General features: G+C 46.6%; 1 protein-coding gene and 1 long non-coding RNA gene across 5 annotated transcripts; both read left to right on the top strand.

Annotated features, from left to right (window-relative positions):
- The first annotated feature begins 796 nt into the window (after nt 1-796).
- Nucleotides 797-2,757, top strand: LOC142803222 (uncharacterized). Its single transcript, XR_012894011.1, has 3 exons — nt 797-1,049; nt 1,968-2,097; nt 2,227-2,757. It is a non-coding gene; the product is annotated as an uncharacterized LOC142803222 (long non-coding RNA).
- A 16,876-nt stretch (nt 2,758-19,633) lies between these two features.
- On the top strand, nt 19,634-69,226 carry LOC119174054 (uncharacterized). 4 transcript variants are annotated; one of them, XM_075889657.1, is made up of 10 exons: nt 19,634-19,772; nt 48,354-48,452; nt 49,610-50,353; nt 51,897-52,142; nt 52,221-52,481; nt 60,330-60,439; nt 62,420-62,535; nt 63,560-63,810; nt 67,888-68,051; nt 69,006-69,226. In XM_075889657.1, the coding sequence occupies exons 2-10, from the start codon at nt 48,359-48,361 to the stop codon at nt 69,171-69,173; spliced, it is 2,154 nt and encodes a 717-aa protein (XP_075745772.1). In that variant the 5' UTR covers nt 19,634-19,772; nt 48,354-48,358; the 3' UTR covers nt 69,174-69,226. The 4 variants fall into 4 exon arrangements, with proteins under 4 accessions (XP_075745772.1, XP_075745771.1, XP_075745773.1 ...); XM_075889656.1 differs by having other exon boundaries at nt 48,357-48,452; nt 51,897-52,481; XM_075889658.1 differs by having other exon boundaries at nt 49,610-49,723; nt 51,897-52,481.
- The last annotated feature ends 2,863 nt before the right edge of the window (nt 69,227-72,089 follow it).

The raw sequence follows: 72,089 nt of genomic DNA, 5'->3' as shown, positions 1-72,089 counted from the left end.
TCTACGGGAAACAAATCAGCATGTGTTAAGGCAATGTGTCGTTGCTCGTGTTTTCTGGAGGACTGTGAATGCAGGATTTCGTGGCCTCGGAGTAAACCGCTTTGTTTCTTCTGGACGTTGTTCTCGAGGCCGCTTTGCCTGCCTTCTTATTGTTGCTGGTGCCTACTGTCTTTGGCGTAACCGTTGTGAAGCTGTTGCAGCAGGTCGTCGCCGCCGTGCTCTCTTCCCGATTTTGGAGCGACTGTACAAAGAACTACTATCTGTGTTGTCGGAGGAACTCTTCTTTCTGGGTGAGGAGGAATTCCTTCGACACTGGTCCTGCCGTTTTGTGCTCGTCTGTGAGAGACGTGTAAGGCTTGTTTTCAGGCCTGCCTGGTATTGGTAGGTTAATCTTTGTTTAGTACTCATACAAATAAATACCTTGTAAATACAATGTAAATATCTGACATATAGATCTCTACATTTCATTTGTGCGTTCTTCGTTTACCATCTATTGTGCATATGTAGACACTGTTTTTGTAACAATTCCTGTGTAGTTGGGTAAGTTGTGTGTATGTTGTGTTCCGTTTACATATGTACACATATCTTTTTGTAACAACTTTTGGTGTGTCTGTGGATGTTGTGTTCTGTCGCAATGTTCTGTTGGATTGTAATTGATGTTCACTGTCTGTGAGAATAAATTTCTCTAAACACAAGAAAAAGACAAGAAAGGACACTCCGTGAAACCTGGCCTCAGGAAGTGCATCACGACTACGTAACGAACTAGTGCTCTCACCAAACGTCAGAGGACGCAAGCGCAAAAACAAAAACAGTTATAATCAATGCAACAGAATCGTTTTTACAAAATAATAATTATACGCCCAAATCTGGTATGTTCTTTATACATAAAAACAATTTATTCAACACACCTTACGCGATTATTTTTCTTCAGCCGTACTGTCATAAACACCATCCACCCAGCGACAAGCCCATGCATGACTGACAGCGGGAAGCTTTCGTCGCTTTCGTCAACGTCGGCTGCGTCGGCGTTTTCGTGCGTGAGATAACAGGTGAGGCACGTTTTCAAGCGAAGCTTGTTGAATGATATGTTGTTGGGCTTGTTGGGTCATTTTTTCAGAAAACGGTTACACCTGCGCGAATAAGACACCATGCAACAAACATAGAAAGATGCACACACACACGTTGCGCTTCGTGTGTGCGAGTTTGTTTCTTACGTGGCGTCTCATTCACACAGTTGTAACCTTTTTCTGAAGCTTGTAAGGACGGGGAGGTTTGCTAAAAAGAAAGTTTGCGGCTCTATGCGGCGGCTAGACGGGAACATTGTGCAACGTATGCAGTATAGCAAAGGCGGCACGGCGTCAAGCCGAGGCGACGCGTGCTGCGTCTGCCACGGACGCGAGCGTCTGTGCGCTGAGCATAGCTGGGCAGCTAGGTCATAGGCTCGGTGGCTCGGTGCGAAATATTGAGAAGCATTCGCTGGGCCTCGCATGCTTCACGACGCGTTTCCAGAAGGCTCGGAACACGAATAATTCTTGGTGTGCCGGAGGCAAATCTGGACTAGCCAAGTGGCCATCATCTTCGTTTCTTCGCTAGCCTTGTGCCACTAGTGCAAGCTGCCCACAATTTTTTTGACGTTTCTAATATAATTTTACCGCACAAATTTCAACTACGATATTTCTTCCCAATGTACTGCTGATACTGCGTACGCACGAAGGTGTTCTAAAGTTCCCAGGCCACGATACCATTGCATTACAAGAGATAGCGGCCTGGAAACTTCTGAAGATCTTTGTACGTGGTCTTGAAGTCTATCTTCGTAAGTCAGAGTTTAATGGGTCAGAGATGTATCACTAGTTTTGTATTGTGCATCAATTAGCTAATAATTCAAAGGGGTTTGCTGGTACACTTATGACGTGCACATATCTTTTTCGTAATTTGACAGCGAAGCATCCACTTACTAACATTTTCAGACCGCGCTGATGCCATGCCGTCCGGCGGTCCAAGCTACGGCAGCTACTGCTGTGTATCGTGGTGCTTCAACAATGGCAGAACCCACAAGAAGCCTGGGACGAGTTTCTTCCGCATACCACGGGACGGCAGGTGTGTTAAAGCTTTTGTATGGTTTGCATGTCTTTAGGCTTACTGTTCGTACTTGCTCAGTGAGGGTAACAATAAAAAATCACTATTCACGCACTTCCCCTTTCAGCTGATAGTTCATTGCCAATGCAGGATGAAAGCATGGATGCAGTATGCTGGACGCAATGATCTCCTGAGTAAGCCGGCCAGCCTATTGTACGCGACGTACAGGGTTTGTAGCGACCATTTTACTGCTCAAAGTTTCATGGACCCTGGGCACACAAGGCTTACAAGAATGGCTGTTCCCAATGTGCAACCAGCTGCACCATGTAAGTGATTGACTGAAACTCAAATATGTGCAATAGCAGCCACATGTATTGAATCAGTGGCGACAGTTAACCGCGAAGATCTTTGTAGCCGATGGAGAAACCTCACTATAGAAGTAACACTTGGAAAGTCTTGAATTTTGTGAATTGTGGGCTATTACCTTCCTAACAGCAGCTTTACATTTCTGTCGTTCTTTGACGCTATTGACCTGCGCAACTTGTTTTGAAAGACTTTAGAGGGCTATTTCACGTTATCTTCAAGCCTGAGTGCACATGCACATATACCTTTCATCAGTGAAAGCTGGCACTGTTGATAATTCCAAAAATCACAAATTACTTGTTTCCTAGTTGGTGCCTTCTCTTTTCTCCCACGTTCGACCAATTTATGCGTTTCAAAGAGCTGTTTAAGTTTCCCCATGCTACAAGCTTTGTAACTTGTACCAACTGCACATATAGGCAGGTTCTCTGAGCGTCGTTTCAAATAGCGACTGTGACATGACTGCAGAAGCTGCACTGCAAGGTGCAGATGAGCTTCAGTTTGTGTTATTTTAAGCCTCTTATTGACACATTGTCGTAATTTCATTTCTTCAGAACCTGCGGTAGAGGCTTCAAAAAGTCGCTCCCGCACATTGAGGTGCCCCGATGAGCAGGGTGCGTTCAGTGTTGCGATTTCTTTTTTTTAATTGACTGTTGACCAAACCTCTGTAGGTGGCAGCTCCCTTGTAGCTGGTGAAAGCATTTCTACTGACTTCGTCTTGCCGGATAAAACCTTAACCAGTCGTTCAGCTGTCACAAAAGGAACTTGTGTGACCGGTAAGTTGTATGTTCACTTCAACACCAGAGTGGATTGATACAGAGACTTCCGCAGGCTGCTCGCAAGATTGGTCCGACAGCACTGTCCGAGGCACTGAACAAGCTTCACAAGACCCTCCAGAAGACGTCTCCGCCAACAGCTCCACGCCTGAGTGCCCTAGAGAAAATGGTGAATATGCTTTTATTGCAGCTGTTTTTAATGTGCTATTTTATGTTTAAGACATTCTCAGGAAACTATCCTCAAAAGGGCACTACGTGTGCACTTACAAAATGTAAGGGTGGGCTCTCAGTGATTTTCATTTTTTTGCGCATTGTCAACATTGTGAATGGTTTGTTTTAGGTAGTGGAATTGAAACTTTTGCACCACAGAAAGTTGTGCACCTTGGATCTGAAAGAGCGAGGAAAGTGCTCGTATGGGATTAGTTGTTCTTCGCTTTTACATCCATTTTTTTGTTCATTACAGTGCGTTCCTGTGAGCCAGCGACAATGTCTCCATCAATGAAGTACAAGAAACCATTAAACATCTACAAGCCAAAGTAGCAGCACAGCGGAAAACTATCAAAAGACTGCGGAAACAGCCTCACCAAGCACCGTCATCGATTTCAAAGGCCCTTGGAGTTATCCGACCGCACGTCACCGAGGAGGTTTTTAAACTTCTTTCTGCACATGTTCGCTTGAAGCCCAAACGCAAGGGCAAGCGGTTTCCCGTGTGGTTCAAGAAATTCGCTCTTCACTTAAACTTCCGAGGTCCGCGAGCATACCGATTTCTGGCTCCATATTTTTCTTTGCCCTCCCGGCGTTCATTAAGGAGGTGGCTAGCTAATGTAAAGATGGCTCCAGGCACAATTCCAGGAATCCTTTCTTCCATTGCAACAAATACTCAAGCTTGGAATGAACGAAACCGAGTGTGCGCTTTAGTTTTCGACGAAATAGCACTCAAAAAGAATTTGTACTATGATGCTGCAAGAGACGTTGTCCAGGGTTTTACAGATGATGGCACTCATCGCACTTCAACCATTGCTGATCGAGCACTGGTTTTTCTTCTTGTTGTTGTTTCGAGAAAGTGGGTTCAACCGGTTGATTTTACTATAGGGCACACATCAACACCATCATCTGTTATGCATAACTTGCTGGTGTCACTTATTTTGGAGCTTAGGAGCATTAATATCGCAGTGAAAGCAGTCATTTGTGACCAGGGCAGTTCAAATGTAAGTCTCGCTAACCAACTAAGAGTGACTGTAGCAAAGCTTTTTTTTTGAAGTTAATGGTGAGCGGGTGTATTACATTTTTGATGTTCCGCATTTAATTAAAACAACGCGCAATAATGTCCAAGCACACAAGTTATACATTGGGGATGACATCGTTAACTGGTCGCACATTGTAAGCCTTTACCAATCCTCACATGAGTTGCGGTTGCGATTGGCTCCAAAGTTGACTGAACGGCACGTTCACCAGAAACCTTTTTCTAATATGAAGGTCAGCAGAGCAACTCAGGTCCTCAGTGCATCAGTTTTCTTTGCTACCACGGCAATGGTGAATGCGAAGGTGCTGCCTGCCTCGGCCATCACTACAGCTCAATTTTGTGATCGTATGGACAGGGTTTTCGATGCCTTGAACAGCTCGAGTAAAAAAAGAACTTCGCAAAAGCTGCGGCATGCAATCATGAAAAATGATTCAGAGCTGATTGACTTCCTCTGAGGCCAGCTTCCCTGGATTGCATCATGGCAGTTTGTTGGCAGACGTCAACCACAAACCATCGTAGGTTGGCAAATTACAATTCAGGCTATTTGTCAACTATGGGACGGCCTCTCCAAAACTTACAATTTTGAATACCTGTTAACACGCAGGCTTCAGCAAGATCCTCTGGAGAACATATTTGGCCACATTAGGCAAAAACGGGGTTGCAACACCAACCCCAATGTAGCACAATTTATTTGTGACCTGAAGCACATCTGCATAAGAAGACTCTTCAAGCTGTCAGAATATGGAAATGTCGAGGATGATAAATGTGACCTCCTCCAGGAGCAGCTCTCGCCATTCTCCCTCACCAGTGCGTATCTTGTGGATAATGAGGAGTGTGCACAGCCACAGCTTGACGACTTTCCAGCTCTAGACGATCTCTCTGAACTTGCGACCAACATTCATTCCCATATTATCGATGACTCCGCTGCATATTATGTAGCTGGTTTTCTCATCAAACACTTTCTTCGGAATGCATGTGACGGTTGCAGTTGCCCACAGTTACTGAAAGACGACAGTGAGACGCTTAAGGGCACCCACCAGTATTTCACAATGCTCAAAGCATACCACGTCCCCAGCAAACTTTTTGGGAATCTCACTGTGCCATCAGAAGCAGCTTTTGCATACGTACAACTTGAATCTCACTTTCTTGTCATGATTGAGGCCACTGCACATCACCTGAAAGTGTGCGATGTTTTGTATCACCATCTGTCAAGTGTTGGCGATTTTCATTTCTGCTCTGGTGGGTGTCGCGCGAAGTTTCTGAAAATGTTCTGCCGGGTTCGTGAATGTAGGCATGTGCGTTTTGTGAACCGAAATTTAGATAGCGTTAGGTTCCAGTCTTCAATCTCAGGCATACAGCTTGACAAGTTCAAAGGTTAGCAATTAGCGGCGGGTTTACACTCAAGTATTCGAGTTGAGCCGAATCCTGCAATAGCTTTGTTATGTTATTACTTCGTTACAGCAGACTTCATTATGGTCTTATATGCTTATACTCAGTTCAACTGGACTAACCACTCCTTCGTTGCATACATTGTTTTGGTTACCCGCTATGAGGAGTAGGGACACTGTGTATTCGCTCGAAGTGATTTGCATAACCTTAAAAAGAATGTTGGGTATCCTGTCTGTATTTTTGTAGCAAATGCGTGCGAACTGTACACTTTACTGTGGGTCGCTTGGTCACTGTGTATGCTTTATCTCTCCAGCTCAAGTAATATATCGATAACAAGACCGCTTGTTGAAATGTCTTCGAGCGGGTAAGGAACACAGTATGAAGTGGGCACGGTTCACGTTATCACGCTTTTCGTATTTCAGCTTCTCATCAACCTCCTCATCTCGCCCATCAAAATTTTCAAAAAAATACCCAAATTTGTAGCGTTTGATGGGGCTGCGGACGCTGCCATTTTATTTTTATATAGCTTGTGAGTGATAACGTACGATGTAGAGCCTTTGTGAAAAATAATGAGCCAAAGTGGTTTCTTTCTGCTATTTATTAGCCCTGTAATACCGCTCTCGTAGCACCAATTAAGGTCCACAATTCTGGATAAGTGATGACTATAATCTATTTGAGCTCGCAAGCGTCACAGCAGCACCCAGACGCAAATCACTTGGGATCTTAAGTTTTCGATGAAGGCGACGCATAAGAAGAGCCACAAGACCTGCCCGTGTTGTACCATAAACTTTGTTGTTCACGTAGTGAGAAAGCTGCAAAGCCCTACCTTTCTGAGGACAAGCAGGCATCAAGTCTGCTTTTTTTTCATTTTGGGCTAGCTGTTCTTAAGCACAGCCAGCACACTGCACCTTTGTCTTTCTGCTATATTGTGTCGTGTGGTTTCTGTGCGCTCTTTTTTTCTATGCATTATTTCGGTTAACCCCAGGCGTGATTCGCGACTTCATTGCTGTGTATATGTCATCTCTTCCTTCTTCATCAGCATTGTGCGCTGTGTTTTTGCCATAGATCCTTACTTACCCACCAGCTTCTCGGCTTTTGCCAACTCTAGTGATGTGTGCGTTGTCTGTGTTCTCTCTGTATTTGTTACAATATTTGTTACAATTTATTTGTAAGGCGAGATGCATTTGTTGTCTACTTTCGTCATATTGTGCTTTTTATATTCTCAGACTCTACCTTGCCTTTGAATAAAACATTGCGGATACTCTGTCTCTTTGACTGATATATACATTGATCACTTGTTTCAAAAGAAAAACACAAGCGCGATGAATAAAACCGTAGTGAATTATCATTACCTTCATCTCCTTTTATTATAACTTAATCGAAATAAAAATTACGTCACGACCAATTCGCACGAACCACTGAACAAAACAAAACAGGGAATCGCTAAATCAAAACGACCTACAAATACTATTCATTTGGGCGATGAAAAGTGGTCTGAAATCATGAACTTTCATCATAGCCAAACGTCGGTTACGCAAAGTAATTCAAATTTTGCGCCAGCGAAACCGAAACAGGAAGCGCACGCCACCTGCTCTCACCAACCACCAGGTGTGCTAGGGTCGATTGGGCCGCTGGGGTCTACGGGAGTGTCCATTCTTAACCTTTTTTATATTTCTCTATAGCTCAACCAACTATGTATATCAGTGGCTGCTTTTAGCGGGACGGCTCAGTGCTCTCCCATAGTTGAGTACGAAGTACTCAAAATCGTTAAACATTCTAAACACATATCATTGGGTCATCGATTACTAGGAATCGCCGCTGTTTTCGGTCACCGGGTGGCTTTATGCCCTTCCATTGTAGAGTACCAACTACTCTACATCGTTAAGAACTCTTTCTAAACACACAGATCTTTGGTCTTGTTCGATCGCTTGATCATTAGTTTGCGATTGGCATCCGGGACAGCTTTCTACACTCCCATAGTAGAGTACGAAGTACTCTAAATCGTTAACCACTTTTTCTTAACACAGGTGGTTCCAAATATGGCCCATCAGTTTTCGTAAACATAACGGGACAGCTTTATGCTCTCCCATAGTAGAGTACCTCGTGCTCTAAATTGTTGACCGCATTTGTAGTAGTATTAGTAGTAGTATTAGTGTGTAGTATAGTAGTAGGTAGCCACGTCCACAACCAGACTAGAGGAGCGGCACGCGTGGACTCTTTTGAATTAAGGAGAAAACTCTCGCAAGTTAGTCATAAATAAAAATGTAGTTGTTTCTGATGAAATAGCCTACGGGTGCGAGTATCGGTGACCTAATCTTCAATAAAATTTGCCTTGAAGTTGACACCTACTAAAGAAAAACTAGTATCTGATCAGAAAGGGTTGCCACGTTCAACTCGCTGGGCGTAACCTCCTCGGTTTTTGCAAGGTTGAGCGAGGGTTGGGCCGGTGTGTCATGAACTAGCGGCGGTGAAAGCTGGGAACTAGACACGAAGCGCAGGCCGTAACCCAGTGGACGCGTGCCTAGTCCGGCCGTGCCACCTCTCGTTTAGTCGTTAGAATGTCCGCTGGATGGCGGTACTTGTATATGGCGAATATATAATGAAAAGATGCGAGATGGTGACACTTGGATTGTTCTCTAGATGAACCGACAGATGGAAAGACGCGCGCACGAGCGGATGGACGGATATACGGACGGACGAACGTACAGACGGTCGCACTGACGGGCGCACGGAGGGACGGAAGCAAGACCGAACGGATGGACGGAAGCGTGGACGGACTGACAGATGCTTCGCCCCACTCATCATCATGCACTCCGTGGCTATGCTGTGATTTTTTCCCTTTCTTATTTTCACATAGATAGTTCTAGCGTTAGCCGTTGCCAAGTTCAGGTTCAATTGCTGGCCTGTCCAGACCCATAGATTCTCAGCACCCTCTGCTACGTTGCAAATCTGACAGCCGCCGTGGTCAGTTGCATCGCAGCCACTGGAGACTGAGAGCCGTGTGTCAATTGACGTTGAAACACCCTCTAGGGAGGGAGTGCGTTACCGGCGGCGGTCACCAGTGTTGAAAGCTATGTTGGAGAACAGGTACTCGGCTTTTATCGAGGAAACCAGCCTTAGCGTTGACGCAATGAATGATGATTGAATTTGACGAGTATCATTACGGAGTGTGCAGAGGAAGTTGTAGGTACGGTAGTTAGACACGACACGAGCAAGCTGTCTCAGGAAACGCAGGACCTCATTAAGAAGCGTCAAAGCATGAAGCCCTCAAGTATTGGATTGGATAAACTTTTATTTGGTCCTCCAAAACACAGATCACTGTGTTGCGGGCAGCTCCCACGTGGGGACTGAGATGCCAAGCTCCTCAGCCGCCTCGCGGGCTTGGTGGACAGCCCAGAGCTGATCTGCCAAGGATGAGCTGCGGATTGCCGCCTCCCATCTGGCAGAGGTGATGTGCGATAAATGAGCGAATTTGGTGCACTGCCAGAGCATGTGTTCTAATGAAGCTATTTCCCCACAATGTGGACAAAGATTACTTGGATATAGGTCAGGGTACATGATGTGTAACATTTTCAAAGTAGGGTACATCCGCGTTTGCAAAAGCCTTAATGTAAGTGCTTGGGGCCGGGTTAGATTTTTGTGAGGTGGAGGAAAAATCCTTCTAGACAGGTAGAAATGTTTAGTGAGCTCGTTATATGTTGTAAGAATTTCCCGGTTATCCCCTTCACCGCTAGAACGCATCCCCGGGGAGGCGCGGTTGGAGAGTTCTCGCGCCGCCTCGTGTGCTGCTTCGTTGAGATTGGGAGGGGAATCGTTGATTTGTCCAAGGTGAGCTGGGAACCAACTCAGAAGATGATGTGTTATGTTCTTGCGTTGCAGTATTTTTAGCGTTTGTTCACAGACCGTCCCCTTGGCGAACGCCCGTAGTGCTGCCATGGAATCACTGTAGACCACTTCAATGTTATCCATCTTGAGTGCTAAGGCGATGGCCACTTGTTCCGCAATGATTGGGTCTTTCGTCCTGACTGTCGCTGAGTTGACGACATGGCCAGCCCCATCGACTACCACTGCCACAAACGCTTTCCCATTGGCGTAGGAAGCCGCGTCAACAAATACGACCCCTCGTTCCTCGTTTGAGACTTGACGAAGTATAGTCCTGGCCCTCGCTACTCTTCTTCCGACGTTGTGTTCTGGATGCATGTTTCTCGGTATAGGAGATACCGTGATAGTCTCCCTGATGTTGTCAGGGATATCATTGTAATTGCGTCTGATTGCTATTGGGTTTTGGCCCAGCTCCTGCAGGATCATTCTCCCCGACCTTGTAGTAGATAACCTTGCAAACTGTGCTCTCTCTTGGGCTTCTGCTATTTCTTCGAGCGTGTTGTGTATGCCAAGCTCAAGCAGACGCTTGGTGCTGGTATGTATGGGTAGGCCCAGGACCTTCTTGATAACTTTCCTGAGGAGCACATTCAGTGTCTCGGACTCTGCTCTTGACCAGTTGTGCATTGCTGCCTCGTATGTGAAGTGACTAAGAACAAACGCATGCATCAACCTGATGAGGTTGTCTTCCTTGATCCCATTTCTTTTGTTGGCCACTCTGCGTATGAGGTGCACCGCACTGTCTGTTTTCCGAGTTAACTTGGCTATAGATTTGCTGTTGGCGCCGGTAGACTCTATCAGCATTCCCAGGACTTTGATGGAGTCGACCCTCTGGATGGCATCCCCTTGATTTGTACGGAGATGGATGTCTATCTGGTTTAACGGCTTCCATCCCCTGGGCTTTGGTCCCCGGCGTGCAGTCCGATAAAGCAAAAGTTCTGACTTACTCGAGGAGCACTTGAGCCCGGAAGGGCGAAGGTAGTCTTCTACGGTGTCAATCGCCTCTTGCAGAGCGCTCTCAATCTGCCCCTCGCTTCCACCTGTGCACCAGATGGTAATGTCATCTGCGTAGATGCTGTGCTTCAATCCTTCAATGCTCGATAATTTCTTTGACAGTCCAATCATGGCAATGTTAAACAGCATTGGTGAAATCACTGCCCCTTGTGGCGTGCCCCTTGCTTCTAGTTCGATTTCTGCGGTCACGATATCTGTAATCTTCATCACGGCTTTCCGATCTGTAAGAAAGGACCATACGTAGTCATAGAAGGCTTTCCCTAGACCAAGCTTGGAAATTGCTTCGAGTATGAATGAATGGTGGATGTTGTCAAACGCTTTTTCTAGATCTAGGCACAGAATGGCTCTCACGTCTCTGGTTCCATTGTCAATGACCTGGTGTTTGATAAGCTTCAATGCATCTTGTGTGGATAGCCCTGCCCTGAATCCAACCATATTGTGTGTATATATGTTGTTATCTTCCAAGTACTTGTTTATCCTGTGCAGTATGGCATGTTCTGCGACCTTGCCGATACATGATGTCAAGGATATTGGCCTCATGTTGTCCAAGTTAGGGGGCTTTCCTGGCTTAGGAATAAGGATCGTGCTGGCCAGCTTCCACTGCTCTGGCACCCTGCCTTCTTTCCATGCTGAATTGATCATATCCCTCAGGGTTTCAATTGAATCGTCATCAAGGTTACGCAGGGCCTTGTTTGATATACCGTCCGGACCAGGGGCCGACCTGCCGTTGAGATCATGCAAGGCTCTTCTGATCTCCTCGATGTTAAAGTCGCCCTCAAGACCTGGATTTGGCGTGCCCTGGTACTGCCTACTTGGTGGTGCCAATCCTCTTTTGATTGGGAGGTACTTATGCACGAGCTGCTGGACAACTTGCTGTTCTGTAGTGCGCCCTATCTCTTTATGCAAAATTCGAGCGATGACATGCTTTTGATTTGTTTTGGTGGTGTTTTCGTTGAGGAGATGCTTTAACATATTCCATGTCTTGCCATTGCGCATCTGACCATCGACGGAGTTGCAGATTTCGTCCCATTGCTGCCTCGATAGTGCGCGACAATGTTCCTCGACTGATCTGTTTACCTCAGCTATCTTCTTCCTCAGTCTTCGGTTCAGGCGCTGACCCTTCCAACGGTTCAGTAGTGCTTGCTTTGCCTCAAGAAGATGAGCAAGCCGGCTATCCATTCTTTCAACCGGAAGATCTGTGGTAATGGTGGAGGAGACAGATTTGATGTCTTCTTTAATCTGTTTGACCCACTGCTCCAAGCCTTGTCTGTGGCCATCTTGTTCCCTTTCCATCCTTATCTTCCTGAACTTATCCCAGTCTGTGAAGTGGAATTCTCTCTGTTTTTTACGCTCCACGGAGAAGGTAGTGGCAAGAATGCAGTGGTCACTCCCTAGGTCTACAGCAAGGTTCATCCACTGGGCCTTCTTGATGTTCCTTACAAATGTAAGGTCCGGGGTGGAATCCCTGCAGCAAGATGTGCCAAGCCTTGTTGGTAAGCTGGGGTCTGTGATTAGGGTGAGATCAAGTTCACTGGCACTTTGCCAAAGTCGATTTCCTTTCCCAGTGTTGTACTTGTAACCCCATGTATGATGAGGGGCGTTGAAATCACCTGCTATGACGAGTGGACATTCCCCGGCGATATTAACAGCTTTCTTTAGAACCGTCTTGAACCCTTGCTTTTGTTCCTTTGGACTGCTGTATATATTAAGAATGAAAATGCTCTGACGGTTGCTGGTACCCGGCAAGATCTCTACCAAGACGTGTTCCAATTGGCCTGCTTCTATCTTGAGGTCATGGGTTACGTGCGTTAGTTTGTTGCATACGAAGGTGCAGACTCCCCTCCCTTCAGTATCCCCTATTACAGGCCGGAATCCAGGCAACGTTGCTTGCGGTGAAAGGGTCTCTTGTAATAATATAATATGAGGCTTTTCTTGGCTGCTCCTGATATACTGCTGCAGGGTTGCCTTCTTTTTAAGGTAACCTCTACAGTTCCATTGCCAGATACGAAATGCTTCACGTAGCGCTGCCATCATGGTTATTACATGGGTGGCCAGAGCCTGATGCTGCACCTGTCGACAGGTTTGGTACCACTAGTATTGGTGGCCGAAGGGGTGAGCTTGGTGCATGAGGAGGCCTTGCTGTGTTGTGCAGATCTGCTTCGAGCTTTGTAATGCGCAAAGTCATATGCTCTTCCAGTGCCGCCACGCTTGATTGTAGCCTACCCATCTGCTCGCTAAGATTGGCTACTACTTTGCTGAGCGTGTCAAACACCTCTTTCATATCTGACATGGTCGTTTGGTTGGCTTCCACGTGTTCTGCCATGACTGCCCTCTTTTTCGCGGTTCTCGAGTCCCCCACGTTTTCAGCCACGGGGACATCAACTGGCTGAGGCATTGGCTGTGAAGATTGCGCGCTGGTTAGCTTAGTGAGAAGAATTTTTATTTCCTTTAACTCAGCTGATAGCCTCTCATTTGATTTTGTAAGTCTCGCGTTTTCTTGCTCTAGCTGTGCAATTCTATCATGCTCTGGCAGCTTACCTGTCATCACCTCTGCCCCGCCGTTGCGCACTCGCTCAGCCCAGCTGCCTTTCGAAGTAACTGCAGGCGTCCTCCCCGGATGTGAAGCCGTGATCTCGAACTGAACGCCAGGTAGCTGGCCGTTCGGGTGCCGCCCAGGCTGATCCCGACCCTGATGGTGACCTTGAGAACACGAGCGCCCCCGTGATTGGGAGCGGGCCTTGGGTCTAGAACCTCTTCTGGAACGCGACCTCCCCCTGGAGTGGGGCCGCCTTTCCTGTTCTTGTGTAGTCTGGATGCTCTGGGTCCCGTAGGCTGGAATAAGCTGCTTGTCATTGATGTCTGGACTCGATGTGATTGATGCGTCCCGGGCTTCTGCGGCTGCTCGCGATCTTTCCCAACGTCTGCGTCTGACGACGTATGGCACTAAGAACCTGTTCTTGCACTCCTTGTCTGCCGTGGGATGGTGACCGTCGCACAGCCTGCATCTTGGATTGCACTGGTGCAGGCTATCTGGGTTCTTGATTTCGCAGCCTCTGCAGATTGTTTCAGCTGGGTTCGGACAGACGTCAGCCCGATGTCCCAGCTTTCCGCAGACGTAACAAATATCGATGTTCTTGCGGTAAAGGGAGCACTGCAAAAGTGAAGGTCCATATCTCACGAATCTGGGCACCTTGTGTCCTTCGAACGCTATGATGATTGTCCCGGTGTCCTTGATTCTCTTCGCCTGCAGCGCGAGCGGGTTGTTCGCGTTCACAATCCTTCGGGTCAAAATGTCCTGAGTATCGCTTACGGGGATCCCGCGAATCACTCCTTTACAAGTGTCGTGGGGTGCCGCGGCATACGCGCTAACCTCGAAAACTTTGCCTCCAATGTCAATTTGCTTGACCTTGAGGTATCTTGAAGCTCTGTCTTGGTCCGGAGTGCTTGCCACCATAATGTTCTGCTGCAAGTTGGAACAGATGATGTCCTGCATGGCCTCTTCCTCTTTGACGCCGGCCGCCAGTACTATCGCGTCTGCCACGGCTCCAGTGCCGATTCTCGAGATATTTAATCCTCCACGTGGTCGTAGCACAATTTTGCTGAAGTCCTTAGGTAGTGGCGGCATGCGTCCAGCTCGCACGATTGTATGCTTGGTGTCATACCTACTACGACTGGCTCGAGCGTCTCCCGCAACGCCGGCCTCGGTCGAACCCTTGGCAGCAGGAACGCTAACCGCGGCTTGCTTATTCCTTGAGCGTCTCGTTTCGGCTTCCTTCCAACCCATTTCTTCCGTGCAATCCTCTGGAGAGATGTCCTCTCCATCTACTTGGTATTCCATTCTCAGTTGCAGATACTGGAACGCGCAGAGCGTTGAGTCGCGTTGGCGCCGGGCCGGCGCATCGGCGACAATCGCCTCCTTGGTTAGGCCTAAATCCCCCGGTGGCGTTGCCGTGTAAAAATGTCCCAAAAAACGGTTTAAAAGTCCACTCACCGGCACAAAGTTGGTATCTGCTGACTTCTTAAGAACTTAGGCACACGATGAGAGTAAAAACTCGGCGACAAATTCGTGAATACCACAGGAAAGCATTCTTAAAAGCCGGAGCCGATCTTCGCGCGTCCGCACTGGTCGGCACCTAGAGCGTCTCCCAAGCCCTCAAGTACACTGCAGACAAAATAGAGTTGGCAGAGCTTTCGAAGTTGATTATTAAGTGTAAGGTATCCGATGTAAGAAGGTTTAACATGGAGAAAATTGAACACGCTCTGAAGAACGGAGGAAGCGTCAAAGCAGTGAAGGGGAAACTTGTGATATGCAAAAAAAAATGCAGATATGTCATTTATGGCAGATATGGCAGATTTGACATATCAACCATGTCATAATGGTTGATATGTCACTTAAAGATAAGCACGACGTTACGAGGTGGAGGTAAATGATGCCGTACATGACTTCCGTCAAGATTATAATCTTTGAATGTGTCGTTTACCTTCGTCATCCTTTTGCGTCACGTGATGCCAAATTTAGTATATGTTGCGCTAGCGAAACGACCGCGAGCACGCTGTTAGCGTGATATGTTGTGATGTTCTCACAGAACACGCGTGTCAGGATTATCATGTTTGGACCAGTCATATATTTTGTCATTCATTGATGTCACGTAACACCGAATTCGATATACGTGGAACTAGCAAAACGCCTGCAAGCGCATCATGAAGGGCCCAATATACTCCTATGTAGCGTTGACGCACGCTCCCGGTGGGCACAGCGACGCTACGTTAGCAAAACGCGAGCACTCTATATAGTCTGGCGCCAGGCGTAATCAGCGTCTGTCGGCTTGGCTCGACGGCAACCGGTGCGAAATGCGACATGCTGCATTTCGCGTGGATGCGTTCCCCAGACAACGCTGCGTCTCCCTCTTTTCGTGATGAAGGGACGCTGGACGTGCTGAACCGCGCTTGCGTCAAAGCAACGCAGCGTGGCACGCGCCTGCGAGTATTGGCAGGACCGACTCCTGGCGTGGCAATGCCGGCATGACGCGACGAAATGAACGCCGGCGAGCACGCGCACCGCGACACGTCGAAACGTATTGGCGCCTTGACTCTGGCATGTAATCATGTTCTCACATGGCACGCATCTCATGAATATCATGTTTGCACCAGTCACATACCTTCGTCATCCATTGGCGTCACGTAATACCAAATTTGGAGTATGTGAAGCTAGCGAAACGGCCGTGAGCGCATCTCAGTATGGCATGTAGTCATGTTGTTACATGACACGCACCTCCTAACTATCATGTTTGGATGTGTCAATTACCTATGTCGTCCGTTCGCGTCACGTAATACCAAGTTTGGTACATGTGAAGCTAGTGAAACAGCTGCGATTGATTGATTGATTTGTGGGGTTTAACGTCCCAAAACAAGCATTTGATTATGAGAAACGCCGTAGTGGAGGGCTCCGGAAATTTTGACCCCCTGGGGTTCTTTAACGTGCACACAAATCTGAGTACACGGGCCTACAACATTTCCGCCTCCATCGGAAATGCAGCCGCCACAGCCGGGATTTGATCCCGCGACCTGCGGGTCAGCAGCCGAGTACCTTAGCCACTAGACCACCATGGCGGGGCGAAACAGCTGCGAGCGCTTCATAAACGTGGCATGTAGTCATGTTGTTACATGACGCGCATCTCATGTTTATTATGTTTACACGAGTATCATAACTTTTTCATCCATTCACGTACCGTAATACCAAATTGACCATTTGCCGAAAAGTGAGCGCCCCCTGTCGTGTAAACAGGAAAGCTTCGCTTTTGGTTGGAAAACAAAACGCTTGTTTTGTTGCTTTAGGACCAAAAACGCATGCCCGTTACTGAAACAAGAAGGTAAAGGAGAAAAACATTCTGTTTACGTTTGTATACACGGTGTAAAACAAGAATTTCTCGCGTTTCAGCCTGAGAAATAACCAAGTGAGGTGATACCTGCACTCCGCTACCTCGACGGTTCGCCAGGCTCATTACGCCTGCTCTTTTAAGAAGAACATTATGTTATACACTTGAAGTTGAACCTTGAAATGTCTGTCGATTAACTATAGGTTCAGTGAGGACGGCTTGTGCACCGTCTGTGAGGTACGGTGTTTGCGTGAAAACGGCAGTGTTCGCCGTTACTACGGGTCATATTGATGGAACGCCAGGCTGATGTTTTCCAACCAAAACCAAAACGCCTGTACAGAAACGCTACCTGTGCGGTTACTGCTCATGCGCAGTGGTTTTCCCGCAAATGGTCAATTTGGTATAAGTGAAGCTAGCGAAACGCCCGCCAGCGCATCATGAGCGTGGCATGAACGTGCGAGCATGCGGGGAGGTGCGTCATGGTTCTCCACGTGTATTGCTCAGTGACAGTGGAAGGGCCTTCCTTTCACAACTAGTGAACGAACTTCTTCACGCCTCTGGCACAACTCACAAGACTGCCTCTAGTTATCATCCCCAGACTAACGGCCTCACTTAGCGATTCCACGGCACTCTTGCTGACATGATCGCCGCCTATATTCAACCAGACCACAAGAACTGGGACGTAGTTCTACCATTCGTCACTTTCTCTTACAACACGGCCATTCAGCGGACAACCGGCCACTCACCATTTTACCTAGTTTATGGACGCTCCCCTACTTCTTTCCTGGACGTCTCTTTCTTTACCTGCCAAGCTGATTCATCTCCATCCTTTTCAGAGGAATACGTTTTACGACTAGCACAGTGCCGCCAACGTGCTCGTATAAACACTGAAGCCCTACAGCAAGACAGAAAGTTAGTTTATGATGAATCGCATCGTGCTGTATCCTTCCAACCTGGAGACGAAGTGCTCCTTTTGACGCCTATTCGCACACCTGGTTTGTGTGACAAATTTCAGCCATGGTTTATCGGGCCGTGCACAGTTCTTGAAGAGACTGAATTATCGCTTGACGCCACTTGTAGCCCCAGAATATCGTCGTTATCAAACTACAGAGGTCGTCCATGTCTCCCGTATGGAGCCCTTCATGCGACGTTCTTTGTCCCCTTGACTTGCCGCGGCCAGGCTGGCCGCTTTCACGTCGGAGGAATCGGTGTGGGCATTTAGTATACCCATCCTCTTCACCTGTACGTTATCATCATTATCATGTGTTGATCATGCATCTTCATCGTTGTCGCGTAGCATCATCATCTTGGTTCATTCATCGTAGCTGTCGGCTGCCGGTTCCTCGGGCCTAATAAAGGTCATACAAACCAAGACTTCATAGTATCTGTGGAGCTAGTGAAACGATCGCAAGCTCGCTATGAGCGTGGTATGTTGCCATGTTCTTACATGACACGCCTGTCGGGATTATCATGTTTGCACCAGTCATATACTCTCGTCATCCATTGACGTCACGTAGCACCAAATTTGGTAAATGTGGAGCTAGCAAAACGGCCGCGAGCACATCATGAAGGGCGCATACACTCCAATGTAGCGTTTACGCGCGCGCACGCTTGGCACAGCGACGCTACGTTAGCAAAACGCGAGCTCTCTATAGTCTGACGCGAGGTTATGGTGCTGGGCTGTCGAACTCGTGCATCTTAGCAAGCGCAGTATAGAAGAAACACAAGAGAAAGACACGTAAGCAGGACGGGTACTACAACCGAAAGACCCGGTCCAGGCGGAAAGTCCCAGTCCCGGTCGGAAGTTTGATCCCTGTCGTGTTGACTCGGACATGCTGATGTGCTGACACTCGAAAGACATGGGTTCTATGCCGGTCGCGACTGTTGCATGTCGATGCAAACCAAAATCTGGAGGCTCGAGTACTGTGCGATGTCACAGCATGTTAAAGAACTCCAGTTCGTCGGAACAATACGGAGCCCTCTCCTGCAGTTTGTCTCATACTCATATCGTGGTTTCAGGATGTGAAATCTCGGCAATTATTACTATTCAGGGGGGGGGGGGGGGGCGAATATTCATCAGAGAGTACAAAATCTAAGGAGAAACACAGAAACGCGCCTAAGAACTCTTATATATGGGAAAAAAAAGAAAGCGGCTGGCACAGAAACTCGTACTTATGGCAAAATTAAGAACGACTGCACAATGTATTCACAAAAAAACACGATAAAGAGAAACTTGTGCATACCGTGAACCTCGCAAAACTAGCAAAATAATCATACGAAAAACAGAACGGAAGGGAAGCGAGCAGCGTAACTGTGGCTAACCACGAATCGTGCCTCTTTTCTTTTACCAGCTTTTTATTACACCGGACACGCTATAGCTTGAGATGGCCGTGTGCACACGTGGACCTTGTGTCATCAGACTTAGCGCTTCTAAACTATAACTGCATTCATAGCTGTGCGCTTGGGTGGAGGTTACATTGACTTGATGAAGAGAGATGGACATTGCGATGAATCTTCACCCCCACCCTACCCCCACCTCTGGAGGGGAACCCTGCACACACCCTAGACTGCACCCGTCGTATCAATAATGCAGGATTCTGAGACTTTCCAGTACGTCGACAAACACAACGGAAGCTTACACAAACACTCGTTCCCTTCCAGTTTCGCGAAGCGATTTCTTGCCAGAGCGTGCCACTGTCACAGCGGTACACTTCGGAGTCTAGCATAATCGTCAGACCACGTCGTCGCCTCGAAACGACATCGCTTATGAGCGAAGCGTCATGCGCGCACACATTCATGCTCTAGGCGAACCGGTAGGAACGGAGTTGTTCGGACGCACGTGGACTCCATAACAAAAGATCACCTCTTTCTCAAGGCTGCCTCCTGGGCATCCTGCTAGCGCGGCCAGCCCCAACCGGTTATGACGTAAAGTCATGGCCGAAGACGTCGCGACTTCGCGCGTACATTTTTCTTGTTTCTCTTTCCTCAATGTGCGATGAGTGAGCCCCGGCGCCACTGCAGCCCGTAGAAGGACGTGCGCGATTCGCTATACAGCAGTGCCCCTCGGTGACAGTGCTTTTGCGCCGTTCAACGCTTCGATGATTCGCCGCCTGACGCTGCCTGCTCGCCACAGCTGAACGGATACCACACACAATTTGCGTGAGTGCACCCTTTGGACAGCGTTCATCTAACGTCAGTTGCAAATAGGCTTTGTCCGAGGATACCGTACGACGCCACCCATAATTTTGAGTGTACACGCCGACGAGACCCGCGCTATTCAGACATCAATACAATACAGGTCAATGTCGGTTCATTGTTTGTTTTCTCGCCTAAGTAGGAGATATGTGAAATGAGAGAAGAGCAAGCTTCATCCCAGGAATCGAGTTATTGCTACTTGCCAACGCAACTGCTGCTTTCAGACCGTTGCCTTTCGCGGATCATGTTTGTAAGCAGTAAAGAAATAGGGTGATAGTGAATCTTGATGTTTGCAATGTACGCTCTAGAAGCACAGCATTTCATTTCCCCTTCTCGTCATGTTTAGTCATGAAGTTTCAAACAAATATCGCTGTGTTACGAAATTAACTGTACTGACATGCGGGAAGCGAGGTCTTCTAACAACGAACCTCGAGGGAGTCTACGTTTCGGCAGGAGGACTTCTATTCAAGTTGTTTATAGTAAAACGGGCTTCGTGGTAGCAACAGGACGGCTGAAATCCTAAATGAAAAACAGGCATGGGGTGACAATATTGGCACACTTCCTTTGTTTCATATAACGCTGCTGTGGCTCGAACGTGGACATGATTAGAGTGCTCACTTGGGAGGGAACATTTTTGAGGGGTCATTATGAAATATCTCAGTGGCTGCATTCTCTATTTGTCTTTGTTCTGAAAAATAAAAACAGAAATGCACAGGCATTTATTTAAGATAAAGGCATCTGTAAACAGTAAAATGATCATCGAACCACGCAGTGAGCATGCCAACATGCGTGATACAGTGCGCTGAGCACGTTATAACTTGCTAAAGCGATCTTCGGAAAATGAAGGTCACTTTGCTACTGAGGCAGTTGTTGCGCAACGCCACTGTGATTGCGACGCCCATTATTAAGAATGGTACATCAAAACTTTCCGGTAATCTAACGCGATTAACATGGAATGGAGAACGCGGGAGGAGTCATTGAAATTACCAGTGCGGGTAATCGTCCAACGAAAAAAACATGATTGATCCCTCCGTGATGGTAATTGGTAAAACACGAAAGTGAAACGTGTGCTTACAGAAGTAATTTAGTGTTTATTGTACATCACTACACGGTCGGATTAGAGGAGCGGCACGAGCGCATGAGAATGACAAACGGTGGTGGTCATTGATGCTTGCGGCAGGTGTAATACTTAATGGTGAGAGCAGAGCCAAATGAAGCGATGTGACAGTCAGAAGAGCGTGATTGACTGGATGTAGAACTTAGGCTAAGGTTACCTAATCGCCGCATGTTGGAGTTATTGAACTCCACTGCATGCCTGAAGCCCCTATTACTGTCGTGACCCGAGGGAAACGCCACGCAAGTCATGTGTTTCCTTTGCCGGCTGCGATTGATTATTCGACGGGGGGAACGCGAAGTTAAAGCCGGGAGAAGTCGGCGGGCATACGAGAGTTAGTTTTGGTATAGATGAATGCTATGAGCGACGCCGACGCTTGGGGTAAGGTCGCAACCTGGTGGTGTGTAAAGGCGTTCATGAAATTGCACTTCGCATATTGGAAACACGCTTAATGGGATAAACGCTTAGAAACAACGTGTTGAAGGGATTCATCGCGGATGCCATGGCCATGATGGATTACTGCACTTTACAAAGAATTCTGCGAAAGGGCAGTGGTTGATATAAAATTCGTATCTTTTAAAAGTTTGAGAGCATGAATTTTTTAAAAGTCTGTAGAGCATGTGGCCATGGCGTAGAGTAAAAAAATGTGGCTCTGGCACAATAAATAACGCATCCGGCATCTGATGTCGCGAACAAAGGTCATGAGTTCGACTCCAATTGACAGAACTATTTTTTTTTTGATCGTGCGTATTTTCCCGACGTCATTTACGTAACCGAAACAGGTCACTGAGGTCTTGGTAGACCACGGCATAAAACAAGTTCGTGTCAAAATACAGGGAGTTTCGATCTTTGTATTGACACATCGCTTTCACCTGCTGTCGAGAGCACCTGTAGCTCGAACCCGAACCCTCAACGCCGACAATGTATTGAGAAATGTGTGGTGGCAGGCTGGCAGTAGAACAAAACTATTTTATGTGCATTCAAGTGATACACCAGTCCACCAGCCTGGTTTAGTTAAGCTATGCAGTTGAAGCGTTATATCATTGCTTTCGTTTGACATCATGTGCCACATATAAATAATGGAAGTCGTACCAAATATTTGCCGACTGCATCGTGCCAATACCTTTTCGCGTTATTGCGAAATGCATTGAATCTTGTATTAGTGACCGGTTATGCCACTGTAGTGTCCGACTCGCTCTCTGGATTTCGTGCCGACCGGTTGTGCCCCCGCGACCTCCGGCGACAGCGCAGCTCTGGCCGACTGGGCTCGTCCCACGCCATCTCCTGACGCCGACAAGAGCTCTCGCCGAGTGGTGCCCCGTCCTCGGACTCTTGCGACCGTGTCCATCCTTCCTATCTTCTCCTTACTTCCGGATGTCGCTGTCCCTGCGCCGCGCTCTCTCCTTTTCTCTCTCTATCTCTATACCATTTAATCCCATCCTTTCAATCCGTCCTAACCACCACCCCTCGTGAGCTACTACTGTTGAGGTGTCCTCCCCCTGAGAGACAGTTACGGGGCTCATTTTTATCTTCTTTTCATTTAAGAATCACCCCCTCCCCCACACTGTAGTGTGATGGCGTTCTGACGTTCATAAAGCTGCATTTATGCATTTTGCAATGTTGCACGACGTTCTAGAAAATGCAGTTTCGAGTAACTAGCCTCAATTCTTCTTGGTACTTTTCTGCTGACTCGAGAACTGTATAGTTAGTCAAATATTGGGAATATCGCCCTTACCGCCATGAAACTTGATAGCAAAAAACGTTGCAGGTCATAACAGATGCCAACAGAACAAGAGTGTTGCAATCATTGCTGCGCGTTCGATAGAAGAAATCAATTGATCATGTGGTGAAAGTAGGTTTTGTGGTGGATTTCATTGCAATAACTAACTAATGGTAGTTGAAAGCCGGACACGGAAATGAGTGCGCAGTCAGCCAATTACTGGCACCGCACTGAATGTGTTGCGGCGTTCTATAGATAATGGGTTCTATAGAGAATAGATAATGGGATAACGCACCAAAACTCTTAGAATCACTTTTCTACAGTGATTAAATTTTATTTATTAACACAGTAATAAAAATTATAATAATGATAACAATAGTAATACTAGCATTGCCAAAAATATTTGTCTTGAAGGTTCTATAACTCATTCAAATGTAAAAAATGTGTTGTTGTCTCATATTTTGTTTAAGGCTGGACCATTAGAAGACCTTTCGCTTCATGCCTTTGCTGACACCTGTACGAATCATATTCAGCAGGAATATAATCAGCATTGTTTGAACATGCCTGCCAAGCGGAAGGGATAGAATAGCATAAAACCTGCCCTTCATGTACAAAACTAGAAAAATATTCATTGACGATCAAGAGTAGAATAAAATATTTTAAAATAGGGTGCTGGCTTCGTAATTGCACTGCCCTTTGGCTATCTCTCAGAAGCGGCTCAAAAGGGTCAAGAAGTTCTCCGTATCTGAAATAATGAATAATGTATGAAAAGTGCCATGTAGTACATGTGGAAATCTCATCAGTCCAGGGTGAGGGCCCAGAAAACTAGCGATAATAGGAAACATATTCGACTCGTTGAATGCCGGGAACACCTTAAGATAACTGACGACTGCGCCGACGGTCAACGCTCGCAATTTGCGGTGTTTATTTTTTTCTTGCGAGGCACAACGTCGTCGCGAAACTCACGACAAGAAACTGTCACACAAGCTATAATGACAGAAGGTTTGAGTTCCCCAATCAGTCTGCACTGTCACAGAGCGATGTTGGCTGAGGCTTCATTAGGTACCGTGAAAAAACGTTTTATTACCCTTCAGCCTTTCATTGTCTTCCGGTAATATGCTGACGAGATTTTGCCACCGTGCAACCATTCTTATGCTTCACAGTCCTTATGCAACAGTTCTTATAACATCGAGTAAGGCAGACAGGACATGTTTTGCTTTCACACACGCACACACGCGCGCACGCCATACTCTCGCCTCCGTTAATCACCCGCGAGTCGCATGTGACTTTCGGAAAATTTTCGGATGTTTTACTGTGGAACATGGTTTGTTAAACTACGCGCAATCCGACCTTCGTACACATATATGTCATCGGGTGCCGCCATTCCACCTTCCCGCCACTTGCTGCTCCTTACTGCGTCACGGTCAGATTCTTGCACGCTTCCAAATGATCAAACGCGCATTACGCGCTGCTATCTGCATGCTTATGGCAACATCGTATTCAGAAAGTCTAGAGGGAGGGACTTGTTTGGTTGTTCTTGCCTTCTCGGTTTACACGGTTCTCGAAACGCGAAGCAAACCCGTGCAACGAAGGCTTCTGCATGCGGTCTCAGACGTTGACGACGTGACAATAAGGAAAAACCCCGGCTAGCTCGCCTTCATCGGTTGCACAACCCGCTGACGACGAATCGGCATTTCCTCCTCCGTGGCGGTCGTCTTCGAAACGGCTTGCTCGGCTCCCATTCGCTCCTGCTTTATCTTTTGTGACCTATGCGCGCCTCCAGGACGGCACAGGCGCGTTATACGGATCGCGCTGAATTCGCGGCGCTAGATGCTATAGCCGGTGGTTCTACATGTGAGGCACGGTCTGAATATATCACTGAAGAGAGACAAGACGTTCTGCATTTCGTGCGATAGTTTGGTTCATTTTTCGCTTTGCACGCGGGGGCCACTTCGATTCTCTTCACGTTCTTGGTGATTTATCAACTGCCCACACTGGTTTCGATTTAGTGTTTTTTTTCCTCCTGCGCTATGTATGAGGTCTCTAAAGGGCAGTTAGAGACCCACATTCCTCACTCGCTATAGGTGTGGACGCTTCTCAAAGACATACGGTCTAAACAGAAGAGCGTAGCGAATTATTACACACTCTTGCCTTTATTCCGCATTGACACACGGGAAATATTTTTACGAAGTAATGTGGATTGTAGTATGTTTTATACGCTTTCAAGTTGATCTGGTTGTTCATTGCTTGATACCTCTGCGGTTGTTGACGTCACTCGATAGGGCCTTCGTCCGAACAGCGGTATTTCAGCTGCTTTTATTCCATCATACAAGCAGTGACATTCCAGCAAGCTGCACTGCGACCTCTTCCCATACTGTGCAGAGAAGATATATATGTTTGCAATGGCCATATCTTGTACCTTATCGCAAAAAAACATCGTTTGCTCTGATCCGCCTATTTGAACCATGTTCCACAAGTCGTCGTCATTGAATTTCCAAACGTTTTGAAGCAGAGAGAGGTATCAAGAGGGAGAAGCAAGGAAAGGCAGGAAGGCTAATCAGACGCATGCCCGGTTTGATGCCCTGCACATGCACTGAGAGAGAGGGACAAAGGAGTGAAAGGGAGACAGGAGAAGGGAAGAGGGATGGACAGAATCACGAGCATATTTGTGGGAGACCTTCCGCGTAAAGCAGGCGTTGCCATTTCAGCGGCTTGTTTTTTTTTTACTTTTTTTTATTACGCTACCAAGCATATTTCGACTCAGTAAAAGATAATTCATTGTAAATACATTATATGCATCTGCACACTTGCATGCGAGCGTGTCCTTGAGCGTGGTGTATGTAACTATGCCTACATGGGCACGGGTGGATAGGCGTATCCACCGTGGACTTACTCCAACGGTTTCCGCACCGCTATCTTAAGTATCACTAGTGAGACCTATTCTGTTGATGAAACTGACCGGTGATCTTAAGCTTGACAAAAGAAAAAAGCTAGGCAATGCGGTAACTGGCTGTAATCTGAGCTAAGTTGATCAAGCCAGCTGTAAACGAAAGCTTCATTCGACGAGCGAATCCCACAAAATAAAACATTAAGTCGCGCGTAGGTGACATTGCACGAGTTGCTGGCTCAGTCAACATCTAACATTGGTCTTCTAAGGTGTTTTCATTTCCCGTTGTCACACCGATTTAGTGAACGAACGCAGAACTCTGCCGATCAGTAACCCTGACATGCCCCAAGAGCCACAGATTCAATAAAGCTTCGTCAGCTATACGACTGTACGGCTGTGAAGAAAGAACGAAACGTAATAAAACAGATTTTAAAGTATGGTTGAACGCAGCGCTGATACTGCTTATATTGTCAAAAGCTAGCGGCAACAACGTTTCAATCACCAATGGAGGTCTAGGGATATTCCTGCCCAATTCGAACCATCACCGCAATGTCACAATCAAACGAACCACAGGACTTTTCCTCACCGACAGCTGAAACCATTGCCACCGCCGCCAGCGCCAACAACAACAACGCGTTATATGAGGAGCGCAAAAAAAAAGAGCGCAGAGGGGATGAAAGAGGCGGCAGATGTCACGTAGCCAGCCTTACTGCCACTCCGCGTCCACAGAGAGACGACACGAGATTCTAATAATTATCTTCACAATGACATCATCATCATCATCATCATTATCATCATCAGCCTGACTACGTCCACTGCAGGACAAAGGCCTCTCCCATGTTCCGCCAGTTAACCCGGTCCTGTGCTTGCTGCTGCCAATTTATACCCACAAACTTCTTAATCTCATCTGCCCACCTAACCTTCTGTCTCCCCCTAACCCACTTCCCTTCTCTGGAAATCCAGTTAGTTACCCTTAATGACCAACGTTTATCCTGTCTACGCGCTACATGCCCGGCCCATGTTCATTTCCTCTTCTTGATTTCATTTATGATATCCTTAACACCCGTTGGTTCCCTAATCCATTCTACTTTCCTCTTGTCTCTTAAGGTTACACCTACCATTTTTCTTTCCATTGCTCGCTGCGTCGTCCTCAATTTAAGCTTCACGATGACACGTATGTCTTTTTCATTAATAATAAATGTCAGACTCTCGGTGATCAAACACGTATGTTTTCATCGAAGACCTATGAGTCATCGCTGTGTTGAGCGTGTTAATAAGCACAATGCGCACATTCGTCAGCGAACTCACAATCCCATCAGCTTGAATCGCACTGCAAGTTCTAGATTCCTTAAATCTGGTCCTTGCGAACCTTTTTTAGGATCATGGATCGGAACCTACTTTGTATAAGACAGTCGAGGTCGAACTGTACTCTGTGACAGTCCTTAGTTTCATGGCCTTCAGTTCATGAGCTGTGCACGCAGCTATGCGTGGAAGCGCACTACTATTTTCATCTGTATTATTTTCCCCTTCTCCCTTCCCCAGTGTAGAGTAGCAAACCGGTGCACCGCCACAGTGGTCTAGTGGCTAAGGTACTCGGCTGCTGTCCCGCAGGTGGCGGGCTCGAATCCCAGCTGTGGCGGCTGCATTTTTGATGTAGGCGGAAATGTTGTAGGCCCGTGTGCTCAGATTTGGGTGCACGTTAAAAACCCCCAGGTGGTCGAAATTTCCGGAGCCCTCCACTACGGCATCTCTCATTATCATATGGTGGCTTTGGGACGTTCAACCCCACATATCAATCAATCGAGTAGCAAAACGGCGTAAACCTGATTAACCTCCCTGCCTTTCCTTTTGTCTCTCTCTCACACACACAAAGTCCACCAGACTCAGTATTTAGTTTGCTAATGACTAGATATCTTTTCTGATTTGTAATCGTTCTCGGAATACCTGAGGACAGAAATTTTGGCCTGTCTGTCTGTCAGTCTCTTTGTGTCACACGAAATGGTTCAGCCATTCGGCCAAAGTTTAAGCACTTGCTGAACACCAAGCCATCTTGAACAGGTGGCTGCATTCATACTTGTGAACATAGTCAATCAAAAGCAAATTTTACGCATATTGAAGGCTTAGCATCAATACGTAAGTCTTAGGGTTGTGTGTTCCTTTGCTAGAAAATACATAGATGCGCATTTCTAAAGAACGTAGTGTTTCTGATGCTGCGCTGAATATGCTACGCAATGCACGAAAAAGCACACTGCCGACGACATTGTGCTGCCACCTTCAAGTGGCCCTGGGTTTCGTACAAACTCATGTTTTCCAACACTACCGCCAGATGGCTTCCATACCTCACGCCGTGCCTCCAGACAGAAAACTGTCGTCTTTGGAAGACATTCGAAGCGAAACACGGAGATACACGGTCACTTTTTAAAGACGGCAGTCTTTCTAGGGGTACTGTTAAGAAAAAGTTTACACTATGAGTTTAGAAAAAAATGTTTAACGATTTCGAGTACTTCGTACTCAACTATGGGAGAGCACTGAGCCGTCCCGTAGACAACAGCCGCCTTAGACAAACAGAGTACAATACAAACAAGAATTTCGTGTTTAGAAAAAGTTTATTCTTTCATGGGACGCGACAAACCTAAGAGACAAGCGTCTGTATAACAGGCACAATAACAAACAAAAGACAAAGCACAACATACACTACACATTTAAACTAAAGTGTCCAAGTCCATAGGATGTCCATAGTCCGTTGTACTAATAACTGGACATATACTACGTAATTGCACTAATCACAACATGGACAATGTACATGATGATATATGTACAGAATTTACAAGACTTGGTGAAGATGTTAGAAAAAATGTACAGCAGGTATCAATATTCATAAAGGTTACATAACTTACAGCGTTAGAATGAAGTGCATATATAGGAGAGCTCACACCCATATTGAACACACACAAACACATAAAAATAGTAAGCACATAGTGATTACATGCACCAATCAGACATTAACCGGTGACCTGGCTATAGGAACCAGGCCAGGTGGAAAACTAATCGAACGCGTCTGTCAACTACGGACAGAAAGCGGCACGACCATTGTCGCAGAAATTCTTCCTCCCCAAGGAAGAACAATTCCTCCGACAGAAACGATATGAGTTCAGAGTAGAGGCGTTCCAGTATTGGAAAAAGAGCACGACGACGATGATCTGCCGCAACAGCTTCGCACCTATTACGCCATAAACAAAAAGCTCCCGCAGCTATTAGAAGGCGTGCAAAGCGACTACGCGGGCAGCGACCAGATGTTACAAAGCGATTAACACCTAGGCCACGAAAACTAGTGTTAACTGACTTCCAAAACACCTTTGCAATGACACATTGCTGCAGCATATGCTGGGTAGACTCCTGTAACGGGCAGTTAGGACAAGTGGAAGATGGGACCATGCCCCACCTCTCCAGTCTGTCCCGTGTTCGTAACATTCAACCTTGAAGTAAAAATTTCGGTCTTTCGACTTGTCACCCGAAACGGCTAAAGTCCAACGACATCGGCAGCGCCCAGCAATATTGATCTGGTTTCGGCATTCATACTTGTGCGTATTGACGAATAAAAAAAGTATTGCGCCTATCTTAGGCACAACCTCGACCCGTCCATATCTGTGGCATGTTTCTTTATATTAGAAAATGCATGCATAAGAAATTCTAATGACCGTAGAGTTTATTTTGCTGCACTGACAATACAACGCTACGCACGGCAAAACCGGTGTTTCCTGCCCCTTGCTAAGACGATACGGTGTTGGCACTCTAGTACCTAGAATATGTATTGACACCTACCTACCGCCTTGCATTCTACAAATTTTGGCCTCCAAGATTCCGCGCACTTGCCGCGCACTTGCCGTGCACTCACTTATCGGCGGTTTCGAGATTTCAAGTGTTGTGCCCTAAAAAAAAACGTCCAGTCATTTCATTTACCAAAAGAACATTTTTATTTGAATATATTTTGCCAAATGATGGAAGGAAAGTGTAGAAAATCAGCGGGCTAGTTTCTAACGCTGACCTTGCCCACCTATACCATCCTGGCACAACGGCGGTGAAACAGGAGGTCATCAAGGGTCTGTGTTTGTTAACAATGAAAAGGTCTATATCGGTGATCATTGTTTCGTTTTCCAAGATTACTGCGAGGTGGCGCTCATCTCTCACGCAGTGTTTTCAGAATCCTATTCACTAATTTTCTCGCACAAAACATAAAATAAACGTTTCATTCACTCCCTCCAGTCGCAACTGGTGCGGTTCTTGTTGGTATTCGTGTTGTTTCACTGGGTTTCTTGCTTTCGTTTCTATAACTAACTCCCCTTCCTCTTCCGCAGTGCAGGGTAGTAAACCAGATACTTGCTTTCCCGTTAACCTCCCTGCCTTTTCATGCCATCTCTCCTTTTCTCTCTCTCTCTCTCTCTCTCTCTCTATATATATATATATATATATATATATATATATATATATATATATATATATAGAGAGAGAGAGAGAGAGAGAGAGAGAGAGAGATGGAGGGAGGTTAACCGGAAAGCAAGTATATGGTTTTCGCTTGTGTCAAATCACGGAAAGACGAGCCCTTAAGAATGCACCTCTATCCCTCATATACATACCTATATATATCTTGAACACCTTCATCAGAATCGATCTCCTCTATTAGTAATTTTTGTGGCATTACCTCTTTTTTTCGTTCTTTAGGTGGTGGTTCAAATGCTTAGAAATAGTTTTACTCATTTCCTTACTGCGAATTCCGACTGAAATTACATGAAATATTTTTTAGAAGTTTGAACAGACTCTGATACGTTCTGTAGTCCCAAGATGTGCACTTACTTCGTCATCTGTGCACGCTACCTGTACGATCATCTGTTGTTTTTCAAAAAGCACTTTTTTCTTTAGTGAAGAAACAGGGCCATCAGGCGATCATTGCTTCGCCATTTCGCCTTCGGGTTTTATAGTTACGGCACACCTTGCCAGTGCTTATAGCACACGGAAAGTGCCAGAGACGGATGTATTGACGACCCATGATGGGCTCGCTGTTTCATCTAAGCTCATGAGACATCCCCAAGAGCCAGGTAGTAATAGATGCGCCTGCAAAACCGGAGGTACTGCGCATGATTCTACATGTCGTAACATACTGCTGCAGCGCTTGCTTCAGTTTTCTTTTTCTCTGCAAAGTGTAGAACGCACATAAAACAGAATTAAGCATGCTTATGTTTTCTTTTATTCAAAACATGTTGACGATCTTACGTGTTTTAACATCGCGGTCTGACGTGTCCATCTCCTGGCATGGAAGGGCAGTTCTATCTTTCAAAGTTTTTACGGATGTAGCCAGAGATTTCATATGATCACGAAACTTGTCCAGCTCTTGGACAAATTGCGGACACTCGGTGCGGGTAGACACAAAAAAAATCAGCGAAAGGCAGAAAAGTTAACCATACAAACACATAAGTTCCTTGCTGTCCTGCACTGCGGTAAAAGAAAACATAGGTGAAAACCCTGAGAAGAAAGACATAAGAGAAGATAGAATGAACTGCACGAAAGCTTGAAGGAGGAGTACATCAAGTCTAAATTTGGTTGCTGGGACCTCTCGCCTTTGGGCACAGAATGATCGCGGTGGGGATTTTAGGGTTATCGGCAAAACTTTTGTGACACGAAAACGTTTTATGCCCAGGGACTATACCTCGGATTCACGAATGTTATGAAACAGCAACAGCGCTGTTTCATAACGACAGACAAGTACAAGGTGTGACACGACACAGGCGCTGTCCTATATGTTTTTAGCGCTGTTGTTCCTTCATAATGATTTACCACCAGCTAGCCCAAGTTTCCCCTCTATAGTTCACTGACATACTACCGTCACGGATATGACGTTGTAAAGTGCACACTAAGATTTCGCAAAAAATAGAACAGAAGCAAAGGTTCCGCAACCGGAAGGGGAACTTACACTCCTCGCTCCTCCATGCGCGCGCGGCGCGAATAGACTGGGTCAGTGAGCATACGTTCTTTACCTTGCTAACGACCAATTATTTGTATACACCACATACCGCTAGCGGTACTCAGATCTCGGTGCCTTGGTGTTTTCAAGGGCGCGGAGATCGCGCTTGAAAAGTTGTTGCCTCGCGAGTTTTGATGCGCGCGCGCCGCTACAGGCTGTCGCCGCCACCCGCGCATGCTCGATGCGGAGCAGCTCTTTGACTGACCCGTGTAACGCTGTCCTTCCGTACACTCCCGCCTGCGCAAGCTCGAGTCTAGCGCCTCGTGCAGGCTGTTGCGAAAGACGGACCGATCCCGCCGAAGCCACCACTGTTACGAAAGACGGCGACGCCAACACGACCCCGAAGGCGCCACTGCTTTCAACTCCGCCGGGAAGGTCACCAGCCGTTTGGTAGCGTATGTTTCTCAGCCCGCGACTGCTTCTGCGCAGAGCTGATAAGACGAGCGGACGAGACGACGGTGAGTTAAACAAGGTTTATGTACAGCATATATACAGAGGCGTTACAATTTCGGCACTGGGGCCGACAGAGACTCGAAGAGCCGAGCTCTCCTCTCTAATACATAGGTCAACTTTTCGCCTAAGACCGCTGACTCACACACATGTCGGCTCTCCGACATGGGGACTCCTCTCTCGTAGGACCGCCGATCGCGACGCGCCGCAGGGCTTCTTTTATTTACACCGGGTCCAACCAAAATGTCCAATCAGAAGCGCCGCTGGTCGTCAGGGCAGATTCCTCCAATGGGGTCGCCGCACCATGCGTCAGACCACCAGACACGAGGACGCCGGCTCGCTGTCACGTGCGCTGATGACTCAATGCACGTGGGCCAGAGAGGCGCCGCGCGTGTTCATGCCGTTGAGTTGTTCGCGCCAGGCGGACTGCGGGCTGGCCTTGACCCAGATTGCCTTTTTCAGAGGCACGGACGTTTGACGAGCACTCGCTGGCATAACAGCACCCCCGCCGCCAGACAATGCACCGGAAAGACGAGCTGCTTCCACGGGGCTCGGATGTCAGGTGCGCTCGTTCGCCAGGTCCCTCCAGGTTCGCCTCCAGGGCCATGGGGAGAATACAGCTCCAGACGGTTCCGGGAACACATCCCATTTTTGACGACGGATCCCAGCTCCACTGGCTTGTCGCCACAACTTGCTGGCCAACTTCGCTCGTCTCTTCTGACCATCTTCGGTTTCAGCACTTGTCGATGGTTCTGCAACTTGCTAAGAACGGTTCGACAACAGACAACACACGACACAAGCAAGTGCCCTCGGTCACCCGACAGAACACCAGACAAAGTATAGTACAACATATACCTATCTACGTGTTTATCGGAATTTTGTTCCCTCTACATCAAGAGGCACATGTGGGACAAAAGACCCTTAAAATGACAACTCAATTTTTTTTCCACGTACAACAACGTAACGAATTAGAATACCACAAAATTGGCCTCTTGAGATCACTCTAAACGAGATCGCTCAGCCCAGGTCGTGATGAGGTCAAAATTTTGCCCCGAATCGCCAGCGAGAAACCGAAAGGTTGAGAAGTTACTAGCTGGAACGCACTGCTCAATGCACCTGCATTAGCGTTTACCTTTCCTTTTTTTCTTTAGCAAACGTCAAAGTTGCGCTGTGGAGCAACATGCTCCACTCCAGTAACCGGCCACTTTTAGGCGACGATACCTATGCGGCACCAAGAGCGGCTCACACTTGCGTCGTTGCACAGGGGAACAACGATACTGCTTGCTACTGATTGACTCCTCACCGCTTAGCTCGATATCGTGTTCGATCACCGTCGTGTTTCCAGGGTGGTCCGAAAACACGTCTCCAAACTCGGAAACAATTCTCCTCGGGTCCTCCTTCCGGGCTTCGCTTAACTTAACCTAGGCTCTAGGTTTATCTGCTCCCAGATTACTTTCAATCCCCCTTCGATTACCTCACTAGTACTCAAAACTTCCGCTCCCTCTTCCTCTGAAGCACTTAAAAGTAAATTTACGACTGCTTTCAAGTTGTAAATTTTGTCCGGCCGCCTTCCTAATTTCACTTCATAATTTGTATCGCAAGGCTTCGATAATACTTTGGCGGGCCCTTCCCAATCAACATCAAGCTTGTTCCTTTTGGACGGCTGCAGCAGCATTACCTGATTATCAACTTCAAAAGCGCGCTTCTTCACCGATTCCTCGTAGTGCTCCTTCGACAGCACTTTTGCCGCGTTTTTCTGGCTTTCCACTAGCGCTTCAATTTGGCTTTCCACTAGCGCTTCAATCGAGAGATCCTCACGCTGCTCTCGAATGAGCGTCTCTCAATCAACTCTCGGCAGCTCGCTCCAACTTTCCGCTACAGGCGAGAGCGTTGCAACCCTCTCGCTCTGACTCAATGGCGCCATGTCGTCTGCCCTTTCTACGGAAACCGCGCCGGTCGGTTCGGCGACGGGCCGCTCGCGTGACTGCTCACATGACTCATGCGGAAACCTTCCTTTCTGGGGTTCCGTCGACCCGCCTACAAGGTCACTTGAGAGTTCACCGCATTGAACCAGATCAAGCTGCCGCGATAGCTTCCGCGCTTGCGATCGCGTGAGAGCCATGCACGCTAAGTTGGGGAAGAACGATTTGCCCTGCTCTTTGAGAAGCTGCTCTGAGTTGTTGGAGAAAAGATAAGGAAAACGATCATTTAGCGCGGCAGACACAGCCGCTTCGGTGCGAAGCTCACCGAACGGGCCTTTAATGACAACCGTGGCGATTGGTAAGCGAACACTCTGCTCCTCGGCGACCTGCCTGATCCACGCGCATTCTCCTGTGAAGTCATCCGGAGACACCAATGAAGGATGGACAACGTCCATGGTTGCCGCTGAGTCTCTAAGTGCTCGGCACGTTTTCTCATTCACCCTAATTTCTTGGAGATACGGCTCCAACAACCGAATGTTTTTTTCTGATTCTCGGATCGTTGCGAAAGCAAACTTTTCCTGACAGTTTCTCGCGATGTGCCCTTCCTTTTTGCAGTTGTAGCAGATTAGCGGCTTCCGTTTGTTTTCCGGTTCTAATGCCTGTGTGGTAGAAACCTCACTCGATTTCTCCGCTTCTGTTTGCCCTTCCCCTACACTGTCCTTCGTAAGAGACGGGTCCTTCTTGAAATTACGGTGCGGAGCGGGTTTCCGTTGATCAGGTTTCCTTGAAAAGCCCTCTTTCCTTTCATCCTTTTCAACGCGCGCTGCCCTGCTATGCAACTTTCGGCGAGTATAATACTCCTCAGCTAACTCTGCTGCCTTGTTTAGCTGTACTTCACCAAGTTTGTCCTGCAGCCAAAGTTTGACATCCTCCTCGATGCAGCGGTAGAATTGCTCCAATGCAACGCATTCCACCACTTTATCGCGGTCGTCATAAACACCTTCGCCCTTGAGCCATTCAATCAAATCGGCTTTAAGACGAAACGCGAAGTCAACGTGTGACTCATTCCCCTTTTCAGCATACCGGAACCTTTGCCTGAAAGCATCGGGTGACAACTTATAACGTCTCAAGAGCACTTCTTTAACCTCGTCATAGCTCTCAAACGCTTCCCTCGACAAGCAAGTTATCGCGTCGGACACTTCGCCGGGAAGAAGAGCTAGCAGGTTCCGCGCCCAAAGAGACTGCTCCAAAGCATTTCGCTCACAGACGTGTTCAAACTTGACGAGATACTTCGCCATGTCCTCGCCTACTACGAACGGTGGCAGTTGATCCAGAATTCTAATACCGCTGACCTGAATCGTCGGAGAAGCTGCGCTAGGCGCCTGCGAACACTGTAGGATTGCCAATTCTATTCGTTTCATCTCGAGGCGCTCCTGTCTCTCGGCCTCCTCGCGCTCGCGACGTTCTCGCCTTTCAGCTTCTTCACGTTCGCGAGCTTCTCGCCTTTCAGCCTCTTCACGTTCGCGAGCTTCTCGCCTTTCTTCACGTTCGCGAGCTTCTCGCCTTTCAGCTTCTTCACGTTCGCGAGCTTCTCGCTTTTCAGCCTCTTCACGTTCGCGAGCTTCTCGCTTTTCAGCCTCCTCGCGGCGTGCTTTGATATCCACCCAGGCCTCATCGACTTCCTCAGCCGACACTCCCTCATCCTTCATGATCTCAAGGATCGCTTGCTTTCGTTTCGCACGGCCCAAAGTAATGCCGAGTTCCTCACAAATTTCGATGAGTTCCTTCACTTTAATGTTCTCCATCGTTCACACTAGCCTCTTGCTGTTTGCCCCTGTTAAGAATCTACTTGCCGTACCCACTATAAGCCTACTAGCAAGACGCGCAAGCAATTTTGCACACTCCCGTGTTTACCCCCTCCGCATTAACTTTGGTTTCAAAGCGCTTCGACTTGGCTTGAAACGATCAAAGCTCCCTTCAATGCTTCACGCAGCCCTTCTCTAAACTACTACAACCTGAGCTAGAGTAGTATGGTGAACTGAGGGGAAAACATCAGGCACTCACCGCATCGATGTCGCTGACGCCGGTCGATCCCACCGCTGCCACCACTGTTGCGAAAGACAGACCGATCCCGCCGAAGCCACCACTGTTGCGAAAGACGGCGACTCCAACACGGCCCCGAAGGCGCCACTGCTTTCAACTCCGCCGGGAAGGTCACCAGCCGTTTGGTAGCGTATGTTTCTCAGCCCGCGACTGCTTCTGCGCAGAGCTGATAAGACGAGCGGACGAGACGACGGTGAGTTAAACAAGGTTTATGTACAGCATATATACAGAGGCGTTACAATTTCGGCACTGGGGCCGACAGAGACTCGAAGAGCCGAGCTCTCCTCTCTAATACATAGGTCAACTTTTCGCCTAAGACCGCTGACTCACACACATGTCGGCTCTCCGACATGGGGACTCCTCTCTCGTAGGACCGCCGATCGCGACGCGCCGCAGGGCTTCTTTTATTTACACCGGGTCCAACCAAAATGTCCAATCAGAAGCGCCGCTGGTCGTCAGGGCAGATTCCTCCAATGGGGTCGCCGCGCCATGCGTCAGACCACCAGACACGAGGACGCCGGCTCGCTGTCACGTGCGCTGATGACTCAATGCACGTGGGCCAGAGAGGCGCCGCGCGTGTTCATGCCGTTGAGTTGTTCGCGCCAGGCGGACTGCGGGCTGGCCTTGACCCAGATTGCCTTTTTCAGAGGCACGGACGTTTGACGAGGACTCGCTGGCATAACAAGGCCCAGCAAGACACCCGCAAAACTGTCACTCCCCTCCCCCTCTCTCGCCTTGCAAGGCCGACGCCGGTATAGCGTCTGCTAATAAGAAACCGACTGCTCACGCTGCACAAACGTTCACTGGCCTCCTCGAATTGATCTCTGTTTTGGAGGACCCAACAAAATTTTATCCAATCCAATCCGTCGACAAGTAGTGAGGCACAACCACGGTGTCAAATACAAACACTTGTACCTTACACCGTGGGCGCAACCCAACATCAGCGTCCCACCACTCGTTGAAGGCAACGCTTCTCCCTCATTGAATAAGAATAATAAAGGCGAAATACCAACGGAGCACGATATGATAATTAGCAAATCTGTAGTGAAAAAAAAATTCAGAAATATTTACCCGCTGGGGTTCTTTAACGTGCACCTATTAGAAGCCCTCAGGCCCCGAGCATTTCGCCTTCATCAAATGCGGCCGTCTCAGCCGAGCTTCGATCCTGCGAACTTCGCGTAAGCTGTCGAGTGCCATAAATTCTAGACCACAGTGGTGGGTTTACCAGGGTAATGAGTAAATTTCATCTTTCGGGAAGAGCGTAAGTCTATATGAACCACTGCTGATCGCACCTTCAGTCGGCATGCACCAATACTTCTGGACCCAGATCTGAAAGGTCCGCTGTTTGAGTACTAGAGAGATATGAAACTAACGCCTTTCAAAAGTAGAGTCATTGAAACCATACGATTATGAGCATACTCTCACAACGATAACGTGGTTAATAGCACGTTGACTGAAAAGGGCACTGAGCCAAAATACGAGGTGCCCTTAGAGAGAGGAGTAAGTCACCTGATTTCAACGCAGAACTTGAAGCACAGAGATAGGAACAAAGGATAGGAGGAATGCGAGGAGGCAGACCGAAGGAAGAGTTGCGCTGCGCTACACTATACAAAGCGAGCAACAGAGAATGGAGATGCTGAACAATGAGAGAGAAAGAGACAAGCAGCGAGCACACACAAACCCCGTCAGTATTGTGAAATACTATAACAGCACTCATATCAATCGATTTCATGGTCTTTCACAACAATGATATGAAAAGGCATGTGCTGCTCCTTCGCGTAGATGGGGCAGAGTTAGCATAACCGGTCGGTACTTCAATACAGTTTGCTGTTGCATTGGTCTTAGATTGAAGAGAGCTAGTGCTACTGTGAGCGATCGTCCTTGTTTACTACCGCGAATTCCGTCACATATGGAATGTGAAGGTAGAGAGGCAACTACTCAGTGACTACGACGTTCGAATGTTGAAGACAATGTCGTTGTTGTGTTCCAGCTGCCGTGGCGATAGATAGATTGGAATCTGGAATGCCAAAATTATCGTGCAGTTTTAGTTTAAAATGAAAGGGCACCAGTGGCTACATAAAGCGGAATCCTTGAGTAGGGTCCATGATTTTTTTTTACCATGCCGCATTTATTATCCCACAATAAACATTGGAACAGCGAACACCTGGTCTTTGGACTTGTTTTGCGCTATACTCATGTCACCAAACATACATGCGCAGCCAACTGTATACATTGGAATGGCTCACGTGTCTTTGCAGTGTTTTTTTAATCGAAATTATGCAAGAAGATGTCGGTGCTCGTTAAAGTCGCTGGCTAGTTCTTAGCTCTTAAAAGTATCCAACATACGGTTCAAATGTTCAAAAGTATAACAAACGCGCAGAACATACAAAACACAACCTCCCATCAGGGTGAAGATTTATATGTTCACTCTGATGTCAAGAATGTCAATGAAAATTTATATCTTCACTCAGTCAGACTAGTACATTGAACAATGACTTATACGTGCATACACGATATCGCACCCTATATTTCTCAATCAGTGGTCACATTTTACAAGTTATTCAACTTTAGAAACGGCGACAGTCGTAAATGTTCCCAACTAACGGATGAGAGAACGTAAAGGCACACCTATAAGTAACATATAAAGGCAGATGAGACCCAAAAAGACGTCTGCATTACCTTCTATCGCAGCGACAGATAAGGCACGATGCTTTATTTCTATTTATTTATTTTTCTTTTGAAGCGATAGTGACAATGATATTTATGCGAAAAATGAGAAACTTGACCTAAATTAGTTATTAAGCTATATATGTCCTCACATTCTCAAATTAAAAATTGACAATACTGTGCTGAAGCTCATGTGCCTAAATTCATGTAAACAGAACAGGGCGCCGTTTGGTGGATTGCAAAAAGCATACAAAAAAAAAAGAACTTATGCTTCTTCACTCGAGGGGAGAATTTCCTCTTAACATTATTCCAAATTACTTTAAAATTCTTTTCGTTAGTTCTTTGACTTACATGGTATTCTATTATTCAATATAGTCCGATCATTTTATAGTTTTTTTATTACTGGGGCCACCGATTTCTTCTTGATCCCTTTTAAAAATTAAAAATTGTTCTCTATTAATCGCTGGTTTCATGGTAAATCCTTCGTGGTGGGCATCAGCCACAGTCAAGTAACGAGCAAATAAGCAAGCAAGCAAGCAAGCAGCTCAGACACCCTGTCAAGCCTCATAATGTGCTATAAATCTGTTCCTAAAACCATATCATCCTTAGTTTTCGGTACATATGATATCAATAAAACACTAAGGAGGATTCAGGGTGTATCAGCAGCATGACTTAGGAAGCGAACAAATCGGAAACCTCGGGATAGCCTCTCAATAGGCTGTGTTTAAAGCAAATGTTCGATGATTTGGAGTATCCTGCACACTACTATGGGAGAGCAATAAGCAATGACGACAGCCATCTTGCGTACATGAGACTGATGACAAACTCTAGCTAATACAGGTAGCAATATGTCGGCGACAATACGTATAGCCAGCCTTGTAGGTCCGCGGGGATTACGCTGCTCATTCATAAAACGGAACCACCAGCCTTTCCCCATGAGTGGGGGAAAACGGTTGACGACTCTAAAGTGTCGAGATTGAAAACTAACCGCAATGTAAATACATACTCGATCCGCCAACTGACTTTCAATCTTCAAATTCTCACGTCTAGTTAGCCTCGTCGACGTCGATCTATACACACAGCTGGACTAAATGAAGCTTGCCTCCTGGCACGCTCCCCACCTTGGCTCGCGTGGCTTGCGCAAAAGACAGCCCTTGCATAGCTGAAGCGGAACTAATTTCCATGGAGAAGACGCCCCCTTGGCCTACCGACGGGCAGATTAGACATGTATATCGCGCTACCCCGCGCTTTGAGGCGAGCCGTTACCGCAGACGAGACCTTGGCTTTTTCTCGGAATAGCCTCAGCACGGCAGTGGTCGCCGTGACTCGCAAGAGACCGGCCACTCGAGGCGGCCAAAGTTTGCGCGAAATGCAGATGCCGCAATTAAAAGAAAGAAGAAGTGAATCTAGAATGCCACACAGTTGGGCCCAGCTCTGAGAAACAGTGCTGCGTTTCCCAGAGAACCTTGGTGAAAGTGGACTAAGCAACTGCAAGAAGAGAACGTTGCGTTTAGAATTCCCACTGGCCTACGCCATCTGAATTCATCACCGCGTCCGGGACTTCAGTCTCAGAAACGGAATTCGATAAGCAAGCCGTATGATCATTCAATACGAGAAGCTGGGATTTTCAAGCGCGTCTGGTCTCGGAAAGGTTTATGTTTACGGCAGATTACGACCGGGTATTCTTAAGAAGTACAAAAAAAATTGCCCCTTCGATTACTTCTTTTCGTATCATCAAGAAAACGACCCTTAAACTTAAACTTGTATCAGTAAACTTGACAGCGCATTTTTATGACACAGTAAACATTGAACTTCAAGTCGATGTTATATCCTGATAGTTTGCTTCAGGTGAGTACGCCTAGGAAGACTTAGCGGATTTAGTTAATAAATTGCAATATACACCAAGGGGTCACTTATGCGAAACTCTATTTATCCGTTCTCTTTTTTCGAACTACGATATGCTTTCGAATTTTTGGTAGTATTTTTTTTCCTTTTTCAAGCAATGCAATGCAAACATGGGAATTGTGTCATATTCAAAAGCAACTTTCGAGAAGAATTGCTGTCATGTAGAGAAAGCACCTTATATATCCAAAATCACGAATGGATAGCCCTTCTTTTTGAAATTGTGATGGCGGTATGTCATAACGAGCAGATCTTCGAGGGCGTGACAACTTTGCGCAACAACCATAGCACCATGGGATAGCGTAGTAGGTATTCGTCACGTAAACTAATAACAACACATCATCATCATCAGCCTGACTACGTCCACTGCAGGACAAAGGTCTCTCCTATGTTCCGCCAGTTAACCCGGTCGTGTGCTTGCTGCTGTCAATTTATACCCGCAAACTTCTTAGTCTAATCTGCCCACCTAACCTTCTGTCTACCCCTTACCCGCTTGCCTTCTCTGGGAATCCAGTTAGTTACCCTTAATGACCAGGGGTTATCCTGTCTACGTGCTACATGCCCGGCCCATGTCCATTTCCTCTTCTTGATTTCAACTATGATATCCTTAACACCCGTCTGTTCCCTAATCCACTCTTCTCTCTTCTTGTTTCTTAAGGTTACACCTACCATTTTTCTTTCCATTGCTCGCTGCGTCGACAACACATGAAGGGTGCAATAATTAAGTAAATTGCAATGATCAATGAGTGGTGGGATGTTTTGTTTCACACATACTTCACAATTGCTGATGCGTTTCGTAGAAATAATTCTCAAAAAAAGAGAAAATGATCTAGTAGTTACCAGCACAGGAATGACACGAACACATGACGGCACTTTCGGTGGCGCAAAGTGCGCAAAGCAAAAATAATAGGACAAGGTCCACGTTGTCCTTGAACTAAAACTGCACCTCACGTTTCGCGATTAAAAAAAAACACGATTCATTTTTTGAAGAGACCCATGAGAATGCGCAAGGGCAACCGGGTGATGTGTTCACCGAGCATCAGCGAAAAAAAAAACACGAAGTGATACCGATGTGTTTTTGTTGTGTCGGACAGGACCATTTTCCTATGGCAAGCGGGTGCTTGGGATGCTATACGTCATGTTTACGTCCCACAAAATGCACTCTTCCGTAATGACTGCTCAGGCATTCCCGTTGCCGCAAAAGCCGCAATACTCCCTGTACTACCACACATCGGTGCGCCGACGTCATCATCTGCACACACAGCGCGTCAGGCTGGGCAGTGCATACATTTCGTGCTAACGGCGTCTATGTATGGAGCCCCGGTAAATCCCGGTGCCATTAACTTCTCATGCTAGGAAACACCCTAAGTTACGTCGACGGTTTTATGTCTGGCAAGGCCAACTACGTATACTATTTAAGAGTTTCGAGTGTCTGATCGGCCAAGAGAAAAGAAAAATGAAAGCATGCATCTTTGAATTGGTGTGGCGCAGATATCTTTTCGATTGCATGAAATTCCTTCACACCTGCGGCCACCCTTGTGATTTTACGGACGCATGTGATTATGTGAAACAAGTCCAATACGATTGACTAAATTGTTTACCATAGCATTCTTTTACATAAAGCTAGGGTGGTATCTGCGCGTTAGCCTGCAAAGAAATAGCAAGACATGTCGTTTTTCTTTGTTTCTCTCTGATGAGACAGCAATGGCAGCTTTCAAGATGCCTGAAGCTCACAAAAGTTCGACTGATATACCTAAGTGATAAATTCGTGAAAACGTTTCATGTTCTTTTTTTTCGGGGACGATGCAATTACACATCACCAAATGCCGGCACCTCATTATATTATTCTATGCTCCAGAACAGTTTAACAGCACTGGCAAACACAGTAAACACTAATTCTATACCTCATATCTCAAAGTAAAATTGGCAGCAAATTGAACACTGAACTACTTGCAGCTGAGGCATTCCAATATAAACTGCCTGAATTGCAGTAGAATCGGAAGCGCCGATTGTGATCCTACTTTCATCGTTTTCCGTCGAAACTAATATTTAAGACGATAGTTAAAGACGCTACTATTTCTTGGGATACTCATACCTGTGTTACTTAGGCGCCAGCCAACTCCCTCTAAGACTTTTGTCTTTACGACAACGGAGATGCGGTTCGTGTCAAACGGCCTCCCTTACGTCAAAGAAGTTAAACGAAGATTTTCGCAAAGCGAGTTCGGCGATCTTTTTTAGTGGCGGAAGGGAAAACTCTCTTCCCCAGTAATCTGTAGTTACGGAAAAAAACTGCACACACAAAACAGCCGCAGTCAACACAGCAATAAACTTTATCTATAATAAAAGTTCTTTTATGCATAATGCGTTCATAGCGAGCGTTTGACGGAAAGAAAATACATGTACGTACTCTAGCCCCATACCTCGCCAAAAGCCACCATGTCGCCATTTCGAATTTTTTTCCGAGTCCGTGCCAGTGTGCCAGTCATCCTGACAGTGCGCACCATGATGTTTACATCTCTGACACTCGATTGCTTCTTATTGTAGTGCTCCTTATTCAACTTCAACACTGACAAAATTTATAGCAGTGGTTGACGCGGCTTTTCTTCCTTCGCCGTCGACGCCGGTAGTCCTGCCGGGGCTACATAGGAACTGTTGTGTGATCCATCCACATGTAAGGACTTCGTGTACTGAACGCCAGACATGTGCTCATTAAATACTGTAAATAGCATCGTGATCTACGTGGTAGAGCAACTTCAAAGAGCTCGGCGATAACTTGCACGGCGTTCGACAACCGCCGTACGTAGAAAAAACGCACACCAAAACAAACAAACAGTGTTGCCAGCATTCCTGTCAACATTACTGCCAACTTGCTTGCAGGTGTACACGTCTGTGATAAAAGCCAAAAAGTTTTTTCCTTGTTACAGTGTTAATAAATCATAATTTATATAATTGCATGTACGGTTGAAAATGTTTTCAGAAGTATTGGGCTTGAAGCCTTGCATGCGGAGAAGGTGCTGCAGCACCTAATGGGCCCCTTGCGGCTTCTGTGCAAGGCCTGTAAAATTTCCCTGTGGCACGGACGTAACCCCGTTTCCATCGAAGTCCTTATATGGCAGGTATTTCTGCGTTTAATACCCTTATCACATGACCATAGCCGAACTCTGTTGAAATCAATCGACGCAAAACTCCCCTATAGATACCTGCCTGCCTTCATGTCTGTCTGTCACACGATTCAACCATTCGGTCAAAATTTAAGCCCTTGCTCAACGCCCAGCCATCTTTAACTGGTAGCTGCGTTCAAACTTGTAAACACTGTCGATCAAAAAGCAAATAATACGCATACTTTAGGAGCAACACCAATACGTAAGTATTTAGTAGTGTGTTCCTTTACTAGAAAATACAGAGATACGTAATTATAAAGACCTTCGTGTTTCTTAGGCGGCGTTGAAAATGTGACACTATGCACGAAAAAGCCACCTGCCAGCGGGCTTTACTGCCAACGATATGGTGCTGCCACCTGGCAATGCCCCTGGGTTCTGCACAAGCTCGCGTTTACCACCACCGCTACCAGATTCCGTTCATATCTGACGCAGCTCCTCCTCCATTTTATCAGTGCCAGCCATATGCGGCCGATTCAACATATATAAATGAAGCCCTGTGTGAGGCAATTGATTGATTTGTGGGGTTTAACGTCCCAAAACCACTATATGATTATGAGAGACGCCGTAGTGGAGGGCTCCGGAAATTTTGACCACCTGGGGTTCTTTAACGTGCACCCAAATCGGAGCACACGGGCCTACCTGTGTGAGGCAAGACAAGACATAAATGGCCGCTTGATTAAATACAACCCACCCTATAAGGCGTGCCCCGGGACCCATGTAGTACGGCCGGCAGACTTCATGCTGATCACCAGATTAACGACTGCGAACTTGGCCTGTCACTGAGACTGGAGTCTTCGATGTATTGGTTTAAGATCTGATCTTGATAACGTTGCGGCAGTTTAACAGTACTAGGTGGAGACCTTCTCACAAGACTAAGAACAACAGAAAGTTTAGCTAGTTCGTAGAGATTAATCATGAACGAAGGCAAGAAGTGCGCATCAAGACTCGATAGGAGAAAACCAGGCAGCACCAACACCGGTGTTATCTTGTTCTCCCTAGCGGTGTCTGCGTATTCAATCTCCCTATTCTTTCAAGATGAATTATTGCGCCATCTTGCCGTATAAAATAAAGAACACGAAATGGTAGGAATAATTTCACAACCATCCACACGAGTTGTTTCGAGACGTTTGCCCCAATTCTTACATTGATTTTACGGAATGAAGCCGCGTATGGGTGTACACGCTGTTCTAGTTCGGTGTATTGTCGATTACGCGAAAATGTTTCCCTCATTCATTGGGCTTTGCCCCAAAGTTCCTGTAGCTCGCTTAGTGAAATACGCAGCTGTGTCTCTCATTTTATAGGTCAAACTGCGATCTATAGACTGATAATTCATGGCGACCATTTAAAAGAAAGGTTCTGTTCTGTTCTGTTCTGATTGGTTTGCCATGAAGCGATTGATATGTAACCTCGTCTAGTCCATTTCTACCAGTTCTGCTGCGAAGCAGCTTTATTCCATCGGCGTTTAGACAACCGACTATGAAACTTTAGTCAAGGAATCTGTATGCATCAAACTGAAGTGAGAAGGGTAGAATCACGAGCAAACGTTTGAATACTAAGGCACAGCAAAAAGTTTTTTTTTTTGCGGTTTCTTCTATTGCTTCTTCATAGCGTACAATCGCTTGAATGTACTGCACATGTTAAACGTGCACCCTCAAACTGCACGGCACTATTTCAACCGACATACAAAGCTCTTTCCTATAGAAACGTCACCCACGTTCTCATGCACGGAAAACGGGAAAACACTTAGGGTGCTACACGCTCACAACCACACGGAATGGGCGTTAAGCATTTGCCTTCTGAGCTCAAGCACAAGCTTCGCCCAGTGTGCCCCAGTAGCATAGCCAGAAATAGTACACCGGGCCTACGCCCCATCCGAATTTTTAGGGGGCGAAGCACCTGAAGCCGTGGGTCTGTCCATCCCTTGTTGGTACGTGACCGCCTATAGTTGCACCATTGCAAACTGCCCACTGTTTTCATCCTTGCCAACATTCCACTACGGCCCATACCGATCCACGACTTCACCGACAATAAAGTTTTTAAAATGAAAGGGGAACGGGAGCGACGTATAGCAACCACTTACGAATAATAAAACTTCTTTTATGAATATATACCGTGCTTGTGACGTCTTTGACGATGTAGTTGGCGATATTCGCAGGTTGAACCACCTTACTAACCACCTTTCGTCACTAAGCCATGGTTGAACCATGGCTTAGTGACGAAACCATCCAGCGTTTCACCCTACTCATCATCATTCACTCCGTAGATATGCTATGATCATTGACTCCCATTAGATACAAAACACATTTTCTAAACAAATATACGGCTATAAGCCAAACAGCTTTCCATACGATTGCCTCCACCCTCATAACTACCGTATTTGTCTGGGAAACAAAGATATGATGAAACGTTTTCCTAACTACTGCGTTAATTTCTGGCTTGATTTCAACCAAGACGAGAATGAGAATAGAAATAATACTCAACATATACGGCAAACAAGAATTTAGATACTGCAAGCTCACGCAAAGAAACTGCCCTTATTTCTCTTGGCACCGGACATTCCGTAGATGCACCTCTCGGCGGTCATTCATTACCTTCTCTCTTCTGTAAAGCGTTGCATGCTGCATTTACTACGTGTCTCGACTGCGATATTAACACCGTACTTTCCTCGGACATCTCAGAATACGCCCCAAGGATGATGTTGGAGGCCTATGGCTGGTTGGTTGTTTTCTCTCTATGCGAGCCTTGAACACCGCCTTTCTGTGCGAGGGCGACGAAGCGGGAAAGGAAGAAAAAATGGCGCCGACTGCAGATGTCTCAGTCGCTAATGGATGGAACCGTCAGAGTAGACCATGGAGAGATGTACACCAACTCTAGGGACTTGGAAGATGGTCATTCGTCTCCTGCATTTCGTAATTGTCCTTGCAGTGCAATTACGGCCACTGTCTGTTTTGTTTTTTCTATCGCAGTGCGTTAATCAGAGAGCAGAGTGTGGGGTATAGGGTGCAGTGCAGCCCTTATCTCTTTATTCGGGTTTCTTTTCCAGTAATGGGAAGCTACCTCATCGCGACGAAAAGCGCTGTCTTGGAAAAACGAGCGACACTTCTAACGTTAAAGAGCTCGTTTCGCAGGAATTCCGGTGTCGGCGTCAGCATCGTTGGTTGTGAGCGAAAAATCATCATCTTATGCGTGACCAAAAAATCCAGAACGATGCAGTTAAAAAGGATAAATAATGAAAAATTCTGGAGCAGAGTGGGGACCGAACCAAGGCTGTTTGGGTCCGAATGGGGATGAAACCCGGGTCTTTTGCGTTGCAAGCGGATGTTCCACCACACGGCTACGCCTCTGCTTGTGAAAACAGTGAAAAGAACTTCCTCTGCTTAGAAATGCAGAAAAAGTAGCTTCCATGCTTTACAAACACATGGGTCCTGCATACATGCTTCACAATGCAACATGAAATATTGCACTAATAATGCGTGGTATACGAAATGGTTTTATGCATTAAGTGTTTGAAATACGCCCTAGGTATAGGATGTCGCTATTGCGTTCAGCTCCTAAAGGCAACGCTTTCGGGTCCCCTACATTTTTTTTTCATGTATGCAAGAACATGTAGTCCCTTCGCATGCAAATCCCAACAGTAATGCGGCGTAGCGATAAAAGAGGCGTGCTCTATGACAGCTTCACGTGCCACATCATAGCAGAAACCTTATTGTGAAAGTCTGTCGCTTCTTCGAGAGTTCGAATGTTTTGTACCATCAGTTTTCTGCAGAAATATTCTGAGCATACAGGGTTCTGATACTATGGCATTAACGCACAAAGCTGGGTCCTTAAGAAGATGCGTTCTATGAAGTAGAAACTGGAGGTATCATGACTTCAAACACGATGTGCGGCTGCAAAATCACAAGGGAATCTTCTTTCCGGCATTTCGTATTTCTACCGCAATGTAAAAAAAAAACTGACCACTCACGAATTGTTCACTTTGGAGGGAAGAAAAAACGGCCTCAGATAAACAAAGGAGGCCGTCAATCTGGCGTTACCATTTGCAATTCGTCGATCGTATTTTCCTTGACAACGTTTTCGAAACACCCTTCAGTGAAAGCATTTTCACGTTAGCATTTACAGCAACTGCAGACGCGACATATGCTACCCCCTTGTGTATGCTTATTATTTTACGAAAGTGGCTCTCCCTCTCTCTATATAATCTTTTTACTCTCCTTTCTCATTCCGCCAGCGTAGTAGTCAATCAGGCATGTGCCTGGTTAACCCCCCTACTTTGTCTCTGGTTTTTCTTGATTACTTTTTTCCTTTCAAAAGTAGCCCGTGTGCCCAAGAAATGCACAGTCTCCTTACCCTAATCTAAAATCACCACCCTATATTTTCAGCCATGTACTATTGTACCCATGCGCGCTCCATCTTCAAACTCCCCTATCCATGTCCGCTGGTACAGGTCCTTTTAGACTGTTTAACATCCCTGCTTTTCCTTTCTGTTCTTTCCTTATGCAATCGTACGTACTCGAGTTTTTGTCTTTTGTCTCTTGGATATTGTTAAATGGCGCGATGCGTTCATTTCATTCTAATATGTGGCTCTATTTTTCTTTCTTTCCAGCAGTCATGTTGTTCACCCAACACCTATTTATTATCATTGTCGTGGGCGTTGCCCTCATCACGTGCTGCCAGTCGTCTACTGCTGCTGAAACGGAGGAGAGTAAGTGACGCTCAATTAACTAACTTCTGACTGAACAGTCACTTAGCCACCTAATGGTGGACGCATTCTATTCAGCTACTTATGAGGAAATTCACAAGCATAACTGGGCAGGTACAAGTTGAGGAATACATCACATACTTCTATCAGTAGAGATATCAACGTGGAGATGTTATTGTCTTTCTATTCACTTTTGTTTCATTTCAATAAACTCCCCCTCTCAATTCGCAATTCAACCGCGTAGGCCAGGGGTGAGTGACCTGTGTCCCACCGGGCTTCATTTTGCGGTTTCCGGCCAGACGAAAACCCCCTCTCCCCTTCCTCAATTACTTTCATTTTGAAGGCTGGCGTGAGATTCTTGACCTAAAATGGAATTTTCGTTGACAGCCATAGGTTGGCAAAAAAAAAAACTGAAGCTCACTGAGCCTCACTCAAGGAATATGTTCTGTTATGAGGGTTCACTTGTACTCATGAAGACTTTTCTCAACCAGGCTCACCTGAGCTCAGACTGAGTGCTTTTTCATCCTGAATCACGCGGACTCAAGTCCACCAAATAACTTTCACAAAACTTAGACTCAGACTCAAACACACGGTCCGATCTGAGTCTGAGCGAGTCGTATGATAAGCGAGTCTGCTGACCAATTCTTGCAACCTATGTTTGAGTGCAAGTTCGTGGCATACTGGACGAAAAGTAACATGATTTCTAATCCAGATTTGCACATTATTGCGAAATTTTGTGCTTTGCCTGCAACGTGCCCCCCCCCCCCCCCCACCTTCTTCCGGTGTGACGTCCGGCCCCCTGACTGCGTCGGCGTCACTGAACTTGGCCCTACGCCACTAAAAATTGCCGACGCCTGGCATAGGTGATCGCGGATGAAGGCGACAAAGGCTTTGCTGAATTTCTTGAAGTCAACAGGCATGCACCGGTTGTTTAAATCAATACCGATAGTGCGACTGCGATAAGTGCGAATTTTGTGAGTTCCCCCTCTCTCTTTCTCTTCACCTCTAGCTTTCAAACTCCTCTGTGTTTTTTCCCATCGTAGGGTAGCAAACCAGTTTTTCTGAACTGGCTAGAATTTCTGCCTTTCCTCTCTATCTTGTTTTCTCATTCTTTTACCACGACTGTTTACGACGATATCTTATCTCTCTCCCCACCGCAGGCCTACGGAAAGCACAGAAAAATGAAAGGCAACCAGCTACCAGAGTAGAGCGCTCAGCGGATCTCTACAGCGACGACGAACCCCCGCCGGCCGCCACCGAGCCGAGGAAGAACAGTGAGTTAAAATCACGGGTCAAGCGCACGCGCGTATTACCCTATCGGTTGGTGCGACAGGCGTCACCCGCCATTCCCGTCGGATTCCCCCAGTACCAGACTCAAACGGGTACCTACCAGCAGTCCTGGTACACAGACTCATCGGGAAGGGTCGTTACTAGCCACCAGGTGACCGATCGTCGACTTCAACCGTCGGGACCGGCGATCTCATGGGTCTCCGGAAGCCCCCTGCCTCCGGGAGCTCCGGTTCCACCGGGTTTGCACGAAGCGATAATGAAGCTTCTAGCTGGCGCAGTGCAGCCAGTGAACCCGACGGCACCCGGACCCCAAGTAATTCCACTCGGAGGCAATGGACGAGTGGGCCAGCCTGGAGCGCCCGCACAGCAGCCGTACGGAGTGGTTGGCGGTGCTCACTCCATCATTCCGGGGGTCCTTGGGATCTCCGACGGTGTGGCTACCGTACAAGACGAGGCCGAACAGGAGATCAACAGGCCGGAAAGATCCCAAAAACCCGGCCAGGGTGCGCAGGACGTCAGGCCTGGTGCACAACCGAAGCTTGTGCTTTCGTTCAAGAAGGGACTGCACCCTGAGGAGGAAGACGAAGAAGATGTGAAGGATGAGAAGGAGGAAAGTAGGTGCACTGCGAGAAGAAATTTTTCTCGACCAGCTTCTCATTCGCTACGGCTGCTGTGTGGGCGCCTCGGCCTTGTGTTTGTGTCGGTTGTGGGCTTCTCGTGACGCTTTCCCTTTCTGCTTCTAGGCACTTCAGCTTTCGCTTTGTGGTGATGTTTGTAGTATAGCATGAGGTGGTTGTAGTAACATTGTCAGAGAATCACTTGGCTTTGATCACTAAAAGTGCCCTGCAACACTTTTTGAGCATGGACAGAAGACGCCACTGATCAGGCAGCCAGCCGAGGCTACTGTGAACACGCGAGCTAAAATATTATAGCGCAGTACACGGCCTGACATTTACAGTAAACTCTCAAGGTCAGCTAAAAATTTCTTTCGCTTGTCTCAACAATTGACGCTATATGCTCTAAAAATATTGCGCCACAGCTCCAAGTGTTACATCACTGGCTTGATTGAGCATGGCGTGCTCGGGAGTTACTAGGGCCACCACGTAAGTCTCCCACGTGTACCGCGCGTACGCGCGCGATCGCACTGAAGAGCCGCACAATCGAAAAAAAGAGAGAGAGAAGTGCTAAAAGTCACAAGTGTGCGTGACGCACTTCCATCCTGATGTCATTCTTTCCTGCTTAGTTTCCAGTGCTTTCGCCGGGACGAGGGAACCGAGAAAGCAATTGTATCGTGCGACAAAGCTTGATGGTCCCGCTTGCACTGGAAGGATTCTAAAAAAACAAAAAAATGCGGTGGTCCATTAGTGAGGCAACAAGATGCTTTACTGAAGCCATTCCGTGGCTAATGGAAAGAGTGTTGCAGGGCCCCTTCGAACAGTGCATGTATACGCTGCGTGAGGTGCTCAAACAAGATCTGACATATATATGCATGCCTTTCTTTTGGAATTATTATGTGAATTCCGACGAATTAGATTAAACCGCCAAACCTCGTTTCCATGAGCAGTAAGGAATCAATTATTCTTTTATAGAAATGGTAACCAATTGTAGTAAGCGGCTTGGTTGAAGTATGCCTAATGGGAATCTAAGCGGGTGATAACACGATGTCATTAACAATGCAATAATTAAAGAAACATGTAGTGGGTTTTGGCTACATCCTTCACGTCATTAAATTCGGAATGCATCGAGCTTTGTACCACGATACTGTCTTGATTTCTGATTCTGTTTTACATTGCTCTGCTTCATGTGCGACATGATACAATAGGAGCTGTCAAGAAGTGAGAAGAGGGCGCAGTGCGTTCCAAAAGAGAGAGCGAGGAATCGCTCCCCGAACTGTCAGCCAGGACACCACGGTCTGACACTGGTGCTCTCGCGTTCGCATGTGACTCCTTTGCAACTTGTGCCCACCAGCGGTAGTCAAATGGATTCCTTTTGAAGTCATGCTTGAACTGGCCGGCTTAAACACTTTTTGAGTGCACGCCTATAGCAATCATTCGGGTGGTAGTGGTGACGGTAACGCTGGTGCCATGTCTGTTTAGAATTATTACTCCATGACCAGGCGCAACGTGATGATATTTTCTTTTTTGTCATTGAAACCAGGGTTACCCCGAATGCCGCCATGGCAAGGTGGAGGCTTCATTCCTCCTGGCCACGGTGGGGTCCCACCTGGCCACGCAAAAAGGGGACATGGTAAAGGAAGAAAAGGAGGAGGTGGGCCCCACGGTGGGCCCCACGGTGGTCCTCACGGTGGACCTCATGGTGGACCTCACGGCGGTCCTCCCGGTGGACCTCATGGTGGTCCTCATGGTCGTCCTCATGGTGGTCCGCACGGTGGTCCCCCTGGAGGTGAGGATTGGGACTACTATGACGCCCACGAAGGTCGTGGAGGACGTGGTCCTCCACGTGGTGGTTATCCCGACCCAGGTCCTGGAGACTACGGTCCTGAAGGCCGCCCACCACCGCCGAAACCTCACCACAGGCCACCTCCCGAAGAAAGACCACCACAACGGCCTCCGCCACCAGAAGATCAGTACCAAAATCCACCACCGCAACAGCGGCCTCCACCGGTACAGAGACCCCCGCCGCCTCTTCCGTACGACCCGAACGAACCAGAGGAACAACCCGAGGACGTTTCCACGGACGGAGGATCATCGCAGAGCCCAAACTTGCGAGATTTGCAGCCACGTGAGTATAATTAGAGTTCTAACTGAAAGGCACCACGAAAGTGCGAAAACATTTTATGCGAGAAATCTTCTACAGTTTTCGCTAAACACCTGCAATTATTCTATATTCACAGATGCCTGCCATCTGAACTATTGCTGTCGTTATTAAAGAAAGTCACACGCTCAATTTCGACAGTTATTGAGACTGAAGGTCACTAAACCTCGTGTAACCATTGGGCTTCTTTCCAGTGTTCTGGCAAAGATCTCCCACACGTCAATAGTAAAAGTGCTTGAATTGTAGAAACCTTTCGGCGACCTGTATAGTTAGACTATTTTAGTATATTATAGACGGGTAACATCAATAGCAGTTCAACATACTTTGCTTGCTAGGCATGTGTTTACGAGAATCATAAAACAGACTTCAGTTACATGGACATGAAAAAAAATTGGCAGCTTATCCACGGAGTGAATAATGGAGAATGGGGCAAAGCATTCGTCCGTCCATTCGTTCTTGCTTCCGTCCGTCCATACGTCCGTCTGTGTGACCATCCATGCGTCCATCCGCCCGTCCGTGCGTGCGCCTGTTCGTGCGTCCGTCCCCAACGTTACTAGATTATTTTCAGTTGTAAAACTGGCCGGCGCTGCCCGGAACCGCCACCGATCTTTCTCTCTGTGGCGCTGCAGTCGCAACCGGCTCGGTTGCCGGGGCGCTCGCAGGCGGTTTCGCTTATGCGCCGCAGTAGCCGGCGCATTCGGTGCCCCGGTCTCCGGCGTTTCATGTTCGCGCGGTCGTTTTCAGAAGTGCTGAATGAGCGATGCCGTTCGAGTGGCACATTTAGTGATTTTCCAGCGACTGTATTTCATTGCTGTGGGCCTCTGCATGTGAGGCTGAGGCCGACAATGCCGACCTGCTTCGTTCCCGGGTGTACCAGTGGCTACAGCAGCAACAAGAACAACACGGACAGGCACTTCTTCTCGGCTCCCAAAGATGCGACGCTTCGCTCGCTTCGGAATAAGGCCATACCGCGTGCGGATAAGGAGCTTTCACCGGATAAGGAGGTTTTTTTTTTTTTGGTGACGCGCATGCATTTCTATTCCAGATTCCTTCAGCGAGAGCGTGCCTTGAATGTGCAGGTCAAGTGGGCGCGCAAACTCGCTAAGCTGCTGTAAGCACGCTGGCAAAGTTGTAGAGTTTGTTGTAAATGAAAAAAAAAAACCTTGCATACATGCATCTATTCATTACTTTTTTTCTGTCAACATGATTTCGTATTTTGTAGCCATATTCACCGTAAGCAAAAAAGATGTGGAGTTGATTTGTAAATAAAAATGCTTGCATGTATCTATTCATTACTTACTTTGTTTTTCTTAACATGCTTTGGTATATTGAAGCAATATTCACCTCAAGCAAAAAAGGTGTGGAGTTGATTGTAAATTTAAAAAAAAAACGTTGCAAATATTTTTCTACTTTGTGTCTGCCGTAAAGTGTGCACTGTGAAAACCAATAAATTGCTGAAAAGAACAAATGACGTAGCTCCAATGGTGACCTTGCTTCTTTGTCTGGAAACAAAATGAGTGGTTTCGTGATTTTTTATAAAATTCGGAAGAACGCTCATGGTTGACTGCCGGCGAGCAGCCGACGCAAGCGCGCGCCAACTACGATGCGCTTCGGCTGACCTGTTGTAGAAAGCAATGCAATGAGCCGTAACGGACGGCTTTTCTGCCCCACATTAAGCGATTCTGAGCAGCTACTGGAAAGTACTCTGGCCTAGATGTAGTCTGGACGCGGACAACTTGACGGGTAGCGAGTAATCTTTGATGCTATCGTGCGTCATGAGAAGGCCGAAGCGGCGTTGGGAGAAGCGCCGTTGCACGCGATGAGCAGCGGCCGGGTAGAGCAAAATGCGGCGGTCCCGCCCTCTCGCGGCACGCCGAGAAAGAGGAGACGCCGACGGCGCACGGCGCATGGGGAGAGTTTTACAACTGAAGCTATCTAGTAACGTTGTCCGTCCCTGCGTCCGTTCATGCGTCCATCCATGCATCTGTCTGTGTGTCCATTCGTCCATCTATTCAACGCTCCAAGCACCACCATCTCGCATCTTTTCATCCTATATACTCCATATAGAAGCACCGCCCTCCAGCGGACATTCCAAGGACTAAACGAGAGGTGGCACAGGCACACTTTCTGACGGCTTGCGCTTAAGGTCTACTTCCCACCTTTAACCACCTCGAGTTCATTGTATATACTACTTCGCTGTATTCATGGCACTGCGGCCCAACACTCGCTAAACATTTCTAAAACCAAGGAGGTTACGCCCAGAGAGTATAACGTAGCAACCTTTTAGGGGCGAAGCTCCTTATGGCGTGGCTTGTGCGTCTCTCGTAGTTCGTAACCACCAGTGGCACATACCCGAAATAGCGGTCCTTACGATTTTGACCTCCAAGGTGGTTTCGGTGAGAGATTTCTTCTGTGCGTTGTTGAACAATAAAAGCTAGTGCTCAATGCACATGTTAATGGCTGCCAAGGGGGAATGAGAGACAGGAGCATTCGGCCTTTAGGTAACGCGCACGCTGCGATCCCCATTAGCAGCTATTGGCATGTACATTGAGCGCGATCTGACAAGAAAGGGTTGCTACGTTATACTCGGTGGGTGTAACCTCCTTGGTTTTAGAAAGGTTTAGCGAGGGTTGGCCCGCATAGCCATGAATACAGTGAACTAGTATATACCATGAACTCGAGGTGGTTAAAGGTGGGAAGTAAACCCGAAGCGCAAGCCGTAAGAAAGTGTGCATGTGCCACCTCCCGTTTAGTCTTTGAAATGTCCGCTAGATGGCGGTGCTTCTATATGGATAATATATGAAGAAAAGATGCGAGATGGTGGTACTTTGAGTGCTGAATAGGTGTACGAATGGACACACAGACAGATACATGGACGGACGCACGGATGGCTGCACGGACGGATGGACGCATGTACGGACGCGGGAGCGGATGCATGAACGAACGCACGTACGGACGGGTGGATGGTTGCATGGACGGTTACACAGACGTATGCAGGAACGGACGGAAGCAAGAACGAATGGACGGACGAATGCTTCGCCCCACTCCCCATCATTCACTCCGTGGATATGCTGCCATTTTTTCCTGTCAGATAGGGCTCAATGTACATGCCAATGGCTGCTAATGGGAAATGAGAGACAGGAGAATTCGGCTTTTACTTTCTTACGGCTTACGCTTCGTATCTACTTTCCACCTTTAACCACCTCGAGTTCATGGTATATACTAGTTCACTGTATTCATGGCACTCCTGCTCAACGCTCGCTAAACCTTTCTAAAGCTAAGGAGGTTACACCAAGCGAGTATAACGTAGCAATCCTTTCTTGTCAGATAGTGCTCAATGTACAAGCCAATGACTGCTAATGGGGGTCGCAGCGTGCGCGTTCACTAAAAGCCGAATGCTCCTGTCTCTCATTCCCCATTAACAGCCATTGGCATGCACATTGGGCACTATTTTTTATTGTTCAACCACGTACAGAAGAAATCTCCCACCGGCGCCACCTTGGAGGTCAAAATGTAACAATCGTTACACACTACGACTACGAGGGACGAACGGTTGCCGCTATAAATAGCTTCGCCACTAAATACAAAGTGTCTTGTGGTCTTATAGCCCATGGATACCGGGGTAGAGGGACGGCTTTAAGTTCTCCCTTAGTAGAGTACCTAGTACTCTAAATTGTTACCCACTTTTTCTAAACACACTAGTACTCTAAATCGTTAACAACTTTTTGTAAACACAAAGGTGGCAACTGAGGTACGGACAGCGGGACGGCTCAATGCTCCCCCATAGTTGAGTACGAAGTACTCGAAATCGTTAAACAATTTTTTCTAAACACAAAGGTTGCCAGGGAGACCAGCTTCTAGTGGGTCAGCTTCCCTGCAGTACTAGGTGGAGTTCCTAGTGAGAGACGTCATTGGTCGTTGCCGCTGTCCTGGCACGCTGGACCATGTCTCGTTGGGTCACAAGGTCCTGGCAACAGAGCAGGGCTGCCTCCGAGTCCTCTCGCCCCGCCGCGGTGGTCTAGTGGCTAAGGTACTCGGCTGCTGACCCGCAGGGCGCGGGTTCGAATCCCGGCTGCGGCGGCTGCATTTCCGATGGAGGCGGAAATGTTGTAGGCCCGTGTGCTCAGATTTGGGTGCACGTTAAAGAACCCCAGGTGGTCGAAATTCCCGGAGTCCTCCACTACGGCGTCTCTCATAATCATATGGTGGTTTTGGGACGTTAAACCCCACAAGTCAATCAATCAATCAATTCGAGTCCTCTCTTGTTAGATTTGGGTTCGGGGGTGAAAAAGGATTGAGCTGGCATGCCCATACAATGTGGTAGGTTGATTGATTGATTAGTGGGGTTTAACGTCCCAAAACCACCATTTTGATTATGAGAGACGCCGTAGTGGAGGGCTCTGGAGTGTTGGCTTCTGCGCAGTGCCGTAGTGTTGGCTTCTGCGCAGTGCATTTGAACCACCTATGACCACTTGATGACGCTCGACCAATTGCGTTGCTGTAATCGTCAAAAGCAGGGTGAGCGGCGCTCGGAAAACAGTGGCGTAACTCTACTACCTAAATGTAGCATATACAGTAACTCTAGAACGCTATATATTGGCGCTGCCACCTAGAGGTCTCCTGCCAAACTAGAACATGGGCGAGAGTGGCACCGAGAGCACGCGCTCAAGAGCACAGCTGCACCTCTAGCGGTAGCGATGAACATTAGCTTACACACCGATGCAACAACGAGGGACAACCCCCTAGCAAAAAGAGCAAGCCCGCGAGTGCGTTGCAGCAGGCTTCGCTTGCAGCGTACCACATCTACTGCGTGCGCAAAGCTATTCGCGGTGTGTTTAGAAGAAGTGGTCAACGACTTGGAGTACTCGGTACTCTACTATGGGAGAGCTGAAAGCCGTCCTTTGGGCCTCACACTTGATGAGGCCACGTCGACAAAAATTATGCCAAAGGCAACAATTTCTACGAAGCATGTGTTCAGGACAAATGTTCGCCGAGTGTTTGAAAATAGTTGTTAACGATTTAGAGTACCTGGTACTATACTATGGGAGAGCATAGAGCCGTCCCGATTGTAGATGCATACGTGCAGAACTCAACATATGATGTGTTTAGAAAAAAATTATTCATACGAACAACGTAATAACAATCTCCCACCGTATATTAAGCCAATTACTTGAGTGCACGCCCTGCTTAGCTAATCGGCCAAAGCCTCCCTGCTCAATCAACTTATATTGCAAAGTTTTGCCACCTATTCGAATAGCTTTATTCATAACAGTTCGATTAAAAGTACTGCAAAATACAAATCAACTTTGCATTTAATTCTTTAACTAAAAGACTGCGAGCAGGGGCGTAAGAAGAAATATTTTGGGGGAGGAAGGTGGCACCCCTTTCATCTGAAATGGGGACCGGGCAAGCAGATGTGGTCGGGCGTCAAAGTGGGGGTAGCATATGTTATCGGAAAAAAAATTTACATGGTATCCACGGAGTGAATGACGATGAGTGGGGCGAAGCTTCCTTCCATCTGTCTATGCGTCCATCATTCCGTGCGTCTAGACTGACAGCCAGAGGCACAGACGGACGGACGGGCTCACGCAAAGAACGTACGGGCGCACAAATGGACGGAAGCATGGACGCACGGGCGAACGGATGGATGGACGAACAGGCTAACGAAAGAACGCACAGACAGTTGGACACACGGACGGACGGAAAGACGCTTCCCCCCACTCAATATCATTCACTCCGTGAAGATAGTCTGAAAACCACTAACGCTATCTAGTTATATTATTCTCAAGCACGTATAGACACAACACCACATATTGCGCAAGTCAGGTGGCTACACACTACATACAGAGAAGGGAATGATCCACGGCCTAAGGAGCTTCACCCCTGAAATTTTGGAGGAGGAGTGTCACAGACCCCATGTGGGAACGAACCCCTCCCTAGCTACCCCAGCGACTACGACCTAATGAAAATGTCTTCAATATTTGCGTTTAGGTGTCTGCTTCGTATTTCCACCATGCAAATTAAAAGAAGCAGTTAATACCATAGCTACTACCACTAGTGGTGCGAATACAGACAAACATGTGGAGCTGGTGGCGAGTGCCCCTCCTTTCCTTGTTACTCACCTTCCCTTCCCTTCCCCGCACGTTGACGAGCTGTTATGGATAGCTATCCTATGCTTCGCAATCTCTCTACTTTCTCCTTACTCCTTAGTTCCCTTTCCCCCTCCTCGCCATGCTGTACTATACGCCGCTGCGATATATGCTTTCTTTCTCTCTCTCGCTCTTTCTTTCTTTCTTTGATTTTCTCTTTCTTTATCATTTTCCTGTTTTGCTCTCATTCTTTTGTATTTTTGTGTATTTTTTCTTTTCCTGGTCTGTTGTTATCTTGCTTTTTCTCTGTCTAAGTTCGTTATCTTACCCATTCGAATTATTGCATTCTCCACCAGTAAAATCAGCGCATGTGCGCGCGCTGGTTGTATTTTTCGCGCTACCGAAATGAATGACAGGGATCACAAACTAGCCCTTACACTTTTGACAGCGCACGTGTTCTCAGATAAGGATATTAGAAAGAGGTCAACAAGCGAGTGCACGCAACGCACCAGAAGGAGACTGATTACGATGATGACAGTTTTTGTTCCCCATGCACAGCTTAACCTTGAGTTGAAACAGCTACTCGGCGCACGCGTGGCTAGGAGAACGGCGCGGAGTTTATTCAGCGGACGGCGGACATTTTGCCACGCGCTTCTAAGAGTGCCGCTCTAAAAGCGCCTGGCCTGCGCGGAAGAGTCATGTCAGGCCTGTGCAAAACACGCAGCCCAGTCACAGCGACAACTGGAAGAGTGGTCTTTCTAAATGCCGTAGTAGACTTTCTTGGGGCAACTAAGCACAAGTACACATCAAAGGTAGGTCATGAATCATCGCAGTTTTCGAAAAGTATAGGAAAAGACCCACTACGCCTTTTTTCATCATTCTGCAGAAAGCCACGGTACACATCAGTGAGGAATAGTGTGCAGTTTTTGCTGTGGCTGATGATGATGGAGAATCATTGATTAAGTGACTGATTGATTGACAAATTGATATGTCAGCTTTAACGTCCAAACAACACCATGTAATTAAGAGAGACGCCGTAGTGGAGGGCTCCGGAAATTTCGACCACCTGGGGTTCTTTAACATGCACCCAAATCTCAGCGCCCAAGCCTACAGCATTTTCGCCTCCATCGAAAATGCAGCCAACGCAGCCGGGATTCAATCCCGTGACCTTCGGGTCAGCAGCCGAGTACCTTAGCCACTAGAGCACCGAGGCGGAACGATGGAGAGTTATGACAGAGCCCGTTCTAACGACTTGAAAGCAATCAACGCCAGACACATTGAGCTATTCGCGTTGTGTAACGCCCGGTTCCTATACTACTCCGGTTCCTATACCACAATATATACATTATTCCTTGAGCAAAATAGCACCTGTTTTTCTAGCACCCGCGCAGCTCTGTAGTAGAATCCTCGACTACCGCACAGAGGCGGTTTTATGCAATGAAATATAAGAGTGTTCTTTGATTTTTTCAAACAACGACGAATAATTGAGTTCGTAAGTCACCATACACGTTAACGTACAGGCGCGGCTGTATAAAGACATTCGCTCACATCTAAATGTCATCCTAACGTTCATACAGCCTCTTGTCTCAGCCTGTCGTCGTCCAGTGTCCAGCTCAGGCGCGAGGAAGTGAATCTCTAAAAGGCACAATAACTTTTATGCGTGCGGTTGTCTCACGTGGCAGTGAGTATTCGTTTCCTTCAATTGCCTTTTCTTCTCTACACACAGTGTGCGGAGTCCGGAGCCTCGCGTTTGCGGAAGACAAGACGAGCGACTACCAGACGGTGCCTTTCATCGTGGGCGGCAACGTGACGTCACACCGTAGCTGGCCATGGATGGTATGCGCGAGGAAGTGACCGGATCTGGCGGTGCAACCGTTTCGCCGAAACGCCACGGCCGCTTAGCGCTGCATCATAGGCTTGCGTTGCGTCTCGCTTGCTTCTTTCGCTTCGCTTTTCTTTTCCGGCGCTGCAAAAGAAAATCTTGCGTAAGACGCTGTTTTTCTCTTCTGTCACCTTTGTTTTCGTCTACACCGCCGGCGTTTTCCCGGGATGCCTTTTTGTCTCGCAGTTGCGCTCTTCCTTTCTTTGCAAGTTGTATACTTGTACGCACAACTTCTTCACGCTAGAGAATAGTTGTGCGGACAAGTGCCTGTGATAATTAAACACCGTGCCTTTGTGGCTTTATTGCTTCTTTATGTGTGTATGAGTTGTATCTTGTGTATATCCAGTCATCACACGGCACCTGGAGTGCAAGTCAGGTGATAAATCAGGATAACATATCCAGCAATATTATCAAAGATTGCCATCTCTGTTTCCGTAAGAATCAAACGAAAGTTTGCGAAAGCGAGCTGAGTTATGAAATAAATTGCGAGGATGACATGTCTGATTAACAAATACCGTCGTCCTAATTATCCTCATCCCCATCGGCTTATTATGTATGACAGCTGGAATATGAAGGCGTTTTTTTATTCACATATTTCTGATTAAATCTCGTGCTGCTGTCGAGTCGGAGTCATCTTATGTCTCGTGACATTTCTAAGTTCATCGCCCCAAGTAATTATCTGCCACCGGCTGCTACGCTTCCCTTCCTTTTGTACATATGTTATTGTTTCGATTTAACAATGCTTAGCTAATCAACTAGTATTCCACAGTCGGCCCAACTCCACTGCTTCATCTCAGTCTCGACTACGTCATCTGCTACGCACCCGTGTTCCTTAACTTACGCATTCATCTTTCATTCTTCTAACGTTAGGCACACCATTTATCCCACAATACCACATGGCACTGCGCCGTTATATAATCTTGCAATTTTCTCTTGTTTTTATCTATAGCTCAGTAGAGGTGCTAGGTTTTCAGGGATGACGGCAGGTTGGTAGGATTTTTTACACACTTCAAAAACGTTTGATTCTTTATTAGATATCTTTCTTCAAAATCCATTTCTTCTGTAAAGGCAAAATCTGTAAATGTATTCGCTCTCGCATAGCTTTTCTTTACCACACGTTCTTCCTCTATTTCCCAGATGTGAACAGCCCGTTTTTCTCCCGCACATATCTGTTTATTGTTACCTCCCAACTTTGCTCCTCAAGGCTTTCAAGTGTCTGTTGCATGTGATCACACTAGGGTTTCTAGACAGACAACTGCCACCTGCTAGTCACAGGCTAGTCTAAAAGCTCCACGATCTTCATGTCAACTTCTTAAAGCCTTGACTGAATGCTTCTAAGTGCATGAGATGAACAATGGAAAGACGTTGCTTTCTTTTCATGAAGCCACATTAATATTCTAGTTTGTTTTCGCATCAATAAGCACAATCTAGGTAGATATTTGTGGTACGGTCACTTAAGCCTTCTCTACTTCTTGATTATGCAAAAATACATCTCGTACAAATGTACAGCATTTTTCATCTGCTAAATACCTAACAAAGGTTAGCGACACTGTGGATCACAAAGGTAGGGGCTTATAGCGTATAGACTTTCACAAGTGGTCGTCATTCAAAACAGGTATTTCGACACTGAAATGAAAACAAACGTCCCCGAAGTGTAAATGCGAGTATGTCGTAAAAGTCCGTGCACTTCATCGCAATAAAGTGCACAGAATCATGTTAGCTGAAGCCCATACTGCACGATCATCATGAAGCGAAGAGAGAAAATTGTAATTGAAACGCTTGAAACTATACAGCGAATATTATCTACTGGGGATTTGGCTATTTGAAGAATAGATCGTTCGGAACAATAAAACTACATTGATGCGTAAAGCATGTCTGTATACGAGCAAAATAATATAAGTGACCTTATTATTGCTGTGTTTCCTTTGCTACAGGCAAAACTTGAAGTTCTGAATCCCGACGAAATAACCTACAAATTCCTCTGTGGTGGCAGTCTCATCAGCGCCCGGTACATGATCACCGCTGCGCATTGCTTCAGTCCCATACCAGAGTAAGTGTCTTGTTGATTCTATTGTTTTTCAGATAGCACACAAGTGGAATAGCTAGGCAACATATTGTAGCAGTTTCACCGGTACCAACGTGCCACGTAAAACGGGCGCAATATAACTAAACAAGCAAGATCGCAATACGTGTTTCTACAGCTATATGAAGAAGATGCACGTTTTTTTCGGTGTTTACTTTATATGCCTCAATGGAATACCATCGTCTTCGTATAAAGCAAAAAATTACGCTGCATGTAGCATGAAATATTAACTGAATCACTACATCTACTTTATGTTGAAATTAAATAACAAAAAGGGCACTGGTGCAAAAAAAAAAAACGACGAATTTCTTATATCAACATAACTACAGGCTTTGATAGAAAAATATTAAAAGATACCACATCGACACTTTCGGAAGCAATTCTACGCCAAAGAAGTTTAACATGTATAAAATGAAAGGGGTATAAGCTGACTAATACTAACAGCCATTTTTGCAGGCCCTAATTTTAAGCCGCTCTTGGTGAACCGTGCGTCAAAAATGTCGAGAACGGAAGCTATGTCGAACTGAGCACCTTGGAGATTGCGTTCTTTTGGAAAAGTTTAATGTGCAGCAGTAAGCTTCTCGTGGTCAGAAAATCTAATTGTTGTGTCCGGAAGCTGAAAGCGTCTGCTTTTTATATTGCAAAACATATAATAAAAAATAAGAATTCATTATGCAATGCTCCCAAAGAGCCAATCGGCCTCAAAAGCAAGTAAGCAGATAATTTTATGGGGGTTAGAAGCGACGATAGGGAAAAGAGGACGGATTGTTATAAAACAATATCTTTTGTCTCTGCGTGTTACACTTCTGTCCCAATGGACTCGAATAAAGAGAAGAGAAAGCTTTCGCCAGCGAAGAAAATTAGCACAACGGGGTTCGTGCGCCGTTTTATTTTTGGCTCTGGAGGCACATCGCAAAAGTTCACTAGAATGAAATGTCGGGCGGCTTCTTTTTTTTTTCTAACAAACGAAACGTTATCACACCAAACGCAGGCGCGCGCAGAACTACCGCGTGGTGTTCTTCTCCCCAAGGCCGGGATTCACTCTGGAGCGCATCGTGGAGAAGATCATCATCCACGAGAAGTACAACAGCTACTCGCACTACTACGACATCGCGGCGGTGCGCTTCAACCGTGACCTGCTGCGGCCCTTCATGCCCATCTGCCTGCCCACCCCGTCATTCACCAGTCGAGCCCTGGCCGACCAAGAAGCGTACGTCATCGGATGGGGTTCCACAAAATTCGGTAGGTGCCGCGCAGCACTCTCGAACTTCTTGCGCTAAGTTTTCCCCCTAAGAGGGAAAACTTAGCCCTCTAAGAGTTTTCCCTCTAAGAGGGCTTGTTGCGTATAAAAAAGAGGAAAAAAAAACACAGTGGATTCACAAAGTGGATAATTAATAGTGGGTGAAGCAGTGGTATCGTTTGGTGTTGCCGTAAATCGCCCATGCGATTGACCACTCAAGGATGTAAATGAGTGACAAAGTGGTGTACAGTGATGTGCAAGGTTTATTGGTCTTAAATGCTATGTTCAATTGAGTATAGCGAATTTCGTTTTGTCTTCATTAATGCTGCTCTGTGGCATCGGATCTGGCCTGAAAATAGCAAAGACAAGGTCTGGTTACGTTCCACTGGAGGTTGTTGGTTGTTTTCAGTCGTACGAAATGCACCGTAGAGCGTATCAAATATATTGCAAAAGCCGGTCGTTGTCTGTGATCATTATAGTCATTTTAATCAGAGCCATCGTGATCATGGGATACGGCGCAAGCAAACGCCACCAACGGACAAGCCTCTGCTTGAAGGAGCTTTGCTCCTAAATAAACAGCAAAACATTCCCAGCAGCACTTCTCGACACTTGAAACGACGTTGAACAAACATGCTTGAATATAACGCAGACTTAACAGCGTCAAGTATGTGACCGAGTTCAGCAGCTGCATCGTCCGATGCGTGCCTTTACGTGAGTTAGCAGCCTTAGTCTTCCCACAGAAGAAGTGTGGACATAAGCAATGTTAATAAATGAATGGCACCGTTATTTTTTTTAAAATGAGGTCTCTGGGCTGCAGTTTGGGAATATGGGAGGAATGCATTGTTAGATGAACAGCGCGAGCCCATTAAAATAACACCAGTTCACGTTCATCCATTGTGGTAGACGTTCAAAGAGTCACTATAGCCCGAGTTGTTGGACCTCTTCTAGACCGCTCAAAACAAGTCATTATTATAAGCATAGGTCGCTTTTTGAGCATCATCGTTACTCTTTAGCACTAGCCTAAGCTTCTTATGTTGTCGCGTGACAGGTGTGGTATGTGTGTTCGTCTTCGCGAGAAAGTGGAGCAAACCTAAACGAGGTGGTGTAAATCTGCTCGGCACGATTCTTGACAATGTGTGCATATAAAAATTACTCCTCGCTTGAATCGCATTGTGTCCCATTCAATGTACAGCCGTCCACAGCATTAACTAAAGCACTCAGATGCGTGGCCTCGGCTCACTTTAACTGAGGTCAGCGCCGCCGAGCGTTGAACATGATATACTTGCTGCATTGAACGATAGATGTAGCACGCGTCGTTTTTACTAGTAAACTTCCGTTTCCAGTCTGCCTGACCGGTGGGTCGAATGCACTAACTTCGCATCGCGTTTTCGCCAAGTTTCGCTCATGGCTGCGTTATCGCGCGGGCCCATGGAGTTCATCGTTGTATGCTTATCTGGACAATGAACCATTGCGTGCGACAGCTTGAGCACCTTACGAGTTTGAATTTGCAGCGAGGAATCGCATCTGTAAATAGCAGGGCAAACGTATGTTCATGGCGTTTGTAAATGTTTCACAATAGATAAATGTCAAATGCGGTGGCTTTGTTGATGTTCTGAATTGAAAATTTTCACACAGCGTCAATTGAACTGTTCTCGCAAATTAGAGTGTGCCTTTCTGTGTGCTCCACACTGCACGGAAGATGTCGTATGGTGTGGAATGTTTACGCATGTTCTCAGCAAGAAAGACGCATGAATGCAACGCAAAAAAAGCAATTTTCGTGCGTATATATAGTTATTGCCTAAAAGGTTAAACTGCCATCTTATGATCAAATCGTGGTTATGGGACGCTGAACCCCAGATATTGCTACCCGCACAAATGTTGTGCTCCAAGACCACATCTGCCGTGCGGCGCGAACCGAACAGGAAGGGACACTTGAAACTGCGAGAACAGTTCAATTAATGCAGTCAAAAATCATTGAATCAGAACATGAACAACGCCCGCACGGCATTTCAGATTTATTGCGTAACTTTTACTACGCCTTGAACACGCGTTTGCTCTGCTTTTTATACATGTGATTACTTTTGAACAGTGACTGCGAATTCAAACACGAAAGATGCGTAATCTGACACACGTAATGCTTCATTGTTGAGATAAGTTTAAGACAATGAACGCCATGGGTGCGCGCGATAACGTAGCCAAGAGAAAGACGTGGCGAAAGCGGGATGTGAAGTGAGTTCATTCGACCATAGAGATTCCTAAAATTAACTCGAAGGGACTCTGGCGCTGCGATCGTTCAGCGACCATGGGATTGATGTGTAGTGCACACATTTGCCTAGTCTTCGTACTTGCGGGTGGCAAATCGTACTTTCGGCTTCGTTTATTGCTGGTTATGGTTTTGTTTTGATAGAAAGAACGAACTCTTTTGAACTTAGTGACTTGATTTGAAATGTTAAGCCTAAAAGAATAAGGTTGTGAAGCACAAACGGTGAACATTCGCTAATTTATGTTTTTGTTAAAAAACAGCTCCAAGCCACACAAACACACACGGATCCAGAAGCAGGCCAGAAGTACGAAAATAAAACAAATATGTGTACTACCCATCGTTCCCATGCTCGCTGAAGCGCCATGCGTTGCAGCTACCATAGACACTAGCGCCAGAGTTCCCTCTAGTGTATGTTAGGAAACTCTATGCATTCAACCCGCCGGTCAGGCGGCATAGAAACAGAAATCTACTAGTGAAACCGACGCGCGCTACATCTATCGCTAACTGCAGCAATCATGTCATTTTCAACGCTTGGTAGCGCTGACCTCAGTACAAGCGAGCCGAGGCCACGCGTTGGAGTGTTCAAGTTAAAGGTGCTGATGGCTGTACAAGCATTGCCACTTTGTACCCCTGTGACCGTCTATGTCCATCCCGAGGGCTAGTTTTGGTTACTGACGACGAGGTGAAACGTAATATTCATGAGTTGGGTTATCAATACTTTACCTAATCGGAAGGTTGTGGTGGAGACATGGCTATCATTTGTGAAGTTAGCTTTTTGCTGTCAGTTCACAACGGTTTTCAAGAGAGATCAGGGTCCTTGGTTCCTGTGGGTGAAGCTCCTCGCCATAAACTAAACAAATTATTGCTTTGTTGCACATTTCTTATTGGATGTACATGGATAATAATGTAAAATCGAAATTTCCTTTTCTCGCTGATAACTTGAACTTCCACTAACGATGAACACACTCGCTTGCAGGGGCACAAAGTGGCGTATGTATGCCGAGCAACAAGGGGTGGAATTCAAGTAAAGAAATAGAAACAGCGTGATTTTTGTTTCCACACAAGACAAAATAAAACGACACAAGCAAGCGTTTGTCCCCGTCGATTTTTTTTTGTTCTGTGTAAAAAATTGCACTCTTTCCATTTCATAATACAATACCAACTAGTCCAATACTTAGTGTTATCAAGCAAAGACTAATATTTAATACTGATGGTGGTGAATCTTTTTCGGCTGAATGAATAGAATTGCCGATTCGTGTCACTTGCACGTGATATGGCGTAAGTAAAGTTAAATTGTTCAGCCCGCCAAAGGTGGTGTTAAAACAGACTTGGAATACTCCATCTTCATTTCCAGAAACTTTTTAACAGCATCGATCAGGTTGATGAAAATTGTCTTTAAAAATGTGTTATATATGCAACATGACTCGCAATCTGAGCTGTGAGATGTTCTCAGACTTTCACAGTGTCCAATATCAGAAGTGGAACCAAAAAAGTGTGCCTCGCAACAATTACGCCTCAGTGAAGCTGTGACATTAGCTCTGTGGTGGTTGAGTTATAGCGTGCGAATATGCTAATATATGCGCCTCTTTGTTCTTACTTCACTAACCTTCTGTCATGCCTCACTGGTAGTAACAAGACAGGCCTGTCTGTCGCCAAATATGCAGACATACCATTAAGCTTTCTCTCTCTTTCTGTCGTTAAATTTTTTCAAAGTTCCTTGATCTTTCGGCCGCCATATCAGTTCTTCGCCGCCGCTGAAAGGATCGACCACGATGCATTCTTTCATCATTTCCTCATTGCATACCTTGCTGCACAGGTGGGCCCAGCAGCAAGGAACTTCGTGAGGTGTCGCTGCCCATATGGTCGAACTCGGAGTGCAAGAAGGTCTACGACCCTCTCAACTCACAGCACATCGACCGAGGCATAACACCGCAACAGCTCTGCGCTGGCCGCAAGGAAGGCGGCGTCGACGCATGCCAGGCGAGTACTCTTAGGCTTTCGACAGCTTACAACCTTTGCCGAAACACTATTGAAACGCGACAATCCAAGTTCAACACTTGAAAATGATCGAAATAGCTCACCTAATTCAGAAAGTAAATTTAGATATACATCAGACAACTGCGCGATACACGTTGCGCGCAACTTTCGCTATGGAGGCAAACTGTTTGAGTGGTCTATTCCAGTTGTAGCATCTGATGGGGCATGAAATTTCCTTGAAGCAGGTTTGCTGGAAACTCTAATATTATGCTGGCTATATACAGGAAAATGCTGTAAGCACGAAATTTTTGCCGCTGGAATGACGGATGCCATGCTGTATCGTTGCCTCACGTTCATTTGGTGCAAATTATTGCATTGCAAATATAAATATTCACAATTAGTATTGTTGAACGTCAATTGACTTTCTATTTAAATTCTGCGCACCGATTTCCCGTGGTTCGTGTATTGTCCTCGTCTTATCATCCGCAGCGCCTCCGAGGATGATAAGACGAGGATGATAAGTCCTCGTCTTATCATCCTCGTCTTATCATCCGCAGCAATTGTGAACCACCATATACCAACTAGCCCGATCTATCACTCTGCAATCTAGAACACTAAAGGTGTGCTTATAAATTTAGAAAAACAAGGCGTAATAAGTGACACCAAAGGAACGTTTGAAGTCACGTTTGCGTAAGGGTATACACAAAAACGTGCACTAAGTATTGTTACAATGATAGTGGGTGACGGGAGCCAGGGATTCGCCTAACCGTTTTGCTGGGGCACTTTCAATCCTTGATAACCGTGAGAATGGATCAGCGTAAGACTCGCAAAAACGCCGAGCAGCCAAAAAAAAAAAAAAACACGCAGAGCCTATACGCTTCAAGTGGCTGCAGCTTTCTGTATAATGACCCAGTGAAACACGATAATGAAAAGTTCGATTTTCCTGTGTACCCGTAGGGCGACTCCGGCGGACCCCTCATGGTGCTGGACAGCAACAAAAGGTGGACCCTGGTGGGCATCGTCTCGTTCGGCCACTCGTGCGCAAGTCCGAACTTCCCAGGAGTGTACACGCGGACGGACTCCTACCTCGACTGGATAAGACAGAACGTAAACTTCACAGCGTGACCTACCACTGTCATCGAACGTTAGGATCTTGATAATTTGTTTCTTCTGAAAAACTTTTGCATCGAAGTGAATGCTCCCTCACTCTTACTTTTCTTTTGACGCCGAGAACTCTGCGCTGGTCGCACAAGGACTTTTGGACAGTCAAAGCGGGATGTGGTAAATGGACACGAAATTCTCCGATGAAGCTGCCATACGTTCGCACTCTCTTTCAAAGCTATCAGACATATATACCATAAAGAGCGAAAGTTTGGACCAGTTTTGATGAGATGGCAGTAAAGCGTTCCTGCTTTTCCAGCAATGGTACACTATAGGCACTCAGAAATATCTAGCCTTTCGATTCATCTTCCCAATAGACCTTTATGACCAGTCTACTCTGACATTTCATATCATCATATAGTTAAGCCCCGCCGCTGTTAAAAGAATCCACGGTTAATTTTACTCTGGCAATTGTTTTTTGAGTCAAATCGCCAACAAATTACTGCAGGTTCACCAGTGCTGTAGGTTCCAGTGGGACCATGTAGTTGCAATCTCAACTACTTCGGAGTTACTTATGTATAGGGCGGACTGTTTTCCCAGAAGTGAGGAGGTGATTTAAAATGTAAAATATCTCGTTCAAAGTTTGATTGATATGTGGGGTGTAACATCCCGAAACCATCATATGAATATGAGAGGCGCTCTGGCTCAGACTTTCATATGCTCAATGAAATTAAAGGGTTTTTTTTTATTGAATGATACATCTGTGTTCGCCAGATATATGTGATACAATAACAGTATATGTATAGCAGTGCTATGCATCTGGTCTGGTTCTAGCGTATGATTCGGGTGCTCCTGGAAGTTTGAAATTTTTCAAGCTTCAAGGAGCTGCACTGTGCTTACAGTATGATTTCATGTGAGTGAGATACAACACGAAATGACTAGCATTTGGTATTGTTTTTTAGGTTACGAAATCATGCTTAGAACAAGTGTCGTAGGGTATAGAAGAGCGCTCAAGATCTTGTGAAGTTCAGCACATATACAAAAGAAAGACACGTAAATATGACGTGTGTCTCTTTTTTGTGTGCTTGTTTCGTTGCGCTTGCTAAGATGCAGAGAGACAGAGATAAATAGAGAAGAAAGGCAGGGAGGTTAACCAAGCTTGGCTCGGTTGGCTACCTTACACTTGGGGTGGGGGAAACGTAGAATAATAGAAAGGAAAGAGATAGAAAAGGAGTAAGGAAGAGAAGGATGAATAGTCATCTCGAGACTACGCAGCGCTGTCTCACACTGTTCTTTCACAAGTGGTGTGAATTATGGTGGTCCTTAAGAAGTACAAGAGGGCTTTCGTGGCTGTGCGCGTATGGGAAACCGTCGGCCAAGGTCCCAGGATCTGCTCTTCTGTAAGCGGCCGTGAATCCAGCTGGCAGAGCTTGGCTTCCATAATACGCCGTTCAGACTTGTATGCTGGGCAATGGCATAGGATGTGCTCGAGCGTTTCCTCGCAGGCACAGATTTTGCATGCCGAAGTGCTCGCCATTCCAAGGAGACGAGAGTACGAATTCGTAAATGCCACGCCCAACCTCATGGACACAGTAAAGTTTCAGCGCATCGTGGGAGCCCGGATGGCGAACGAAGTTGCAAGTTTGGGTCGATCGAATACAGGTGCGTGTCGGAAAAACCCGGTGTATTCCATTGTAGGAGAGTGATACGGTGAGCAAGTGATTGTAGTAGCCTTGCAACGTCCGTTCTCAAGAGTGGTATGGACTTACGCAGGTGTTGGTCATGAACCGATCAAGCAGTTTTATCCGCGCGGCCATTGCCGTCGATTCCGCAATGACTCGGCAACCACTGAAATACAATATCGTGACCTTCCTTGAGCGCTTTGTGGTAGTCGTGCCTTATCTGATATACTGATTGTTCGTGTAACCCGTGCTGCATAGCCAACCGTAGTGTCTCTAAGGCTGATCTCGAGTCACAAAACATGTCCCATTGGTTTGGTTGCTGCCGAAAAATGTATTTTACTGCACCTTGAAGCGCTTCGAGCTCTGCTGCTGTCGACGTCGTGGTGTGAGAGAACTTGTACTGAAGCAACACATTTTCAGATGGAACAATCACTGCTCCTGTAGAGCTGTTGGAATTAGTGGAGCCATCGGTGTAAACATGTATGCGGCCGAAGTACCTTTTGTCCAACAGTCGCAAAGTCAATTGCTTCAGGGCTAGCGGTGACATGCGTGCCTTCTTAACGATTCCAGGAACTGATTAGCGCACGTCAGGTTGACAGATACTCCATAACGTAGCTGCTGGATGCGTCGCAAGTTTGAAGACCGATGTTAATATGTCCTGATGTTTTGTCACAATACCACAGAACGAATTATAGAGCCTCCGCGCTGTCAAAGACGCTAAATGATGTGACGGTAGCCGTGATAAATGCCCAATGTGCGATGCGTTGTGATATGCGTTGTGACAGTGATATGCGTTGTGACCGGCTGTTCTTTTGCGATAGCAATAGTTGTCACTATCGATGAGCATCTTGGAAGGTCAAGACATGTCTGAAGTGCTTGGGCTTGTACGCTCTGTAGTGTACGAATGTTAGTCTCGCACGTGTTCGACAGTACAGGAAGGCTGTACCGGAAAATTTTGAGAAAGAGGGCCGTATAAAGCAGCAACATGGAGTGCACGGATGGGCCCCATGATTTTCCGGCGACGAAATTAAGTACACTCTCCATGCCAATGAGATGCAGCAGTTCTACACTCGCCAACTAGCCCAAATTTCCGCGGTGAATACTCAAGATCGTTCTCATTTCTAATAGCTTCATCTACAGCTGCGCTTCGAACACGTAACAAAACTCTCATCAACAGGATGTAGAGCTTTGAGATTAAATTCATTGAAACAATAATTTTATTACTCTATTGAATTTGAGATCTTTGAATTTAGCAACA

The sequence above is a fragment of the Rhipicephalus microplus genome, chromosome 3 (genome assembly GCF_043290135.1).
Source record: "Rhipicephalus microplus isolate Deutch F79 chromosome 3, USDA_Rmic, whole genome shotgun sequence".
NCBI lineage: Eukaryota > Metazoa > Arthropoda > Arachnida > Ixodida > Ixodidae > Rhipicephalus > Rhipicephalus microplus.
The sequence above is the reverse complement of the archived record's forward strand: the minus strand, read 5'-3'. Positions and strand labels throughout refer to the sequence as shown.

What these genes read in the sequence shown, in the direction of transcription:
- LOC119174054 (XM_075889656.1), top strand. Translation starts at nt 48,359, where the DNA reads ATGTTGTTCACCCAACACCTATTTATTATCATTGTCGTGGGCGTTGCC. An exon ending in TGCTGCTGAAACGGAGGAGA is followed by an intron (nt 48,453 to 49,609) that starts GTAAGTGACGCT and finishes TCCCCACCGCAG; the next exon opens with GCCTACGGAAAGCACAGAAA. An exon ending in ACCGTAGCTGGCCATGGATG is followed by an intron (nt 60,440 to 62,419) that starts GTATGCGCGAGG and finishes CCTTTGCTACAG; the next exon opens with GCAAAACTTGAAGTTCTGAA.